The sequence below is a fragment of the Salvia splendens genome, chromosome 2, assembly GCF_004379255.2.
Source record: "Salvia splendens isolate huo1 chromosome 2, SspV2, whole genome shotgun sequence".
Taxonomy (NCBI): Eukaryota; Viridiplantae; Streptophyta; class Magnoliopsida; order Lamiales; family Lamiaceae; genus Salvia; species Salvia splendens.
The window spans coordinates 14,724,185-14,796,273 of NC_056033.1; the positions used below are offsets into that span (position 1 = coordinate 14,724,185).

At 39.2% G+C, this 72,089-nt stretch overlaps 6 protein-coding genes and 1 long non-coding RNA gene across 7 annotated transcripts; 4 read left to right on the forward strand and 3 right to left on the reverse strand.

Moving 5' to 3' along the window:
- Nucleotides 1-16,759: 16,759 nt before the first annotated feature.
- Nucleotides 16,760-18,921, forward strand: LOC121774400 (scarecrow-like protein 14). Its single transcript, XM_042171286.1, has one exon. The coding sequence runs from the start codon at nucleotides 16,760-16,762 to the stop codon at nucleotides 18,719-18,721; it is 1,962 nt and encodes a 653-aa protein (XP_042027220.1). The 3' UTR covers nucleotides 18,722-18,921.
- A 3,937-nt stretch (nucleotides 18,922-22,858) lies between these two features.
- Nucleotides 22,859-24,790, forward strand: LOC121771095 (glycerol-3-phosphate acyltransferase 7-like). The gene is made up of 2 exons (XM_042167888.1): nucleotides 22,859-23,419; nucleotides 23,685-24,790. Exons 1-2 carry the CDS (start codon nucleotides 22,859-22,861, stop codon nucleotides 24,606-24,608), a joined length of 1,485 nt encoding a protein of 494 aa, XP_042023822.1. The 3' UTR covers nucleotides 24,609-24,790.
- A 5,257-nt stretch (nucleotides 24,791-30,047) lies between these two features.
- LOC121789724 (pumilio homolog 1-like) lies at nucleotides 30,048-36,026 on the forward strand. The gene is made up of 9 exons (XM_042188106.1): nucleotides 30,048-30,913; nucleotides 31,375-32,654; nucleotides 32,744-32,885; nucleotides 33,013-33,120; nucleotides 33,859-34,071; nucleotides 34,150-34,260; nucleotides 34,763-34,957; nucleotides 35,193-35,367; nucleotides 35,672-36,026. Exons 1-9 carry the CDS (start codon nucleotides 30,611-30,613, stop codon nucleotides 35,716-35,718), a joined length of 2,574 nt encoding a protein of 857 aa, XP_042044040.1. The 5' UTR covers nucleotides 30,048-30,610; the 3' UTR covers nucleotides 35,719-36,026.
- Nucleotides 36,027-36,368: 342 nt separating this feature from the next.
- Nucleotides 36,369-40,920, forward strand: LOC121789750. The gene is made up of 3 exons (XR_006048146.1): nucleotides 36,369-36,665; nucleotides 36,766-36,860; nucleotides 40,872-40,920. It is a non-coding gene; the product is annotated as an uncharacterized LOC121789750 (long non-coding RNA).
- Nucleotides 38,223-39,933, reverse strand: LOC121789742 (ribulose bisphosphate carboxylase/oxygenase activase 2, chloroplastic-like). Its single transcript, XM_042188120.1, has 3 exons — nucleotides 39,783-39,933; nucleotides 39,281-39,691; nucleotides 38,223-39,190 (listed from the first exon to the last, which is right to left on the reverse strand). The coding sequence occupies exons 1-3, from the start codon at nucleotides 39,825-39,827 to the stop codon at nucleotides 38,351-38,353; spliced, it is 1,296 nt and encodes a 431-aa protein (XP_042044054.1). The 5' UTR covers nucleotides 39,828-39,933; the 3' UTR covers nucleotides 38,223-38,350.
- LOC121789731 lies at nucleotides 40,736-44,879 on the reverse strand. The gene is made up of 7 exons (XM_042188113.1): nucleotides 44,717-44,879; nucleotides 42,941-44,515; nucleotides 42,195-42,628; nucleotides 41,945-42,106; nucleotides 41,663-41,738; nucleotides 41,221-41,376; nucleotides 40,736-41,101 (listed from the first exon to the last, which is right to left on the reverse strand). Exons 2-7 carry the CDS (start codon nucleotides 44,501-44,503, stop codon nucleotides 40,964-40,966), a joined length of 2,529 nt encoding a protein of 842 aa, XP_042044047.1. The 5' UTR covers nucleotides 44,504-44,515; nucleotides 44,717-44,879; the 3' UTR covers nucleotides 40,736-40,963.
- Nucleotides 44,880-55,031: 10,152 nt separating this feature from the next.
- On the reverse strand, nucleotides 55,032-55,475 carry LOC121774406 (AT-hook motif nuclear-localized protein 20-like). The gene has a single exon (XM_042171291.1). The coding sequence runs from the start codon at nucleotides 55,473-55,475 to the stop codon at nucleotides 55,032-55,034; it is 444 nt and encodes a 147-aa protein (XP_042027225.1).
- Nucleotides 55,476-72,089: the final 16,614 nt, after the last annotated feature.

Consider the following 72,089-nt stretch of genomic DNA (forward strand, 5'->3'; position numbering starts at 1 on the left):
ACGGCGGTGACTTTTACTCAAATGGCCGGAGCTATGTAGCATCCTATCACAGTACTGAGGAATACGCTGGTAGCGGTTAAATTGTCGGGAAACGCGTCCAGCCTCGTGTGCCTCGACAAATGACCAACACACCAAATAAGTATCGCACAAGTAGGATGCAGTCGAATCAATGCAGTACTCAGAGAGGATACAGTCTGCATAGGGTGTCCACATAAACTACAAACAAATAAAATAAAAAACACAATTAATTTCATACTATAGTAAGTAAATTCATTAACTAAGACCCCTGTGGTGTCCGGTAAAATAAGCCCCCCTAACAAGATCAGAGCATGTATACGTGCTCTTTGAATGTATGCATACTCAGGCAGCCCATCACCCAACGACATCGTCGCTTGGTGGATTAGAGACGTCATCAACAAACCACCGTGCTTCGTTTCGGTTTCTGCGTCAGGTATCCATCCCAACAAATCTCTACACTTGCTGGACCAATCTTCAAATCCAACAGGGTAGTCACGGCCAGTGAAAACACGACCGTCTGCTCTCAAACCCCACAGGATTTGCTCATCCTGTAAGGTTACAGTAACTTCACCAACTGGAAGGTAGAAATAGTGTGTCTCATGCCTCCAGCGCTCGATCAAGGCCGTTATTAGCTCATTGTCCATCCTCATTGGCCTTCCACATTCAACCACTCCTCTGAACCCCCCATACATCTAGCCAATACCTCACATTTTCATGTATTGGCAATGCCCACACCTTACTCTCCGTCCTACGACTTCTCAACACATTTGTTGTGCCATTCGCCAACAAGGAGCCTGAAATATGTTCGTTCTGATGAAACAGTAGTGATGGATCCTCAGGTCCATAGCATAACTGTTGTTCGGAACTTGCAGATGCCATCTACTTCAAAACATTCACCCATGATTCAATTTTTTTCATAACAACTCAACAAGCTAACTAAATTGCAACTTAGGGGCGCAATATATGCATATGAAATACCCAAATTACATAAAATCGCCCACCAAAAGGGGCACAATTACAAAAACTTAATCAATTGCTTCTACCCATTCAATTATATGCGTATGAAATACCCAAATTACAGAAAATCGACCAACAAATCCAACAATTTCATCATAAACCCTAATTTTGCTAAATTAAATCCATATGAAATACACAAATTATGAAAAGTCGACCAAAAATTCCATCAATTTCATCATAACCCATAATTTCATCATAATCCCTAATTATATACAACAAAACAACAAAAATATACCAAAAATCCATCAATTTAATCAAAAACCCTACTTTTACTAAATTACGGAAAACCTGCCAAAATTAAACATTAAAGGATGTATTTAGCCAAATTGAAGAACAATTACCGGAATATGGTTGCAAAATGGTGGAAATTCGCCGGATTTTGCTCGGATTCGTCGGAAATCGCTTGATTTCGTCGTTTGGTTTCGTCCACTGCTTCTGCGCGTTCGTTTCTGGCTGGTGCGTCGCTAAATAAAGACGCATAAGAGTTATGCGTCGTTAATGAACGACGCACAATGGTTATGCGTCAATATCTAACGACGCATAACCCTTATGCGTCGTTTATTAGCGACGCATAACGATTATGTGTCAATAACTAACGACGCATAATGATTATGCGTCTTTCTGTTAGTGACGCATAACTCTTATGCGTCACTCCCTGAGGCGGAATACAAGTAATGCTCTTCATTAAAATGGAATTCAATAAAAGTCCTTTACCAAAAAAAGAATTGATCCCCCAAATATCATATAGCAAATCATAATTTATCCAATAACTACTCCCTCATGTTCATTCCAACTGACTCATTTTTTTAGGATGTCTCACTCTAAATGACACATTTCTAAATATAAAAACATCACTATCTCCTACTTTATTCTCTCTACCTTACTCACAAAATAACATTGTAAAAATATTCAAGATTTCCACCACCAACTAGCCTTCGCTTTTTATGGGAAATCCGTACCCAAGATCTCGGCACGGTATGGTATACCGCACCGAGAATGCCATATTGCATACCGTACCGCAAATTGCGGTATGAGAAAATGTCATACCTATACCTTACCTAATTTTTCGGTATACCGCCTTGCGGTATACCGAAAATTTGTTATATCAGTCTTTGAAAACCTTTACCTTACTGCCATTTTGGTATACCGTACCGCTCTGCGGTATACCGCGGTATACTGCAATTCATACCTGTTTGATTTACTCCAAAATATAAAATATTTTATATTTTATAAAATATTTAAAATAATATTTTATCTATCTAGAAAATGTCCAAAATATAAAATTCCATCACAATCAAACATAATTCATGTCATTCAAAAATCAAAACATAGTTCATGACATTCAAAATCATATACCTTCCAAAAAGGATAGTTCATGACATTCAAATATTGAAGCTAAGGGATAATAATGTTGTCATGTTTATATCAATATTCATACAACTTCTAAAAGGTAAACCATAACATGGTTTGGGTAGAGAAAGTGATGCTAGAGCTTCAAAGAAGATGCCATTCCATTATGCATCATTGATGCTAGAGCTTCAAATAAGATGCCATTCCATCAACAACACCTGTTCGAGATCAAACAACAAACATGGAAAGCTCATATCGGAAAGATAAATACCAAAGCATTGATAGAAAACATGAAGCATAACATACTATTCTTCTCAAGCTCATACCAGAAAGATAAATTGGCTCTTCTCAAGCTCATTCAAGACCTATCTCTTCATTTCCACAATTATTATCCCTTAGCTTCCAAACATCATCATACATCTAATTGCAAGCTCATTTCAGATTGTAACAACTCACAAAGATTGATTTCAAATTTCACAAAAACTGATTTCAGATCATCACATCATAACTGCAATCTGATTTCAGAAAAACTGAGATAAGTTTTCACAAAAACTGATCTAAGGTTTCACAAAAACTGATAAGGTTTCACCCCCATTAATTCATTCCTAAATCCGAACAAATAACCCCATGAATTAGACAAAATTGCCAAAAGGGATAAAAATTAAATTAACTACCAATTATGTATAATACTCACCAATATTATACGAGAAAGTGAGAGATATCGTGAATCTGCTGCGGCGAACGACGGTGGAGTGGTGGTGGAATGCTACGGCGGACGGCGGTGGTGGAGTGCTGCGGCGGAGTGGTGGTGGAGGAGTGCTGCTGCGGCGGGGTGGAGATTGAATTGAGATTTGAGATTTAGAATTAGGGTTAATGGCTATTTTACACCTTTACTCTTTAGTTTTGAAAATATAAATATTATAATTTTATAAATAATAAATATGTTAAATATATATAATTCTTCACAGTATATACCGTAATTTTGCAGTATATACCGTAATTGCAGTATGATGTGGTATATGCAAAATTCATACCTTTTTCGTACCTTAATCTATCGGTAGGGTATCATACCGTACCAAAAAGTGCGGTATACCGAAAATTTAGTATTTTTGGTACGGTAAGTGGAATATTTCGGTATATTTTGCCAGCCCCACCCATTTGCATAAGAGCATCCACAATAGTGGACGAGCCGGCAAACAAGCGACCGACGAGCCTCTCGTCCGTCGCGCTCATCCACTATTGCGACCTGCGAGTGCGTCGCGGACGAGCTGGACGGACGACCCCTCGTCCGTCGGATATGTTGCTCGTCCATGAGCTTGTCCGTCGTCTCATCCGCTATTGTGGGTCCTAAACGAACGAGCGGACGGACGAGAGCAATTTTTATTTTTTTTAAAATTTCAACTCTATATATCGTGCTCGTTGCACTCTAACGCATGTATCATCATGCACAACGATCATAAAAAATGAAGGCCTTACGTTCTTGTTCCATAAATAAACAACAATGAAGAATTTAGAAAATCATCTGCGACACGATCTAAGAAAGAAAAAGAGAGTTAGATTGCATTATTTATAGTAAGTCAAATCCTCACTTGTTGGGATCCTTCTTACTGGAATTACAAGAGATAAACAATACCGGGCGTAATACAACCCAAGAAGGCAGAACTAAAACTGAAAATTACAATGAAATTGAAAATGTAAACTGGAAATAAAACTTAGCCGAGTCGAGGAGGCCTCTTTCCGCAAGACGAGATACGCCCCGGTAGTGTTCTCGTTTTGACGTGTCGTCCCCAAAGATAAAACGGTCACGTCTCTGGTGAAGCAGCACCGCAATCAACAGAGCTCCGACGAACTGGATGAGGAGAGGGCAGAGCTTCAGGAAGGAAGACAATGCAGAGAGAGTATGATGCTTGTGAGTATGTTCGTATGTTGTTCTATTTACTAATGCAAGGAATGACTAGCCTATTTATAGGCTTGGTCCTCTGTGGGGGTCAACTCAGCCTTAATGGTTGTCATCATGGCTCATCATGGCGGGCCTGTAACCGCCGACCGTTACGATTTTGAAAGCTGGAGTGGTCGACGTTGAATCTAGTCGCTGTACACGCCCTAGTTCAACCGTCACATGTGGACTTCGTGAAGCGACTTGATCAAGACACTGATCAAGGCATCACTCAAGGCGCAGCAGGCCGAGTTGATCAGGCTGCTGATCAAGGCGCAACATGTCGAGTTGATCAGGCTGCTGCCCAAAACTGAGGTGGTCCAAAACATTAAGTCTGGATCCAGGGATAAGCCCAAGAACCAAGCCCAAAGACCAATTGCCAAGATCCATGTCCAAGTCCAAGACCAAGACCAAGGGTAAGGGCACGGGCGCGGGCACGGGCACGGCTCAACCCGGCGCGCGTGTGCGCGCGTGTGGGATCTTTCACCCATCTTAGTCCACGATAATTACTAAGTGTAATAAATCACTTAATAAATACACATTTAAAGATGTGTCTCATCTCCTATGTGGGATAATTAACACTAGTTAATTACTCCATACACTTTCAACTCATAGCTTTATCAAAAGTTACAATATGACCAACTTTTATCCACTATTTCTCACTCACCGGGAATCAAATTTGAGAAAGTGAATATACTACGGTCATCTACGCGAAACGTAGATCGATGCTATATTATTTAATTTCCAAAAATTAAATGTCTCGTCACATTTATTAATGGTCAAACTTCGTTGACCGGACATCTTAAATTCAAGATTCCAACAATCCCCTACATGAGTGGAAATAGCCAAATGCATATGCATGCAGACACAAGCTCAACCCTCACGAGGTATATAGGCATAAGGACGTAGATCACCGCTGTATCATTTAATTTCCAAAAATTAAATGTCTCGTCACATTTATTATTGGTTAAACTTCGTTGACCGGACATCTTAAATTCAAGACTCCAACAATCCCCCACATGAGTGGAAATAGCAACCCTCACGAGGTATATAAGCATAAGGATAGGTAGTTTTTGGCTTTGAACCCTCCTTAGTCGACACCATCGGATACACATGCGGCTTAGTAGCGCGATGCTTTGAACTGATCCCCACGGCGTGCACCGAGACAATGGTGTTAACGCTTAAACACCTCAGCCTCAGTCGTTCTCACATTTTGTGTCCTTTGCGGCCTTGGACACCACTTTGGATTCATAAGTGTGTTATTCGAAGTGGCCTCACTTCACACTTATATAGGTGATTCCTAATCGAGTATCTTGCCCTACTCGGTCTCCTTGAGAACTAAATCTCCTCGAGATCCTTAGGAGTCATTAAAAGTCATAGACTTAGCCTCACCACTAGGCAAGTTTACCAACACTCTATTGCTCTCTAGGGAATAGATATAGTTGAGTGTTTCTCATGAACTCTCATAGCTTAGTTGTCCCTTTGAACCAAGTTCTTGGGATCTTCAGTCATCATGGTTGGGTTACCACTGTGACAATTTTTTAGTTTGTGGATTTCAAACCCATTCCCTCTAGCAACTTATTCATTTGATCACAGTTTAACCCTTTGGTTAGCGGATCCGCTAGATTATCTATTAACTTCACATAGTCAATTGTAATCACCCATGTTGTGATCAAATGTCTCACGGTGTTATGTCGTCGACGTATATGTCGAGACTTACAGTTATAGAAGCCATTGTTTTCCCTTCCAATAGCCGCTTGGCTATCGCAGTGGATCAGCACTGGTGGCACTGGCTTAGACCAACATGTAATATCTTCAAGGAAGTTCTTAAGCCTCTCGGCTTCCTCACCAGCCTTATCTAAGGCAATGAATTCCGATTCCATTGTTGATCGGGCTATACATGTCTGTTTTGTGGATTTCCACGATACAGCACCACCCACAATAGTAAAGACGTATCCACTTGTTGAAAGTGAGTCTCTATTGTCGGATATCCAATTTGCATCACAGTACCCTTCAAGTACCGGGGGGTATCTTGAGAAGTGTAGCCCAAGATTTTGAGTATGTTTTAAATATCTCAAAACCCTCACAAGAGCTCTCCAATGCTCTTTGCTTGGATTGCTCGTGTACAGACTCAACTTGTTCACGGCACAAGCAATGTTAGGTCGAGTGCAATTGGTCAAGTACATAATGCATCCGATGACCCGTGCATACTCTTCTTGTGCAACGGGTTCTTCTTTCTCAAGTGAACGTCGAGTTCAATTGGAGTCTTAACCGGCGCGCCATCACAGGCTTTGAATTTGTTCAATATCTTCTCAACATAATGTGATTGTGTTAAGATGATTCCATCAGACGTTCTTAAAATCTTCATTCCAAGAATTACATCGGCTAGACCCATGTCTTTCATGTCAAAGTTTCTCTTTAACATGACCTTTGTATCGTTAATTACTTGAGCGTTGCTACCCAAGATTAACATATCATCAACGTATAAACACACTATAACATGGCCATTATTAGTGCTCTTGATGTAGACACATTTGTCGCACTCGTTGATTTTAAACCCATTTGATAACATCACATTATCAAACTTCAAGTGCCATTGCAATGTCGCTTGTTTCAATCCATATAGAGACTTTACGAGCATGCATACCTTTTTCTCTTGTCCGGGTACTACAAACCCTTCGGGTTGTTCCATATAGATTTCATCTTCTAGTTCACCATTTAGAAACACGGTCTTTACATCCATTTGATGAATGTCAAGATTGTGCAATGCAGCAATAGCGAGAAACACTCGGATAGACGTAATCCTTATTACAGGTGAATAGGTATCGAAGAAGTCATGTCCTTCCTTTTGTTTAAAGCTATTTACTACCAATCGGGCTTTATACTTATCCACTGTTCCATCGGCCTTAAATTTCCTTTTAAGTACCCATTTGCAACCTAGAGGTTTCGCACCTTCAGGTAGATCTATCAATACACAAGTGTGGTTTAGCAAAATTGAATCAATTTCGCTTTGAATATCTTCTCTCCAATGTAGCCCGTCTGGGCCATCGAAGGCTACTTTTATAGATGTCGGTTCTTCATCCAACATAAAAGCAATGTAGTCAGGACCAAATGTTTTTGGTGTTCTGACCCTACTACCACGTCTTAGTACTGTATCATTTGGATCGGGCCTTGCACGCTTGTGCGATTCAGGTTCCTCATCCGCTGATTTAGAACTTGTGGTTTCATCCTCAATTCTTGTCTCAGAATTGGATGCTACGTTTTCCTTCCTTTTACAAGGAAATGTATTTTCAAGAAATACCGCGTTTCTTGACTCAATTGTTGTTCCCACGGTCACAGTCGGTATTTCAGACTTGTGGACAACAAATCGATATGCACTACTGTTAAGTGCATATCCAATGAAGATACAATCAACTGTTTTAGGTCCAATTGTAACTTCCTTGAACCATCACCTTTGCCAAACACCCCCACACTTTGAGGTATTTGTAGGATGGCTTCCTTCCCTTCCACAACTCATAAGGAGTAACATCTTTTCCTTTGAGAGGGATTTTATTCAAGATATAGTTGGCTGTCAAAACAGCTCCCCCCCACAAGTTATGTGGTAATCCTGAAGTTAGAACCAGTGCATTCATCATCTCTTTTAGAGTTTGATTATTGCGTTCTGCAACACCATTAGATTATGGTGAATATGGTGCAGTCGTTTGATGGATTATACCACTTGCGTTGCATAATTCCTCAAACGGGGCTACATATTCGCCTCCTCTATCGCTTCGAATCATTTTGATTTTACAATCAAGTTGATTCTCAACTTCGTTCTTATAATTCTTGAACGCTTCTATTGCTTCATCTTTGCTTCTCAAAAGATAGATGTAGCAATATCTTGTGCAATCATCTATAAAGGTGATAAAGTACTATTTACCACCTCTTGTCTGCACAAATTTTAAGTCACACACATCGGTGTGAATTAATTCAAGGGGTTTAGTGTTTCTTTCAACTGAATGAAACGGTAACTTAGCCATTTTGGATTCAAGACAAATCTCACATTTATCTTTACTATAAACTTCATTTGCCTTTAGTAAATTAAGATTTAGTAATCTTTTAATGGAGTTTATATTCACATGTCCCAATCTACAATGCCACAAGTTTGAATACTCAATCAAGTAAGAGGAAGTAGACGCATTGTTATTGATAGTCAAAGGCCTAGGAGCATGGCGCGTAGCCACACTAAGCTTGAAAAGTACATCGGTTACATAACCTTTTCCTAGGGATTTTCCAAACTTATACAAAACAAACCTATCGGATTCAAATACAAGTTTAAAACCCTTATTAACTAGTATAGATCCAGGGAGTAGGTTCTTTCGGATGTCGGGCACATGCAGCACATCCTTCAGCGTGACAGAGATGCCAGACGTCATTTTGAGAATCACATCTCCAGTTCCTTTGACTTTGGATAATGCTTGATTCCCCATGTTGATCTTCCTCCCATCAACAGGATTGTAAGTTGAAAACTTACTCCTATCGGCACAAACATGAGCAGTTGCTCCAATGTCGATGTACCAGCCTCCCTTGTTTTCAATCAAGTTGGCTTCTTCGGTGACCACAGCAATGAGGTCGTTTTCATCCCAGTCTTTGAACTCCTTTTCCACGACGTGGGCTGCCGGCTTCTTCTTCTTCTTCTTGCTGCGGCAGTCTTTGACAAAGTGACTAGTTTTGCCACACTTGTTGCATTCGCCCTCAAATTTCTTTGCAGGCTGTTTTCCTTTCCCTTTATCCTTTTGACTTGGACGAGGACGTTTGTTGGAGGGACCGCCCCGCTCCAACAGATTGGCTTTGGCTTCAAGTGGGCTAAAGCCCTTAGCCTTTTGGTCGCTTTTGCGCACATCAGCCTCAATGCACAATTTCACGATCAAGTCTTCAAGGGTCATCTGCTTTCTCTTGTGTTTGAGATAGCTCTTGAAGTCCTTCCAACTAGGAGGAAGCTTGTCAATGATCGTGCACCTTAAAAATTTGTCGGACAAGGTTATCCCTTCAGCCACTAGTGCGTGGATGATCATTTGGAGCTCTTGAACTTACTCCATGATGGGTCGAGAATCGACCATCTTGTAGTCCAAAAATTTGGATGCTACAACTTGTTCAGTACATGCAGCATTATCTATGCTGTACTTCCTTTCTAGGCTTTCCCACATTTCTTTTGATGTGGTTACAACGGAGTATACATTGTACAAACTATCATCTAAAGCACTTAGAATAAAATTTTTACAAAGATAATCTCCTTTTCTCCAAGCTTCATAGTCAGCCATGACTTCGAGCCTAGTCTCTTGATCGCTTGGCGCGGGCGGTTTGTTTTCCGTGAGGAAGTTGGCAACGCACAATGTTGTCAAGTAGAACAACATCTTTTGGTACCACCTTTTGAAGTCAGATCCTCCAAACTTTGGTGGCTTCTCGGCAGGTGGCATCATTCTTGGTGCCAAAGGTGTCGTACTTGGTCCATGGAAGGAACCAATTCCGTTGCCCCTGAAGGAGCCAACAACGTGGTTGGGCATAGAGCCCGCCATGGTCGTACCAGCCCCGAAGGAACTAGCACCCGCGTGAGACCCGAAGACAGCATTCGTGTGAGACCCGAAGGCCCCAGCACTCGTGTGAGACCCGAAGGCCCCAGCACTTGATCCATTAAAAGATCCGAAGGAACCACTAAAAGTGGAACCAACCAATCCACTCGAGGTGGATCCACCAGTGGGCCTAAGAGTGTTAACAAACTCCCAAGGGGTTGTTGATGAAGATGGATAGCGCCCGGGAGTGGGCATCATCGTCGGAATTGACGATGTGTTGACCGGTGCAGTGGTCGACAAGGTGAATGGAGATGCGGCGGCGGTGGCGGCGGCGATGGTGTTGGATTCAATCGACATCTCCAGCAAAGGTATTAAGTTTTGATAGTTTTAAGTTCAGTTAAGGTTCAAAACCTTCAACGGTAAGAATATCTCGTCATGCGATTGTTGGGATCCTTCTTACTGGAATTACAAGAGATAAACAATACCGAGCGTAATACAACCCAAGAAGGAAGAACTAAAACTAAAAATTACAATGAAATTGAAACTGTAAACTGAAAATAAAACTTAGCCGAGTCGAGGAGGCCTCTTTCCGCAAGACGAGATACCCCCCGGTAGTGCTCTCGGTTTGGCGTGTCGTTTCCAAAGATAAAACGACTACGTCTCTGGTGAAGCAGCACCGCAATCAACAGAGCTCCGACGAACTGGATGAGGAGAGGGCAGAGCTTCGAGAAGGAAGACAATGCAGAGAGAGTATGATGCCTGTGAGTATGTTCGTATGTTGTTCTATTTACTAATGCAAGGAATGACTAGCCTATTTATAGGCTTGGTCCACTGCGGGGGTCAACTCAGCCTTGATGGCTGTCATCATGGCTCATCATGGCAGAACGTAGATCGACGCTATGTCATTTAATTTCCAAAAATTAAATGTCTCGTCACATTTATTATTGGTAAAACTTCATTGACCGGACATCTTTCAAGATTCCAACAATCCCCCATATGAGTGGAAATAGCCAAATGCATATGCATGCAGACACAAGCTCAATCCTCACGAGGTATATAAGCATAAGGACGTAGATCACCGCTATATCATTTAATTTCCAAAATTTAAATGTCTCGTCACATTTATTATTGGTCAAACTTCATTGACCGGACATCTTAAATTCAAGACTCCAACAATCCCCCACATGAGTGGAAATAGCAACCCTCACGAGGTATATAAGCATAAGGATAGGTAGTTTTTGGCTTTGAACCCTCCATAGGCGACACCATCGGATACACATGCGGCTTAGTAGCGCGATGCTTTGAACTAATCCCCCACGGCGTGCACCGAGACAATGGTGTTAACGCTTAAACACCTCAGCCTCAGCCGTTCTCACATTTTGTGTCCTTTGCGGCCTTGGACACCACTTTGGATTCATAAGTGTGTTATTCGAAGCGGCCTCACTTTGCACTTATATAGGTGATTCCTAATCGAGTATCTTGCCCTACTCGGTCTCCTTGAGAACTCAATCTCCTCGAGATCCTTAGGAGTCATTAAAAGTCATAGACTTAGCCTCACCACTAGGCAAGTTTACCAACACTCTATTGCTCTCTAGGGAATAGATATAGTTGAGTGTTTCTCATGAACTCTCATAGCTTAGTTGTCCCTTTGAACCAAGTTCTTCGGATCTCCAGTCATCATGGTTGGGTTACCACTGTGACAATTCTTTAGTTTGTGGATTTCAAACCCATTCCCTCTAGCAACTTATTCATTTGATCACGGTTTAACCCTTTGGTTAGTGGATCCGCTAGATTATCTATTGACTTCACATAGTCAATTGTAATCACCCCTGTTGTGATCAAATGTCTCACGGTGTTATGTCGTCGACGTATATGTCGAGACTTACCGTTATAGAAGCCATTGTTTTCCCTTCCAATAGCCGCTTGGATATCGCAGTGGATCAGCACTGGTGGCACTGGCTTAGACCAACATGGAATATCTTCAAGGAAGTTCTTAAGTCAATCGGCTTCCTCACCAGCCTTATCTAAGGCAATGAATTCCGATTCCATTGTTGATCGGGCTATACATGTCTGTTTTGTGGATTTCCACGATACAACACCACCCCCAATAGTAAAGACGTATCCACTTGTTGAAAGTCAGTACCCTTCAAGTACCGGGGGTTAACTCAGCCTTGATGGCTGTCATCATGGCGGGCCTGTAACCGCCGGCCGTTACGAGTTTGAAAGTTGAAGTGGTCGACGTTGAATCTAGACGTTGTACACGCCCTAGTTCAACCGTCACATGTGGACTTTGTGAAGCGACTTGATCAAGACACTGATCAAGGCGCAGCAGGCCGAGTTGATCAGGCTGCTGATCAAGGTGCAGCATGTCGAGTTGATCAGGCTGCTGCCCAAAATTGAGGTGGTCCAAAACATTAAGTCTGGATCCAGGGACAAGCCCAAGAACCAAGCCCAAAGACCAATTGCCAAAATCCAAGGGCAAGGGCACGGCTCGGCTCGCGTGTGCGCGCGTGTGGGCTCTTTCACCCATCTTAGTCCACGATAATAACTAAGTATAATAAGTTACTTAATAAATACACATTTAAAGATGTGTCTCATCTCCTATGTGGGATAATTAACACTAGTTAATTACTCCCTACACTTTCAACTCATAGCTTTATCAAAAACTACAATGTGACCAACTTTTATCCACTATTTCTCACTCACCGGGAATCGGATTTGAGAAAGTGAATATACTACGGTCATCTACGCGGAACGTAGATCGATTCTATATCATTTAATTTCCAAAAATTAAATGTCTCGTCATATTTATTATTGGTCAAACTTCGCTGACCGGACATCTTAAATTCAAGATTCCAACATCACTTTCAAGTTCAACCATAGTTCTTTTCATTACGAATTTAAGGTTTTGTGATGTTTTTCCCAATTAAAGTATATATACAACTGCCACTTTTAATTGATTTAGGAACATTGAATTATTTTGAATGTATATGATTGTGGATAGAAGTGGTTCGCGTGAATTCATTGTGGATATGTACGTTGATGAATTGTGAATTTATTCATTGTTGTTATTCTTTTAAAAGTTTTTGATTTGCTTTAATCACGATTGAGACTGAAATAAATGTCTCAGTTTTGTTGTTGTTAACCTATTTAATTAAGCATCCTGAACTAAGAATCACGCTGAGATTAGTTTGGATACCAATTGAGAAATCAATTCGTTGTTTAACGTTATTTCTTCTTAATTATTTGGTCAACTAATTGAGAATTCAATTCATGTCTATGTATTTCGTTAATTTAATTTCTGTAATGAACTTTGCAAACTATATATTCTTGTTCGGCAATTAGGGTGGTTTAATGTTCTTGATGTTCTTGTGAATATATGTGTCATAAATTAGGGTTTTGTTGATAGAACTCTTGATTTATTATTCTTCTTGAATGAAACTGGTGTGATTTTGGCTTTACATTATTCGGAATTGGTTGTTTTATGTATGAGAAAATTAATTTTGTGGGTTTTTAGTTAAATTTTTTAAATTGTTTCGTTATGCAAAATCACTGATTTACTAGTAACTTGTTGAGTTCGCAGGGGACACGAACCCAACGGCTTACTTGGAAGGTACTTGAGTGGTCATCAAGATTTAGCGACTCGTTGAGTTCGCAACGAACATGAAACCCATCGACTTGTTGGCGGGCATCTGTACTCGGTATTAGATTTTTAAATTCAAATTGTTTGGTACATCTTATGTTCCTATAGTTTTACTTATATTCAAAATACACTTGTTGAAGCAAGATGTCGCCAAAGTGACATTTCTTGTCTAGACTTTTTTATTGGGAATGTTAGGACAGTGGTGTGTTTGTGTTTGTGTTTGTGTTTAATGCTGATATTAGTCCGTCGAAAGGAAGATTAATGTTTGACACGAGATACACACATGCTTCTGGTGATAAAAACATAAAAACATGACAATTCTCGAATTTTCGTGCAAGTGGTGTGATACACAAAGATGGACACTACTTGACATGATCTTATTGTCAGTATTTGATGACTACAAAGAGGCTGCACGTTACAAGTTCATGTTATTGCCCAAAGGCTTAATGGGAGCGTTTTGCTCGGTACCTTGAGATGTTACATTTTTACTTTAAAGTAGATCAAACACAACAAAATTAGGTGTCAATAGAGCTACACGTGTCTTAAAATTGATACGTACAAGCATTTTTGGTCCATTCACTTTGGTTTTTGGAATAGTCAACAATATTTTACATCATTCATAAACGATTATTCTTGATATGGTAATTATATTTAATTTATGATAAGTCCAAGGCTATAGACAAGTTCAAAATAACCAAGGCGAAGTTGAAATTCAACTCAACAAAAGCATTATTGATGCCATGCATTCTTCTTCCAAAAAATAACCAAGGCTAAAGATAACAATAAAAATAGATATTGATGCCATACGCTCTTGTTCCATAAATAAACAACAATGAAGAATTTAGAAAATCATCTGCGACACGATTTAAGAAAGAAAAAGAGAGTTAGATTGCATTTTTTTTATAGTAAGTCAAATCCTCACTTTCAAGTTTCAACCATAGTCCTTTTCATTACGGATTTAGGGTTTTGTGATATTTTTTCCAATTAATGTATATATACGGCGGCCACTTTTAATTGATTTAGGAACATTGACTTATTTTGAATTTATATGATTGTGGATAGAAGTGGTTCGCGTGTATTCATTGTGGATATGTACGTTGATGAATTGTGAATTTTTTCGTTGTTGTTCTTCTTTTAAAAGTTTTTGATCTGCAGAAATCAAGTATTATGTGTTGTCCATTACTTATACTATTTTGTTTTGGTTTGATCTCACTAAGAATTTGGTAGGACCAATTAAAAATAGGTATGTATGATCACCTTGCATGAAATTTCGCAAAAAATGTGATGACTGTCTTCTTTAGTCCTATGCTGATATAGTTAATAATAAGATCGTTCGGGAATACACTTTGTGATAACATATTTTGAGCGCTCATTCGATTTGTATACATTTATTTGGTGTCATGCATTGGCCAAACGAGAGATTGTTAGAATTTTGGGCTTACACGTGACTAATTTAATGTGTACGACTATCTATAAATTTCTCAATACAAGTGATCCTCCAAGATAAAATGTATTTAGTTTATTATGAAAACAAGTGTTGCTCACACATGAAATTTTTTATTTGTTGATGGACCAAATAGAAAATAAGGTCTTATATTCTTTATATTTATAAATATATGCTAGAGTTATGATTTTGGAACATAAAAAGAATGGTTCCATATTTATGCATTCTCTCTATAGCTTATTGATAAAAACGCTTCTGATCATTTGAAAGATCAAAGGTAAACTTCCACCATAGTAGAATCCACATTGAGGACATATGCTATATTCATAAACATTCGGTTATGCGCAGGTTGTTAGTGCTAACAACTTGCTTCTAATTGCCTCATGATCAAATCCTAACTCCACATTTTGCTTTAATTTTATGTTTTATTTTCTTTTTATTTTATATTTTTCTTCTATCTGAAATTTTATGAATATAAATGTTTTTAGTCTTGTTTAGTTATTTTATAGATTTACTTCTACTTTTATTTTTTCATTTATTTACATATATGTTTTTATTTTTCTTATTTTGTGTTTTACTTCTATGTTTACTTTTCTACTTTTCTTCCACTTTCATTTTATTTACATAAACGTCTCTTACTCTTGTTTTCCTTTAATTAGACACATGAGTTTTAATTCATATTTCTATTTTACTTCCACTTTTCCTTACTTATATACACAATTTTTACTCTTATTTTCTTATTTACTCTCAATTTTATTTTCTATTTTACTTACTCAGTAATTTTTATTTTTCACCTACACCCATTTTTCATTTTTGGTTTTAAAAACACCTATTACACATTTTGTTTTTTTTTAAATACACGATTTATATGACAACCACTATATATGTTTATAGTTTCCATCTTGTTGTCATCTATTGTTAATTAAATAACTATTTTCAGTGACGTCGGTTAGAGATGCCAGAGGTTTAAGGTTCAGGAGGTTAACCGCAAAACCATAATCGACGGTTATGGTTTCAAGCCCGGACCGTGAAATTTAAATGGAACTGAAACCGTCACTTTTAGAATCGTGGGTCTGTTCCGGTTCGGAAATTTCCAAAACCGAAACCGTGGGCATCTCTTGTACATGGTGCCGAAAAATACTTCACAACTTTAAGAATGATTTGATGCTTGTCACCAGCTTAAACTCTATACATATACATATCCATTTTCTGCATTTTAGCTTATTCTCTCTCACAGACCATAATCTCTCTCTTACTCTTCTCTGGTTCTTGGAAGGTATTTCTTCACTTATTTGTAGTTATTACTTCTTCAGTTTTGTTATTTCTAACATCTCGGAGATATCACGTGTGTTTATATTTGTGCTTATATGTAAATATCAAGTAGGTCCTTTTCAAGTTTAGGATTTTGAATTTCTGGTTTTGATTAATGTAAAGGTTTTTGAAAGTTTTATCTCTTCTTTATAAGCTTGTTACTCCCTGGGTTTTCTTTAGTCAGCATACTTGAAATCAAGATTTCATTTTTACCTTGAATGATAAGCCTTGAATTTTAATTTGATTAAGTTGAATTCAAAACTTCATTGTTTGAGGGTCTTATTTTCAGGGTTGAACTTTGATGTTGTGAAGTTTGTAGTCTTGAAACTTTCTTGACTTTTGTTACAGGCAGTGGTAAGAGGAAAAGGGGTGATGTTGTAATATATATTAGAGGATTCTAGTTTTGTTGTATACTTTGTGTCTTGAATTTGTTGTTGGGAGTGTAAGTCGTGGATAAGAATTTCAGCAGTGTTAGTGAACCAATTTCAAGAATGAGATCAAACCAAGAAGGCCTTCATGTGTTTCCTATGCCAAATATGATCAATGATCTGAGGATTAGTGATATGTTCTCAAATGGGAACATAGCTGATAATTCTAGGCATGTATCGAACAAGTTCAGTTTGGACACCAGGAGGCAGCAGTCACCAGAGGATACCGATTTCAGTGATGATGTGCCCAAGTTCATAAACCACATCCTCATGGAAGAGGAAGTGGAATATGAGGTTCTCGGAGAGCATTATCCAGCTCCCAATTCGGATCAGGGTGTTGATTATGATCCTAGTGATGTAGAGTCGTTTTCTGGTGATTGGTTTTATGATCCCAGCTTCAGTGGATATAATGGACATGATATTACTGTCAATGATCCACACTCGACTTGTCGGTCATTGTACAGTACATCGTCTAGCAATGCTAACTTAGCCGAAGGTCCCTTTAGTTCACCTGTTAGCCCTCTCAAGATCTCTGATGCGTTCAGCGAGCAAGAGTCGGCTATGCAATTCAAGAAGGCAGCTGAAGAAGCGAATAAATTTCTCGACTGTGGCAGCAACTTGATTTTGAGTATGAAAAACGATGATATACCAAGGGGGAAGAAGAATCCCCATCGCGAGACCTTAGGCTCACAAGAGGAAAGGAGCAGCAAGCAGTCAGCCGTTTCTTCCGACGCTGCTGTGAGTGATGACATGTTTGATAAGGTTCTCCTGTGCAGTGGAGGAAAGAACGAATCCGCCCTGCGTAAAGAATTGAGTGAAGCAACTAAAGCCACTCCACAAGAGGATCATTCCAATGTTGGGAGCAAGAAAAAAGGAGATGGGACAAGTGTGGTTGATCTGAGAACCTTATTGAACCTCTGTGCACAAGCCGTTGCAGTCGATGATCGTAGGACAGCGAACGATTACCTGAGTCAGATTCGACAACATGCTACTCCGACAGGGGATGGGATGCAGAGGCTTGCCTACTACTTTGCTGATGGCCTCGAGGCGCGGATGGCTGGATGTGGAGATCTCACATATGGTCGTGCACCCACGTTGCCTACCTCGGCTGCTGACGTCCTGAGAGCCTATCATATACTAATTGCTACCTGTCCATATAGGAAGATATCCGACTTCTTTGCTAATAAAACCATCATGGATGTTTCTGAGAGAGTCACGAAGCTCCACATTGTTGATTTTGGCATCCTCTACGGTTTCCAATGGCCTAGCTTTATGCAACGTCTCTCTACTAGACCCGGTGGGCCCCCAAGGCTTCGTATCACTGGAATTGATCTTCCGTGTCCAGGTTTCCGGCCATCAGCAAGGGTTGAAGAGACGGGGAGGCGTTTGTCTAGCTATGCTGAAACTTTTGGAGTTCCGTTTGAGTTCAACGCGATTACCAAGAGTTGGGAAACGATAAAACTTGGAGATCTTACGATAGAGAAAGACGAGTTGCTTGCGGTAAGCTGTATTAACAAATTCAGTAGTCTTCTCGATGAGAGCGTGTTAGTGAATAGCCCGAGAAATATTGTTCTGAACCTTATCAGGAAGATGAATCCGGGCGTTTTCGTCCAGGGGGCTGTGAATGGCTCGTATGGCGTGCCTTTCTTCATTACAAGATTCCGGGAGGCGATGTTTCACTTCTCGTCCCTTTTTGACATGCTCGACACCACCATTCCCCGAGAGATTCATGAGAGGATGCTTCTTGAGAAGATAGTGTTTGGACAGGGCGTTGTGAACGTATTATCTTGTGAAGGAGCTGATAGGGTCGACAGACCAGAGACGTACAAGCAATGGCAGATCCGGAACACTAGAGCTGGATTCGTGCAGCTTCCGCTGGACAGGGAGATTGTGAAAATGGCTAAAAAAAGAGTGAAGTCATCCTACCACAAGGATTTTGTTATCGACGTAGATGGCCAGTGGATGTTGCAAGGGTGGAAAGGGCGCATCATATACGCGCTCTCTTCTTGGAGGCCCGCTGATTGAATTCAGCTCGTTACAAGGCCGGATGACTGGTCGCTGTTCGTGCAGGCTTCTACATCAGATGTCAAACATCCACTTGTTAGAAGATAATGCCTTATTGTCTATCTTCTTCCATCAGGATCTCATAATCTGTCGGGGCTGGAAAGCAACAAAATGGCGTGGCAATGGCTTCAAGTATTGATAGGTAATGTAATGTTTCTTGATGTTGGCAAAAAGACGTTGAAGAAGGCCCTTCCTTGGTATAGGCTTGCTTAAAAGGCAACCACATTACAGAGCAATATATGTAGGCTCACTGAGTAGCCATAAAGTTTCATTTCCTTGTATCAGATTTATGAGTTTTCTGCATAATCTATTATCCTTGAGCTTATAATAATCGTACTAGTTGGCTTTTTTCTGGATTTACAGAGTTTTTCTGCATCTTCATATATGAGTGTTGCCATTTTCTTCTTTGATAGATTACAACTTTTCCGTGATGTTGTTGATGCTTGAATCTTGATTTGTTTATAGTAATGAATCTTTTTAGCTTTCCGGATTTTACTTCAGATAGGTCCTGATTCATTAACACATTAGCTTCATTTCTAGCGGTTACATTCTAGTGCAATGAATGAACATGGAAACTGATAATTATTGGGAAGCTCAGAAATTTATAATGAAAAGAGTCCAAGTTTCTACCCACTTCAAAATTACTCTCAATCGCAATCAAATGGAGCGGTATACTTTACCATCCACAATAACCGTCCAGTCTAAACTCCTTCTGCCACGTCATTATCCATTTCCACAACCTAGTCAATGCTCTAGGCTTCCCACCGCCTAGCCTAGCCATATCATTTATTTCGTTTTATCAAATATATTAAAAAAAATAAAGTGCACTGAGATTTATATATAGAGTAGAAATACAAAATTAAAAAAAATTGAAAAATTTTAGGCTCGGCGGTCGGTGCTCAATAGGCGCCCTAGCAACCTCCTAGCCGGCTCGGCCACGCCCTAAATCTCGGGCGTTTCTCTCTACTCCTCTCAGCTAGCCTATCACAATACCGCCCTAGCCACACGCCGGTGGCTAGGGCGCCGGCTGGGGCTTGTATTGTGGAGTACTCCTACTATTTTATTGTTCAAATACTCCCTCCGTTTTACAAAAATATGGACATTTGGGACGACACGGGAATAAATTCGTCAAGTAACAGAGAGATAAAAGAGAACATAATTATAGTATTATAAGTGGAAAAATGAGGCACAATTTATTAGAGAGAAAAATAGAAAAAAAATATGAGACATTCTAAAACCATGAACTTTACCTAAAATTTGGTATTTCCCATGAACTTTGAAATTGGTTTATAATATCATCAACTTTGCGTTTTGTTTGGTATTTCCCAAACTCACTCAAATAAGATATATTCATCAAAATCTAATTTTACGTAGGCAACCGTGATACGTTTTATGATATTTTAAATCACTTCTTAAGTTCATAACATGTAGGATAAAAAGTCACGTTGAAAACCACGTTGATTTAATTGTGTCAAGTATGATAAAAAAAAGTCTCGTAAGTTAGTCAAATATAGTAATAGACATGACGTGAGAAATATCAAATAAAGTGCAAAGTTTGTGATATTATATACCAATTTCAAAGTTCATAAAAAATATCAAATTTTAGGCAAAGTTTATGGTTTTAGGAACCAATTTCCCAATATTAAATATCTTTATTTTTAGGAGACGAGGTAGAGGCAGTATATAAAATGGTCATCATTTCAAATGGAGTAGTATACTATAAAAAACAATAGTAAAATAAAGCAAAGATTGTGAAGCAAGTTTGTGGATGCACTCAACTTCCTGAGCAAGATTGTTGATGAGGTCAGTGTGGATGGAGTTCCAAAATTCAAATGACTTTCCAGTTTCCATTCTCCACACTATGACTATCACTTATCTATAAATATAGATATTGCCTCCTAATGTTTAATATATCAATCGCACAATTGTATGGAGACCCCACGGCAAGAGCGGCGCAGGATTCCGGTGACAATGTGCCGCCCGCCTCCTCCTCCGAGGAAGAAGAGAGTGAAGCATCGCATTTTGCCTCCAAAAGAGGGGTACTTCCAGCCACCTGATCTCGAGCTTTTCTTCTCTGTTGCTTATGGAAGATTACAAGAAGCCGCCGATGATTGATTGCAGTCGCTATTTTTTATTTAGCCTCATTTTTGCATATTTGGATCTTTAATTGTATTTGTATATGGAGGCGGCGGAATGACCACTACACATTCATCCTCCATTGTCACAAAGCAAGCTCAAAAAACACCAAAAATAATGTGTCATTTACAGTTTCTTAATTAAACATGATAGACGATACTCTAATTATTCACAAATATAATTGCTACGTATATGATGATTAAAGATCATTTGTTAGTGTTAGTGGTGTTGATATAGACATGTTATGCTTAGATAGTCATACTATTAAGATTGTTAAGGTATGACTGAGAATGAGAAAAAATTATTAAAATAGTGTTTATTAAAGTGAGACCTACAATTATGTCAAATTTCAACTAAAGTTTAACATGACCATGTTAAATCAAAAAACTTGAGCATTAGTAATTAATACTACTAGAATATAAATATAAAATAACCATGATCCCAAACCAAATGCAATTTGAATGACGAAAATCACAAAAATCTTATAAACTTTTTATTCATTAATGGCATTATGTAGTTCATACTAATAACATTTCCTATTGATTTTCCATCTTTCGTCACGCAGATGCTAAGGCGCAAGTGCACCTCACATCAACTTTAATTTGATAAGGATTATATATGTGTTGGAAAAAAACCTCAAAGTTCATATAATTATATAGGCAAATAAATGCGGCTTGCGGCAAACTAAGGTCATGAACGTTCGTGTCCATTCCATATGTTGGCTAAAGCCCAACGAACACTAGCCCGATCTTTGTTTAACAAAGAAAATTATACTCCTTGTTTAGTCTGTTCTTTTTTATGAAAATAATCGCTTATAAATTAGTTTAGTGATTGTTTTAGATCAAATTTTAATCGAAATTTGAAATATAGGATTTTTCGCGTGGGAACGATACGTTTCTCCTCTATTACTAGAGAACTTTCGTGTGGGAACTTTTCAACTCGAACCCACGGTTATGAATTTCTGGATCCGCCATTGCACAAGTGTGACATTTTATGGAGATTATAATAGATATATATTATTTGTATTTTTACCTTAAAGGCATGAACATACGTTCCAATTAATTATCAGAATCGATTATATGGCCTGCAAATTAATCCAAATCTTAACTGGTGAAACAATAATTTTACATCGTAACTAAATTATTGTAGCAAGTTAACATCTGATTAAATGATAGGGTGACAAAATTTATGGCCTCATTTGTATTGTCTTCTTTTAAAAAATGCTGAATACCCTAGTAAGTCTAAACTCTAAAGCAGAATTGAATATAAAATTAATCCCAAAGAGATAGAGCTCATTTTAATTATATTGTATTCTTATAAAAAAATACTCGTACTGAATACCCTACAAAAGTCTAAACTCTAAAGCAGAATTGTATAATCCCAAAGAGATAGAGCTATAGTATAGGGAAGGAGGACCTATCCATACAAAAAACAACAATAAAATTGAGATACCGCAGCCGCGCACGGCACATGCAAATCTAGCTAACAAATAATTTCTACCAATAAAATTAGGCTCCAAAATTTTAAAACTAATTCAAAAGCAGTTGTGAGAGCAAAGACGAAACATTGTGTATATATGTATATCAATACATTTGAAACATCAAATTGTTCCAAATTTGCAACAATGAATCAATATAATTTGGGTAAATCCCTTCTGTTGATTCAAAAATTTAGGTGGAAACACGGAGACTTGAATAAAATTGATCGAACTACTAAAACTGCGGCCATTTAAGTTGTTGAGGTTAAGTGATCAAATCATGTTTAATTACAAGTTAATTAATAACGTGTCACATAGTCGCATTCAATGTAAATATGGATAATCCACCTAATTCAAGAATTCATAAATCGGACCACGGTTATAGTCGCACCTACCTTCACCTCCCATATATTCTAATTGCATCTCCACATTCATATTCATAAACTAAAATTTATTTGTAACATCGATAATTAATCCTAAGAATAATGAGGAGTGTTGTTTCGGAGCTTGAGGGCACCCTTTTGAAGGACCCTAATGTGTTCTCCTATTTCATGCTAGTCGCATTCGAGGCCTCGGGCCTCGTTCGTTTCGCGCTGCTGCTGATGCTGTGGCCCCTCGTTCGCCTTCTCGAGGCGTGTGGGAGGGGCGACGACGGGCTCAAGCTCACCTTGTTTGTGGCGACGGCCGGGGTCCGTTTCCAGGAGATTCAAGCCGTGACTAGAGCTGTTTTGCCTAAGTTTTTCTTTGATGATTTGAATATGGAGGCGTGGAGTGTTTTCTGCGGCGGCGATAGGCGGGTCGTGGTGAGTAAAATGCCGAGCGTCATGGTCGAGATGTTCGTCAAGGATCATTTGAGGGCCGATGAGGTTATCGGAACCCAACTCTCCGTTAACCGGTTTGGCCTCGCTACCGGTTTTTTGAAGCGTGATTTCGGCTCGATTGCGGACGATGTGGCCGAGTTGTTTAGGGACAACCATGGTGGACCGAGTGTGGGACTAGGGAGACTTGGTTGTGGTTCGGGTCCATATTTTCTACCTTTGTGTCAGGTAATATATATATATCGTCCTGTTAGGTTGATAATTTTCTTAAATTGATAACTAACAACTATGTTAATAACCTATGTTATAAACGTCAACACGAAGACATCACATGTCAATAGAAGACGTATGTATGTCAACTCCACGTGTTGTTGATTGTTGACATAATTGTCCGTTATCAATTTAAGAAAGCTTTCAACTGATCATACTTGTGCTTACGCATTCAATAAATTAATCTCCATGTTATTAATCAGGGTTTTATTTGCCATTATAGAAACAATGCCATCCACCTTTTCCAAATGTGAGCGGTGCAAAACAAATCCTCCGCCCTATGCCGGTGATCTTCCACGACGGCCGCCTGGCAAAGCGACCGACGCCCGGGGCGGCCCTCCTTATCCTCCTATGGATCCCTCTAGGGATCCTCCTGGCGGCAGTCCGGATCTCGGTGGGCCTAACCCTACCAATGTGGGCCATCCCAAGGGTGGCCCCCATCTTTGGGGGAAGGGTGGTGGTGAAAGGCACCCCTCCCCCGCCAGCCTCGGGTTCCAACTCCGGGGTCCTATTCGTCTGCACCCACCGCACCCTAATGGACCCGGTGGTCCTCTCCGCCGTCCTCCGGCGCCGGATTCCGGCGGTGACGTATTCAATCTCCCGTCTTTCGGAGATCCTCTCCCCGATCCCCACCGTCCGCCTCACCCGGGTCCGAGACGTCGACGCGGAGAACATAAAGCGGGAGCTCGAGAGAGGCGATCTGGTAGTGTGCCCGGAGGGGACGACGTGCAGGGAGCCGTTCCTGCTGCGGTTCAGCGGGCTGTTCGCGGAGCTGACGGACAGGATAGTGCCGGTGGGGATGAATTACAGGGTGGGGATGTTCCACGCAACGACGGCGAGGGGGTGGAAGGGGATGGACCCGATATTCTTCTTCATGAACCCGAGGCCGGTCTACGAGGTGACGTTCCTTAGCCAGCTGCCGGCGGAGGAGACTTGCTCGGCGGGGAGGAGTCCGCACGACGTGGCGAATTACGTGCAGAGGATTCTGGCGGCAACGCTGGGGTTTGAGTGCACCAATTTCACCAGGAGGGATAAGTACCGTGTGCTCGCCGGGAATGATGGAACGGTGACGGTGACGCAGGCGAGGGGTCCGGTCAAGGAGGTGGCGAAATTGGTCAGGAAAGTGGTCGGGAGTTTAGTTTATTAGATGAGGGATTTTGGTTTCTTTAAGCTGTGTGCTTTGTTGCTTCTGCTGATATTTTATTTTATGTATAGTCAGATTATTGTGTGTATATTGATATTGAATAGATGTGCGATGATTTATTAACGAGAATAAATTGGGTGTATAACGATGGTACGTATATAATTTTATGGAGTATTCGATTTAAATTGTTGGGGTACTTATTGTTGTATACTGGCGTTGAATATATAATTAATGTACTACTACTTAATTAAACTGACAAACTATAAGTAATTTACTGGTACTATTTAATAGATATATATATCTTAGATTTCAGATTATGAATCTTTGTCAAATTCCGATTAAGTGGTTGCAACACCACAACTTTGTGCGAGTGTAGCTTCCTTCTCCAAACTCTTTTTCGGTCAATTTCCATACTACTACTAAATTTTGATACTCCACTCATTTGGGTCTCTCCCCGGTTTTAAAAATCAGTTTTCTCGTAGGTTCAAACAAATATAGTCTATTGAAGATAAATGAAAAATTAATTTACCGAGTGTTAGAATTTGCATTTTGTCTTAACTAAATTTTGCATTTTACCGATGCTTGTAAAATGTCCTTATTTTTAGTATCCCAATTAAAAGTAGGGTAAATAAATAGAAGCGTAATAAAAAAAATAAAAAAAATAAAGATAATTTGATCTCAACTTAGGAACGTTTTTTTTTGCGTTCTAAATACTTGTTATTTTTTAAAGAATTCAAACACTAGTAGTTGTGTGTCAATTTTTGTATCCTTAAAAGCTATGTTTTTTTGTAGTGTAATTAAAAAGGTTGTTCAGAGAAATATTTTAAGATTTTAGATTCATCTTAAGATCCAATTTATGAGACGATACACCTATCTACGTAGTCATATCTCAAAAATTTATTACTATCCGTTATACTCCCTCCGTTTTTTAAAAATAGCAACTATTTTCATTTTTTGTCGTTCTTTAAAAACAGAAACTTTAGAATCTTTCAATATTAAGACATGGACCCCACAATCCATTAACTCTACTTTCTCTACTTTTTCTCTTCCTCTCTTACTTTACTCATTTTTCTTTTCATCTCTCTTACTTTACCAATTTTTCTCACTTACTTTACCAATTGTACATTAAACCCGCGACGTTTCAAATGTTTCTATATTTTTAATACGGAGGGAGTACTAGCTAGTACTGGTATTTGTTAAAGTAAACCGAGTTAGTAAGCCAAATGTTTGAATTGCAAGTTTTCTTGTTAATGCATGCAAAAAAATCTAGTGTTGGTTGTTATACATCTAAATAAGTTGGCGATGCATCACCTTTTCACCCAACCAGAGACGATTCGGCTATTCTCGACGATGGAATAGTGACATTAGTCTAGTGAGCTTCATTTCAACAGTTTCTATTTTAGATTTGTAGTGTAATTTTTATTACTTACTAAAGTATTGTTATAAATTCCTATGTATGCATGTATTTCACTAGAGTTCATCAAAAACAAACATTTTGATATTTCAAGAAAATTAAGTGCATAAACCTCATTGTCTGTAATTATTTTAAGAAAATCGCATGATCCCAAATAAATTTTATCAATTGGATCTGTTCTTGATTAATGACAGTCAAAGCGCCTTTTTCTTACTTAGCAATTTTTTTCTTCTTCTTGAAGAACAGTATAATCTCTGAATGAGATGCTTGCTCGTAATTACATAACTGATGTTAACGTACAGTCGAGAATCCAACTAATTAATGGCTATTTGATTTTAATGAAATAGGAGTAACATACAGAAGAAAAACGAATCGAATGATCTTCCAAAATTGAGAAATTAATTTAGAAGATTTCAGAAATACATACCATTCTACGAGTGTTACCAAATTAATGGGTAGATACGATTTTCCCTAATTATATCTTAGAGCAAATTATAAAACTGACACGTGACATTAATACTCCTTAAAAGCAGTAGAGGATTAAAAGTGGACGTGTAATCAATTAGGCAAGTTGTCCCAGCTTATTAATTTGATAGTTATTTTAGTACAATTAATTACCTAAATCTACATGAATTAGTATTACCAAAAAAATTGATTAATGTCATAAATATTATACCCAGTATATACCGAGCAACATTCATGAATACTAGTATTAATAGTTTAATTCACATTACCAAAAATTTATCTGAGATAGTCATTTGATTTGGTTAAAACCCATAAAAATGTCAAATAATGTCATTAATTTTACAAATTAAATAAAAATCAAAACTCAAGTTATTACTCCATTTTATAAATTACATAAACATGTTAAGTAATGCTAGGAAAAGTAGTGAGGTTCAATGTTAAAATGAATGATGACACCATCGAAACGTGGATATATAACAGTTAGCGAGTGTCGAACACACAAATACTTCTCAAGTAATCGATATTTGAACATTTATAATTCTTTCACTTATTTACTTAGATACGCATTGATAAATTTGTAATGGTTCCAAATCTGCATTTATCATTCTTTCACTTGTTCACTTATTTACTCATTGCTAAATTTGTAACGTATCCAAATCTACATTCTTTAGAATTTTAGAAATTTTGTATTCCTTTCATCGACAATATAAAATCTCATTTTAACTATGCATGATTTTTAAGAAATACCATTATGAAGGAAAATTAGGTATATTTTTATAAGTCTCACTTTAGTATTAACTAGTATCTCTCCCGTGCTATGCACGGCCCATTATATTTTTTCCAGAATATATATAATACCAAATAATTATGTGGCATAAATATTAAATGAAAAATAATTTATCATAATTAATCCATAATAGAGATAGAAATTATAAATTATTGAGTTTCATTTCATTGCAATATAGTGATCCTATACACTAAAAACTCAAACCTCGAAACCTAAATCATAAACCCTTAACTTTAGTAGAAATTATAAATTATCGAGCTTCATTTCATTGCAATATTGTGATCATATACACTAAAACCCCAAACCTTGAAACCTAAATCCTAAACCCTTAACTTTAAAATATACTCATCATGACCAACAATGAGCCAAATATCAATAAAATTCTCCCTCCGTCACAGTTCAATTTTAATTTGTTGATCACTTATTCTATTTTGAGGGTTTTAGATATGTGTTCGATATCTTACACTGGGTTGGCCTACTTGATAATTCTTACTATAGTGGAGGTTTTTTATCTGAATCTTGTCTGTAAATCTGTTTATATGATCATATCAAGAAAGTGCTTTACAATAGGCCTATGTGAACGGTAAACAAAAAAAATCTTGCTTGCATTCATCCAAGGATTAAAATGAAAAGGTTTTTAAATCAAATAACATAAATGGCAATTGAAATATCAAACGTTAAATATTAGAAGTGGTATAACATTGAAGTTGATTTAACTCATATTTAATCACGATGGAAATCATCATCTAATTATATCACATAATTTATGTCAAAAAATGCTTACAATGGAGGCTCTAAATCCTAATAGGAGATGAATGATCATTACAACCGTAGATAGTGGATAATTATGTCAATTAATTCATAATCAATTTTTATATTTGAAGATAGAAACTACCGGGTGAATTTCAAATTGTGCTTCCAAAATTTAATGAGTTCAAAGTGGAAGATATAATTTTTTAAAATTGCATTTACATCCCTGGCATAAAATTACATTTACAACCCTTTGCGCGACTTAAAATATTTTTATTTTATTAATACATTGTGAATAAACTAAATAAAATAAGAAACAACATCGTTACATAAGATTTAAAAAATAAAATAAAATGTACTATACACAACATGTTAAATAATTTTAAAACTAAATCAACATGGAACATTTGTTAATTAGAACATTTACATAGATCTCTACAACAAAGAAAAATATCACCCTTAACAACATACACACTTCAATACTAAAACACTATTTAATATGAAATCAATATAAATATTTAATATACAACTTCAAATATTATAAGGACAATAATATTGTGATAAAAGACAAAATGATGGACCACAAAGCATATAAACAACACACATATATAAATATTAATAGTAAAACTTAACATTAGAACAACGAATCAATAATTCAAAAATTATGAAAAAACTTATTTGTAAACAACTTTAACAGTTTCCTCTTTTAACACCTAAATTGATGATTTATACATGTGGGCTAAAAAAATGTGATACTTCATGTACTTTGTTATCTTTTGTGCTCTTCTTCTTCTTTGCTTCCTTTTGCCATTTCATTGACTTTTGGTGTTTTCTTTGCACGAAAACTACGTAAGAAACAACATCAATAAAGAAAGGAGGATGGATAAGAGACTAATGGAGCAACACGCTAGCATTCTCCATCATTGTGTACGTCGATGCACATAAGTTAAGCCTGAATTTGTTCACTATTTTTTACTAATGGAATTTGTACATTGTTTTTGACTGAGCTAATGTGTTCGAATTATTACTATTTATAGACAAAATTGGGTGTAACCATCCAACATATAAATGGATTTAATTATATAATGTAACCGTTGTTAATTGTTATATCTAATAATTAGGTTTGTAACTCATGTATTTGGAAGAAATTCCATTATTGGGAATGAAACTCCTCCTATCAATAAAGAAAATGTAACGTGCTTATTATGGGACGCATATCATTGGTTCCACCATTCATTCAAATAATTTGAAATTATATAGTAATAAATGGATGAAATTATAATGTAACCGCTACGAATTTAAAAATTAGTTCCAAAGTTATTTAAGACAATGCTTAAATTAGTTGCTCAAATTGATAAGAAACGTCCACTAAACACTAAATGTTTAAAATCTCACCCAAAAATTTCACTATAGTAAATTCATGTTGTGAATTAATTACATAATAGAGGCTCTGAGCCCTAATAGGAGATGAACTATCATTACAACCCAAGAGAGTGGATAATTATGACAATTAATTCATAATTTATATTTGAAGATAGAAACTGCCGGATGAATTTAAAATTGGGGCTTACCGAAATTTAATGAGTTCAAGTGAAAGATTTAATAGTTTTTCTTAATTGCATTTACCTCCATTCCATAAAATTTTTATTCAAAAGGTCCCAAAACTCAACTTTTATATATGTATAGATTTATGATTTAGATAAAATGTGTTAGTTGAATATGTGAAATAGTAGTAGCATTTTTTATTATGTTGATATTTAAATTAAAAATGAAACTTTATTTCTCAAAGGAGGGAATATTATTTAAAAGAGGTGATGCCCTATGGTAGCCATTACATATCATCTGTAAAATTCTATAATATACATATAAAAGTATTGAAATAATTGACATTTATACTATTGTGCACTTCACTTGCATACAAAAATTACACACCTAATTTCATACTACTACTATAAATAAGTGAAATTTCTATAAGTGGAACTAGAAAGTTCGAAGCTGAGATATTTTCTTGAAAAGGAGTCTATCTTCTTTTTATAGTAAATCAGTAAACCTACCTATATCAGTGAGTCAGAAACCCTCGGAAGATTTACCGCAACTAATTACCACGCAAATTTAGTTCAACCGCAGAAACATTACTTTTTTACTTTTGATCTTGGCTCAATCCAACGGCTGATATTCTTTTTGATTCATGCTATCACTCCATCGCTTCATCTTTTTCTCACCATCCTCCTCTCTCTCTGGTAAAACCCCTATAAATCTCACTTCATCTCACTCCGATTCTTCCTTACCACTCCGCATAATTTAACATTAATTCCAAATATGGACTGTTCATGGGAACGACAAGATTAATCTATGCTTTGTTATTCTGAAAATGTGCAATCAAAAGCGTATTTATGCTTGGCTTATTATGCTTTTCATATGAGATTTAATGGTTTAATTAAAGTTGGTTTTGTTTATCTGATATAGAAGGACTAGTTTTCCTGGAGAATGATTGGCGGAATTTGCGTTAATTAATTGAAGAATCTCCTTTTTTGTCGTTAGTTTCTGTAAATTTTATACCTACGTAGAACATTTGTATATGTGCCTGAGATGATACCGGAATCGGCCTTCGGAGGCGGATGCAGCAATGATTATAATGAGGAGGCCGTACATGATCGAGCGAGGTCTGCCCCGCCGACCATGGAGCTGAGGTCTGATCCAGCTTACAGGTCTTATTATTACCAGAATGGTGGCGGCGGCGCTCGTGCCGGAGGTGAGTCCCTCTTTGCTATGCAGCCGGGGTTTGGCGGTTTGGGAGAGGAGAAGGTAATGCAGGGGGAATGGGATGCTGATGGAATCATTGGGTATTCAGGCTTGGGTGTGGGGAATAAGCAGAAGAGGATTGCAAATATGGTTAGTCTCTTTGAAGCAGCATTGTCATAGGTGTTGATATTTTGGGCATTAAAATTTTTTTTATCTAATACTTACATGTTTTTTCTGCATCATTGATTGTTCTTGTTTACCTGAAGTCGGGAGCTGCATTGTGGGATTTTGGTTTGGTATGGCTTGATTGTTCTTGTTTACTTGAAGTCGGATTGCTGTATTGAGGAATTTTGGTTTTGTGGTTTGATATGGTTCAATGGTAAACTGTGTCTAGGGGTATCTTGGTCTCACATTTTATTTCTCTTTTTCGTGATTGCTTTACTCACAATTTGATGTATGTAATTTTTTAAACTTGGAACCGCGTCCTTTTTGTTATTCTAATTTCGTTGCTGTTGGCACAATTCCTTGCAACAACTTCATTGGCTGTAAATCTTGCAACTGTCTGTTACCTCTGTGTTTGGACATAACTTGTGACACTTAACTCTATGCAGGAGGGCGTAGGATATCCAACAACTGTTTCTAGACGCCCCTCTCTCATGGCCGGCCAATCTAATAGAGAATCTGAATCCTCTGAGACACATGTGGTTTTCCATCACGAGTCGGCACCATTGAGTGCATTGCGTTCTGGCACAAATATGCAAAGCATCAGTTCGTCAACATCTCAAAGTTATGCCTCTGCCATGGTTGCTTCACCAAGAAATCTTACTCCTGACCTTGTCAGATCTCCTAGTCCTCGCATATCTGCTCTAAGCGGTGATAGAATGAGCTCACTGGACCAGAGATATGTAAACATTCATGACTTGTATAATGAAATTTCACCTGAGGTGGTGCCATCTGCAGACATCATCACTTCTTTGTCAGGCTTGAGCCTATCATCGGGCACCATGGGGGATGTGAGGAAATTTCAAAAACCTCAGATGCAGGATAGAGTTGATGTCCACTCACAAAGGGATAATGTTCCCTTCAAACAATATCCTTATTCAAATGGCACCTTGAAGGAAACATCTATGCCTACTTTGAATCGTCTAGGAAGTTCAGCATCCCACTATCTCAACACTGCTAGTCCGAATTTCTCCTCGCCAAACTTTGGTTTAGGCGGATACACTGCGTCCCCATTACTCATGGGCAATCAAGTTGGTGACTCAAAAGCTTTAAGCGGCGGCGTACCATTTGAATCAGATTTATTTGTCGCAGCAGCTGAAGAGAACTATGCTAGACTTGGAAATAATGCTAAACTTGGAAATCTAAGCACAGTGGATGCTTTTCCAATGGCACATACAGATCCATCATATCTCGACTATCTAATAGCAAATGGGTATTCTTCTGTAGCTCTTGATAATCAACGAATGCATGTGGAATCTCTAGCAAATCCACCAGTAGATTTTCTTGGGAATCGAAATGCTTACTTTGAAGCTTCGCTCAGGAGGTCACAGTATGGATCGGGTTTTGGAAAATTAAGTACTATGAACAATGGTTTTCATGGAAATTATGCATTTGGTCTTGGCATTCCTCATCTTGGAAATCATATTAGGTCTCCAATGTTTCCTAACTGCCCCATTGCATCTGGTGGCTCTGACAGGAACGTGGAACAGATTATGTGTTTCCCATCCACTTTAAGAAACATGGCTCACAGTTTTGGGGGACCTTGGCCTTCTGAACATGGCTGTGATTTGGAGGAAAGCTTTGCAACTTCATTGTTGGATGAGTTTAAGGGAAACAAAACCAGGTGTCTTGAGCTTGCAGAGATTGCAGGACATGTTGTTGAGTTCAGGTACACTTATCTATCTAGTTTTAAAATTTTGTTACTTTACCAGTTGAAGTTGGGAATTTACAAGTTAATCACAATGATTTCCTGGACAGTGCGGACCAGTTTGGAAGTCGTTTTATTCAACAGAAACTTGAAACTGCCAGCGCACAAGAGAAGAACATGATTTTCCTTGAAATTATGCCTCAAGCTCTTCCCCTGATGACAGATGTGTTTGGTAACTATGTAATTCAGAAGGTAGTGTTCCATGTATTATGTGTTTTTTTTCTTTCAAATTCTCTCATTCTTAGATCTCATTATTTTTTAGTTGTAAGAACTATTTTAATAACACATATTTTGCCTTTTACCCCTCTTATGGTTTCAGTTTTTGGAACATGGAAGTGCTTCCCAGATTAGACAACTGGCTGAGCAACTAATTGGGCATGTTCTGACCCTTAGTCTCCAAATGTATGGTTGTCGCGTCATACAGAAGGTAATTTAACCCATTGACTAAATGTTTGATGACTAAATCATCTGAAACTGTTGTTGTCTGGATTTATTTCATACTCTCTTTTGGAGCTAAATAGATTTTCCCAGCACCTATGACCTTAAATCTATATGTCTTGGTGCTTCTAAACCAAGATAATACATCTTCCAATCAAATAGCAGTTGGCTAGTCTTTCAGTTATGCCAGTAGACTACTAACTAAACACAATTCACATTGTTGTTCTGAGTCTTCTTGGTTTAGATTTACTTTAAAATTGCTGATTAGAAATAGGAGTCTTTATGTAATTGTTATAAATAGGTCTTCACTCTTCATTAGAAGAGCTATGTGTGTACAATAATTTATCGCAGGACAGTAGTTTAGCTAGCCGTAGGCCTCTTCGGAGGAGTTTACCTTTTGTAATTACATTGTTGTTCATTCAAGTTATTTCCATTATATTTTTCTGTCTTCCTGTTCTTCCCCGTTTTCTGTTTAATTAATTAATTAAGTTACCTGAGTAGATATATAACAAAATGGTTATATAAACAATTGTAAAAGAATCCCTACTTCTGAACAGCCAGATGCTGTGAATTTCTATACCTGTTTAATGTGATGGTATTACAGGAGGAAATTTATATATATTTATGACCATCAAGTACAGAACATTCTTGACCATATAAAAGTGAGGCTGTAAAGCATGCTTAGCTGTCAATGTTTACAAATTTTGTTTTCTTCCGAATTCTTCAGGCACTGGAGGTCATTGAACTTGACCAGAAGAAAGAGATGGTTGCAGAGCTTGACGGGCATGTATTGCGCTGTGTGCGCGATCAGAATGGGAATCATGTCATACAAAAATGTATTGAGTGTGTACCTGAAAATGCCATTGAGTTCATTGTTACTACATTTTATGATCAAGTTGTTACATTGTCTACTCATCCGTATGGTTGTCGAGTGATACAGGTTTGTCATTTTTCTTCCATCTCCTGCAAAGTTAAAGTAAGGCCACCTATGATTCTAAAGCTTTGTTTTCTGTGACAGAGAGTCTTGGAGCATTGTGATAGTCCCAAAACTCAGGCTGTAGTGATGGAAGAGATTATGAATTCTGTTTGTATGTTAGCTCAGGATCAATATGGAAATTATGTCATTCAGGTTTGTTACAAATTCTTGAGCATCGTGTATGACTGTATGTATATCAATATGCTTTTTTTTATCTAGAGGCCGAGGGAATAGTATTTTCTCCTGGGTTTGTCATTTTGGGTCCATTACTTACTCTGACTATAGTTTTGGTAATATAATTTGTACTCCCCCTGTCCCTGAAAATTTGTCACTTATTTCCATTTTCGTCCGTCCTTAAAAATTTGTCACTTTTCACTTTTACTATTTTTGGTAGTGGACCCCACTTTCCACTAACCCATTCTCATCCACATTTTACTATAGGATCCACATGCCACTAACTTTTTCAACCCACTTTCTATTACATTTCTTAAAACTCGTGTCAGGTCCAATGGTGACAAATTATTAGGGACGGAGGGAGTATCTTGTAATGGGTTGATATGTTAATTTTTTTCCTTTTCTTTTTTATCTAGGTTGGTGTAGTTCTTTTCCATGTATGTGTTACCCTTAGTCGCTAACTCTGCCTCTGTCATGATAGCATGTACTTGGACATGGAAAGCCGTCTGAGCGATCTGCTATTATTCACCAATTAATTGGGAAGATCGTAGAGATGAGCCAGCAGAAGTTTGCTTCCAATGTAATAGAGAAATGCTTATCTTGTGGAGCACATGAAGAACGTCAGGCCCTGGTACATGAGATGCTTGGCAGCACTGATGAAAATGAGCCTCTCCAAGTTAGTAGATTCATATGTTAAATTCAGAATTAATAACAATTTTCTGATTTTATTTTTCTCCTTCAATATCACTATCAAGTTCACATTTGACCCCTTTGTTGTATCTAGTCTACATGTTTAGTTTTATTATTCAATGCACCTCAGTTATGTGAGTTTAAATGGTTTTGGATTTGGACCAATCTTACAATCACACTACTTTCAATTCTCTCGACTTGATTTTCTATTTCTGTGCCAGGTAATGATGAAAGATCAGTTTGCAAACTACGTTGTTCAGAAAGTGCTGGAGACGTGTGACGACCAGCAACTTGAACTCCTACTTAACCGAATTAAAGTTCATTTAAATGCTCTTAAGAAATATACTTACGGGAAGCATATTGTTGCACGTGTAGAGAAACTTGTGGCTACCGGAGGTATTTTTTCTTGCTTTGGCTACCATCGTTTCTCATTTATTTTATTCGATCTCATAATATCCTCATTTTCCTTTTAGGTTAAATAGTTTTATACAGTCTATGTGAGTTGCACTATTTGTTATTTTTCTTCAAGTATATACTTATTTATGATGGCATATGAGTTTTGCTCCTGCATTGTAGTACTTGACGATTACAAGCCCACTTTTTTTGTACAGTTTTTGCTCCCTGTGTGCATAGAAAGTATCTAATGATTTGCTGATGTATATATCATCATCGATTAACAAAGATCCTGAATCCCTTGCAGAGAGGAGGATCAACGCCCTGTCTTCATATGCTGCTCAAGTGGAATAAAGAAACTTTGTACAGACTGACGGAGATGTTTGGAATAAATAATGTTGTTTGTACTTCTGCAATTGTACATTCTTAGTTATCAGAATGTACCTAGAGTCAGGAGGCTTAGATGGTAATCTTGCTAGGTTACCTTCCGATGAGATAGGTTTCTGGTGCTAGTTGAGGGTCTAAAGAAGAGGGGGAAACTGAATGTGTTGTGATCGTGACTGTACAAATGTTGCCTTATGCAGAGTTGTAGTAGTAATAACTTAGGAGAGCCTCGTTTTTCTATATGTATGGATTCACAATGCTTTTGTTTTGATTGGAAACTTTGTTCAAAATGTGTTTTTTTACTCATGCTTTCAATTCCATACTTTTAAAGTATTGTTTTTATGCTCATTCTTTCAATTCCATGACTTGTAGCTCAATTCCGATATTCTTTTTCCTTCTGATACACGGTTACTTGATGATTGTATTAGTGGGTAATTATTTGAAGTTAGTGGGGAGTTATTTGAAGTTAGTGGGGAGTTAATGGGTGGTTACATAGTTATTATTGTAGTTAATAGTAATTATTATCTTTATTTCCTTAGTAGTATCCCTTAAGGTTTTAGAGATTATGAAATATTAAGTTTAGATTAAGGACGGTATTTTACCGTAGGGCCTCGTTAGAGGATTATTGTTGTTCATTTCAGTTTGTATTTCTATTTCCTATCATATTTCAGTTCGTGTGTATAACTTATCATGGCCGTATTTCACTCCGTATCAGTCTCGTTGTGATATATTGCTTTATTGCTATTCAGTTTTATCATTGTAAGCATTCTTGGCACCTACGGGGCTACATGGATCGAGCATATTATGTGAGAAATGTTGTAAGGATCTCAACACTTGTAGGTTTCCCAAGTTACTGGTCAGTTCATTGCAGGAGCCTCTAAGCAGAATACATTAACTGGTCAGCTCTTCAGCTTCAGGTACTTATTTAGGCTGATTTTCCTTCCCTTTTTTTATCGCCATTCTTTGTCTAATCTATTCAGCATATTTAACTCTAATCCTGAATATTCTGGGTTGAAGCTCATTGTCGGCTCTGTCTGGAGTAGATTCCAGCTCAACCTCCATCGCCTGGAATCACAGATGTCGTGGAAGATGTTCTAGTTTTCTCCTTATTGGTAACAACGCTGTGCTCTTATATCTGTTATTGCTCCGTGCCTATTGAACTAAGAAAATCAAGTAATTAACAAGAATCTAACCTTAAAAAATACGGTTTCACTTGATTATGCCGATCTATGTACCTCCTCCATAGCATCTATCACCAACCTTAACTACTACTTCCTCCGTCCCATTCAAGATGACCACTTTGTTGAATGAAGGGGGGATTTTAGGTGGAGTTGTAATCAAGTAGAGAGAAGGGAGAAATAGTATTCCAAATATGGAAAGAGGACATCTTAGTTTGAATGAGACGGAGGGAGTATATTGTTTTTAATTAGCTTCACAGGGATCCGTACGCCCCCATGTTTAATTTGGAGTCCCGTAATATCATGATCATGCACAACTGAAGGTATTTTGTTTAGAGTCTGAATTTTCCCTAAATCGAAGTGTTATTCAGGCCTCAGAACGAGTTCATTCTTACAGTTTGCTTGATATCTCTATATATCTGTTTTGGAACTCATTTCCATGCCCACCAACAACGATATATGGAGATATGAAAGAGTGAAGATCTCACCAGTCACCTTCTGAATTTGTTCATGTTCCTGCCGCTGTCTTGAAATGTCATGTGGCTGGATGTCGCTCAAGTCGAGCTTTTCTGGCATGGCATATTTCTTCCTCTTTTCCTCTGACGGTAGGTCAAAAAACTCTGCTAAAGCATTTTTCGTCATCTTATTTCGCCATCTGCTCCTGTGGTTTACAATCGGCAGGTTTTCCTTGATCAAACTTTCTTCGCCCATACGAAGATCAATTTGCAGGAATACACCAGGAATGGAGATATTTATCTTCTTCTTGCTAACAAGATATATTCTCTGTTCTACTCCATTTTTTCTCAAGTTTTGTCCTAAAATCCGCTCAATTTGCGCAAGTTATTATTGTCTCGAGCATACCACAGATCCGGACATCCGGCTGTTGATTGCTCTTTCTCTATTGAACTTGCCGTGAGGATCCGGACAAGTTGCTCATTTCTTCTGCCAATAGGAGTCACATTTATCTATTTTATTCTGCCCACGAATAGGTGTACCGGTTCATAACTATTATATAGTCTAGTTTTAAGCTATTGAAAAATTCTATTTTCATATGGTAGTTGTAAATTTATACTACTAAAACCTTTTAATTTGTAAATACTTTACTTATTACTTATACTTATTGTTTCAGGGTTTTAATCTACGTCTTTTATAGTGTCATTAATGATCAATTTAATCACAAGAATTTGAGCCAAAAAAGTGTCAAACAGGAATCGGAACTGTTGATCATCTTTTCAAAATTGAAATTGCGTATTTGTCTGGCTGAGCCAGTTACAATTTCATTTCCGAAACCAGAGGTAAGAGGCAAGAAGCAAAGTAGGAGTATATATTATTAGATACACAAAAAGGAGAATTAACAGAACATGCAAAGTTGAAGGTAGGGAATTTGTAGAAAGAGTGATGGATGCCATGGTATATTCTCTTCTCTAGAAAGCACCCCTCTCGATAGCATCCTTGTTGGCATCTCCAAGAGCAGCATCCTTCAAATATTTGTCAGCCAACTGCACTCTCTTCACATTGTCCTGCTCCGCCACCAGCATGTTTCCGTACTGCAGCAGCTTCTCCAGCGTCATTTTCGGCTGCTCGAACACCGGCGGCCCGTCCCTTGAGTTCACCAGCTTCTGCCCTATGTTCCCGACCCCCACCCCGGTCACCCACTCCCGCACTAGGTCATCGTACACCCGCGCCCTCAGAGCCCCGAAGAAATCGATGGACTGCCCGGGGAAGGTGTCCACCAGCTTGGTGATGGCCTCATCGGAGACTCCATCAGTACGGAAGATACCCTTGCACACCCCAATACGGTCCTCGCGGGTGGGCGCCCAGTAGAACTTCTCCATACGCCCGTCACGGATGAGGGGCGCGTACAGGGTGGAGAAGTCGTTTCCTGTGACGATGATGGGGACACGGGGGTTCTCCTGCTTGTTGTACATCCCCGGGAGCTGCACGTTGGTCGGGTTATCGGCGATGTTCATGAGCGTGGCGTTCACCATCTGGTTGTTGACGGTGTACTGGGTGGTGCCGCCCATCCGCCCTGCTCCCGCGTCCAGATCATTGATGAAGAGACAACACATCTTCCCCTTCTTTATTATGTCCGCCGCCTCCCTGTACCTCTGCCTGATCAGCTTCGCGGGCTCTCCTGCGTTCCCGCTCTCCAGCTCTCCCGCGCTCATCATGATCGGGTTAATCCCCATCTTCCGGAACACCAGCTCGCACTGGAAGGATTTCCCCTGCCCCTTCCCTCCCCATATACCCAAAATCAATGGAATCTGCATGCACATGCAATTTTTTTTAAATTATTATAAGGTCTTTTAAGGGGTGAGCAAATGATAAGTCCAACTCTAAGTCAACCAACATACCTTAATGTTAGGGAGTGTCATGAAGTTCTTAGACAAATGGACAACGAGCTTGTCCATGAATGCAGGGGCGATATAGAAACCATCCAGCTTGTTGTCTAGGTTGTACTCGCGGAGGCCCTGGCTCAGGTACTCGTAGGAGCTGAGGACAGGATCGTGGGTCCCCATCCCGCTCGGGGCCTGGAAAAGGGGGTCCACCATGCCCTTACCCCTCGTGATGTCCTGCTGGTCGTCGGACACGTCCTCGATCAGCCCCTTCCACCTGTCTCCATCAGTCTGCTTCACCTCTGCCGCCACTCTGAAGCTCCCCTTACCGCTGCCGCTAGATCTCACGCCACTCGCCTTCTTCAGGCTCGTCCCCATGAACGAGGACGTTGGCACCACGCCTCCTCCGTTGGATCCATTCAAGTTCAACTGCAACATAATTTGTCACATTACATTATATACACTAAATTAATATTGTTAAGGCTAATTATATTTATATGATCAAGAGATGAAGGTATACCGGGACGCGGTTGACGGCTCCGATGGTCGACACGGCGGCGGCCATTTTAGATGCAGAGGGTGATTTAGTGGCTGTACAAATACAACAGTTGAGATAGGAGAGGGTTAATATAGCAAGGGGAGTCTGGAAGAGAATACACAAATTTCATACACTTGAGAATTGAGATTTGCCTATCATTACCATTAAGCCACACAATCAGGATTGCTTACATGACACGTGGTGGCTGGGTATTGAGTGGGGTTGGAATTGGAAATTGAGTTTGAGGTCAATATTTATGCTTTACTCTTCTCCACTTACATTAGGTCATCGTTTCCTTACATTACAACCCTTTGTGGAATTATAGCCTAAGATCAAAAAAAATATTTTCAAGAATTTTATCATGTTATTATGTATGGTTTACAATTCTGAAAAGTGTATTTGTTTGTCTTTATTTTGTTGCCTGTGATGGTTCTGCTGCATTATTAATTGGGGGATTTATCTCCTTATAGTTTGGTTTGTATGTGAAATACCTAAGAAAATTATGTCTAGGATGCCTCAATTCAATATATGTACTTCATATTGTGCTGGATAGAGACGCTGGAGAATTACAACCTCAAATGTCTCTCTTTGGCGTTGGATTCTTGAATAGGGATTAGGCTTATCAGATGTGGACTGTTTCATTCAAAATAATTGAGTATACATCATTTTTCTTTTCTTGAGAAGATAAAGATGAGCTGAGCTCAGGTCAACATCTGAGAGAACTACAAAGTAATAGTAGTATGTATTTCAGCTAAATATTAATGCGGATAACTTTATATTTGAATTGTATGACAACTTAGATTTTTACTTATAATTATTACTCCATATGCCAAAAAATGATTAGACAGCAAAATTAATGTTGGTAGAACAAACTTTCATGGTTCTGACCTTACATGTTATAGTGTTTCAGTTATAGGAGTAGTTATCAACACTTAACCAAATGAGTACGCCTATGTGTTGTATTCAATGTGATAGCTTTAACAAGATTCATGAGTTCAAAACCAACATCTGATTCTAACCTGTTGTAAACGTTAAACAACACTCCTGATACAAAATATTGGTATGATCCAGGATAATATAATCAAATCAGCTTCAAAATGGAAGTTGTGCCACCATTTATGCACAACATACAAAAGGCAAGAGAGCACCGGTACCGTATTAATTCAAAGAGAGGCAGATGGGTATCGCAGCGGACCTAGAAGGAAATCCGGAAATTCAATATGTTTAAAAACTGGAGTCATCTTCAATCCAATAAGTTTCACTTGTGGATTTGAGTGCCCATCAACAAAAACATCCATAACCTGAAAAACAATCACCATTTTCTAATTATATAGCAGTTGCAACTCAACACCCTGAGTAAACGGCATAGCATAACTAAAGTACCCTATCAATCTTAATGCTTTTTATTTCCAAACCAAACCTGTGTGCAGCCAAACAATTTCAACACTTCTAGCAATAAGCACGAATCAACAATCAATCCCAGTGCTTCATTGGTTAAATTGCGACACCAGGATAGGTCCAAACTACGCAAGTTTTTGCAATTTCTTGCAAGAGATAGAGCAGTAAGCCTTGAAACCTGAAATAAACCACACAGCTGTTAACCAAAAAACATGTATGAATGTCAATCAAAATCATACAGACAGCGGAGCCAACTAAATGAAGCACTACTTTCTTCTGGTCAGTGTATTCTTTAACCTTTCTCATTCTCCTTCTCAAGTAGGATTTGTATGCAAGGCAATAAAACTAAATAAACTTGTCTATGCTTCTGGTACAACAGATATAATAACAGCTCAGCCACATATTTGAGATTGCATTTTGTTACCAGAATGACTTTTATGGTGTAGTTAACAAACAAATCTTACCTGGATAACATTATTAAGCGACAAGCACTTGAGAAATGCCCCATTAACATCAAGATATGCAGCAATAGCCTCATCACTGTCCAAACATAGAATAGGAGATCTCAGCAATCAATTTCCAATTCCAACATTTGGTAAGGTAATATCAAAAAATAAACAAGAAAAGTGACTTAAAGGTACACTTAAAACCAAGGCACATACTTTAGAATATGCCGAGATCAAGCTCTGGTACAATAATGTACTCTATAGCCAAACATAATGCAGCTAAAGTGAGTAATTTGATACCTGAATGAGTTGCGACATAATTTTAGCATTTGAATTGCCTGGCAACCATTTGCAAGATGACCTATGGAAATATCCGTCAATTTGTCCAAGTTCGTGAGGTCTATTGCTTGTAAGTTAGCACATTTATCACCAATGACTTGTAAAGAAGAATCGGTCAACTCTCTGTAAAAAGGTCAAACCATTAATAAAATTTTGAATACTTAAAAGAAGCCTGAAAATATATACATCAATATTATTGGAAGACACCAACTTGCAATCTGCTAAAACAAGCTCCTTCATTCTGGAACCATGTGTGGAGACAAATTCACTAACAAAATCATCAGAAACTGTTAGAATTCCAGCTACAGATAGAACCTCCAGATTCCCTAGCATTAGCAGAGCCGGGAGAATGAGCATAGCATCTATCCCATGAGAATTATCAATGTATAATTCCCTTAAAACTAATCTCAGTGAGCTAGCCAGAGAACAGATTCCTTCAGAGGTAAGCAGGGGGCACTGACTGATATCAACAGACTTGAGAGAAGGAGCAGCTGAGGCAAGCATATTAAGTCCAGCATCTGAGAGACGATATGCACCTTTCAAGGATATCGCTGTCAAAGCAGGAAGACTATTTGGTAAACGAGCCAGAGTAGAATGTAGGACGTAGTCAGGCATACAGGCTCCACCTTGATCAAATTGTAACACCTATTAGAGACAGACAGATAACGTCAGATCCTTCAGATGCAAAGTGCATGTAGCTGAAGCTGACCAAGTACATACAGCCCTGTCATGAGGTATCCTAATTAGGTGAACTGGAGGTTACATCTTAAAAGCATTACGTCAATGTGGAAAAAACAGTAAATAACATCATTCAGAAACCGATAGCTACCTCTTCATATTAATTCACCAGCATGACAAGAAGAAGCATAATACAACTCAAGAGAAAAAACTGTGTCCAGGGGAATATCAGTTTTATGGGCATGGAAATGCAAAATGTTCATTGGATTAAAATCGCACCGTTAACTTGCTGGTGTTGCAACCCCCAAATATCTTGACAAATTGCTCCTCAGATAACCATGAACAATCTCTTATGCGGATCTCTGTTGGAGTATCATGCACAAGCAATTCAAGAAAATGACCATCCATGCTTCGATTATCACAAAGAAACCAACAGATCTTGTGCCTAAGTGCATCTGGGACAAAGTCAAGAGAAGTGATAGCATCAGCATTCCTGGAAAGAATTGACAAGCATATGTCTTGCAACGAGGGAACATGCTTCTGGTGTCTACAAGACTCATGGTTCTTGGGGATCCACTTCAGTTCAACCGTTTCAATCACATCAGTAGAACCCCCATGCTTCCCCCCATTCCTATTAGTTTCACGATCCTTAATAATTTTCATGGCAGTAGAAAAAGGACCAGGCCAATCTTCTATTCTATTACTGGTTTCTGGAGGTGCGACATCAGTTCCAGAAGCATCATGAGCACGGTCACCAAATTCATCACGGGCAGAAAAATGAGCGAATCTAGACGCATTTCTCTTGGCAAAATTTCTGAAGCGTGCCCTATGTGCACTTCTTGTATCAATTTCACTCAAATTATTCCCTCTAACCTGAACTTCATCTGGCAATACCTCATCGGGTGCTAATTGGTCAACACCTGAGCTACTACTTCCATTCACATTCTCTACGTTAAGTTTCACTGTCTCAATGCCACTAGAGGGAGATGCCTCAGAGTCCAATTTCATTTTCCCTTTTCCTTCTTTGCTCAGTCTCCCTCTAGTAGCTATACCAGATTTAGCGTCTGATATACTCTTCACAGGTACATCATCACTACAATATGTACCACCATTTTTACTATGCTGAATTCCTTGCGATGAATCACCACCAATACGAATGTCACTTAAATCTCTCTGTGGAACTCTCTTCCCTGACCTCAAGCTCAAGAAACCCTTCTCCAGCTTATCCTTTTCAGATGATTCAGACCCTAAAGCTTTCGCCTCCATGATTGATTTCTTCTTGCATTGGCCAATATCCCGGGTTTCCCTCACAGAACAATTAATATCGCAACCAAATTCTAACCTGGCAGCACTCACACCATCCTCAATCTTCACACTATCTTCTAACAACTCCATGAAATCTCCACCATCCGAATCCTTTAAAACTTCCACAACTATATTTGCCTCAGTATTCCCAACGGAACTCCCAGCCCCCAATTTCATATAACAACCACGTCTCTTCAGATTCCTTGTATCAACACAAGCTACAGAAGCCCCTTCGACTTTCTTCCTCTTCCCACTCCCAACCCCAACACTCTCCCTTCCCTTTTTTGCCAACCGAGCACTGACTCTTCGCACATTTCCACTTTCAGAAACCATAACCAAGCCGGCACCATCGACAAACCCTATCTCCGGACCCAAAACATCTTCCTTCGGAGTGCACACATCCTTCATCGACGTATTCACGAATTCAGAGGTTTTCGGCGGCGTCACAGGTTCAGCAGCAACATTTCTCGGAGCCGATGCCTGCGGAAGCTCCGATTTCACAGCAGACGGAATACCCCTAGACCTCAACACCGTCATTTCGACACAGCACTATCGAATCAAGTAAGACGAAGCAAATAAGTTGCGAATACCACGCCGTGGAAGAAAATCAACACAACAAAAAAAAACGCAACGAATGAACTCCACAATCCTCAACTACCGCATTACAGAGACATTCAAAAACACAATAACACATTAAATATATACACAGCAAATGCAATAAAAAAAGGAGACGGGGAGAGAGCAACTGACGAGCAATGGATGAGTGTGGAAGCAGCAGAGGGCGGCGTGTTTTGAGAATTGAAATTGAGATTGAAGTCTCAAGCTTGCAGGAGACGCTTAAGTTGAATTTGACTCTTGAGCCGCTTCGTATTTCCCGCCAAACAAGTACAGTTAACCCTAAAAATAGGAAAGTGGCGGTTTATAGGCCTTTTTCTCTTTTTTTCCAACCGCCATAGATGATTCATACATGGAAATTGATCTTTAATAAACCTTATTTTTTCTAAGTTGTTTTTAAAATTAATAAAATTTTTAAATCGTGCAATATAGTCAACTCGACTAAAACATAAATTTTCGGTGAAAAGTAAACCAATGTTTATTGAGTATTTCGGCAAATGGCATAATAATACAGTCAAACCAATCTAATTTACACGGTAATTTAATGAATATATGATATTGTAGTACATAAATTGTCCTTTTAATGTTAAGTTCGCGAGTGCTTATACTTATCGCATATAGCTGCCATTTGGTCGGTTGTTGTTGCTATTATATAATTATTCATTTATGAATAAATTATTTAATTATTTTAATTGAAAAAGTTAGTGAATTATGTTATGTTTATTCATCTAAAATTAAGTTGTGAGATCTAGTCTGATGAATCAAATATACTCCTCTCATCCCATAGCACTTTTCATTTTAGTTGGTTAATTTTGGATTACTTTTTAGTATAATTAAATTAGTATTTTAAGTATAATGAGATATCACTTAATAATGAAATATTTAATTAACTCTAATATATTAATTAAACACTCTAATTCGTACTTAGTGCAATTAGTTTGGGACGAGCCAAAATAGAAAAATACGAGTATAATGAAGTGAGTATTATAATCTTTCAAATTAAATGGTACTATAACGCTATATGCGTGCATAATCTATTAGACAATATGAAAATCATTTATAACCAAGCTCGTATCGAAAGATACTAACAAAGATCCGTACTAGACAAAGATATGTATGGACAAATAAAATAAAATAGGAGTAATTTTTTTACATAAAACACGAATTCATCAGGCATCTATAAAGAGCTATCCAACATTACATAGTCCGTCTGATATTAAATTACAACAATTGAAACATGACCTTTAATTAAAATGAAATGGTAAAATTAATCTATTTTTGTGGACTGAGGTATAATATATGAATTAATATATACTCATGATTAAATGCAGTATTTAATTATTCTGTTATAATAATTTATGGACGGTTTAAAATTTAAAATTTTATTTATATTATTAAAAAAATTAACGAAAAATGTAAAAAGAATCTGAATAATCATAACATAATTGTTTAGCATCACTTATAAATCTTACGTGCGTTATAATACACCGACTTTATAAATTTGAGGATAAAGTTGATTGGAAAGCAAAACTTTTAAAACAAGATGAAAAATACAGTAAATAAAATGCAAGTAGACGATGAAGTGCAGTGTTGTTGATTTGTCTTTTAACTAATATAGGTCGGGTGTTTGAATTATTATTAATATGTTATTTTTTTAGTAGTTTTGTTTTGCAAATTGGATATAGCAACACAAAACAATGGAATATAATGTAGTCTTATTATATTGACATCTAATTTTAAAAATTTGCACAAAACAATGGAATCGTATGTATACAACAAAAAGAAATAGTACTACTAAATTTATGAAGCAAAACAATGGAAACTAAGTTGGACATCTAACCAAAAAATACTGCTGTTATGAAGCTAATTGGAGTTAACATCTAAGCAATTTACTTTACTAGGAAGAATTGCTCGCCCTAATAAGACGAGGGAAGGCCAGGCTGAGCCCAAAACATGCCGCCGTTGGTAACCAAATTCAACGGTTCGGCCATGGCCGCGGGCGGCGCCTGCGATTGCATTCCGTCGCCGGCGTCTTGGAGCGGCAGCCACTCGAAATCGACATTCGTGAATGAGCTGGCGATGATTATGACCGGACCGAGACCATCAATGTAATGCCCCACTTTTCGAACCCTAAGACGATTGCTTTTATTTCTTTTAGACTAAAGTCCCAAATTGGTCCTTAACATATTGCGTTTTTTTTTTATTTTGGTCCAAAACATTATCTTTTGAATTATTCGGTCCCTCACATTTGAAATCGGATCACATTTGGTCCATTTCGGACGGTTCCGTCAAATTTTTGACGGTTTTAATTACCAGGTCACTAATCCGTCACTAATTGGGAGAAACTAATCCGTCACAAATCTGTCACAACATCTGTCACTAATCCGTCATTGCCTATAATCTTTATCTCCTTGTCTTTCGATTGTGATGGTGCGATACCCTTTCCTGTGCTAGGAGGCGGCGCACTGCTGCAGTTTATGTCGAGTCCCTTCAAAAGAATTCGAAGAAAATGTTTGGAATTGACGGCCATTTGGAATACCTCCAACCAGAACATTGTTAGACACATTCAAGAATGAAAGGAATGTGAGCCGTGCGAGCTCCTCCGGTATTCTTCCTCCGATCCAGTTAACAGAGAGGTCAAGCGCTCCAAGATCCGCCAGGGCACCTAGGGACCTTGGGATTGCGCCAATGAGAGCGTTGTGCGATAAGTTGAGAAGATAGAGTGTCCTTAGATCACCGTTTGCATCCGGTATGCTTCCGTTGAAATTGTTGGAAGAGAAATCAATGCAGATTAGAAATCAAATTGCTGGAAGGAGATAAAGACGGAACCACACCCGGAATAACCGACGTCAAGGGCAAGGGAAAGGAAGGCGACGAGGGCGGCGGAGTAGGCAGCACCGGCGGAATGATCGAGGAAGGAGGCGACATAAGGGGGTTGGGAGGCAGTGACGGATTAGTGACGGATTTTGTGACAGATTTGTGACGGATCAGTTTCTCCCAATTAGTGACGGATTAGTGACGGATTTGTGACCCGGTAATTAAAACCGTCAAAAATTTGACGGAACCGTCCAAAATGGACCAAATGTGATCCGATTTCAAATGTGAGGGACCGAATAATTCAAAAGATAATGTTTTGGACCAAAATAAAAAAAACGCAATATGTTAAGGACCATTTTGGGACTTTAGTCTTTCTTTTAATGTCGTGAATTAAATGACGAGTGGAATTGTTATGTGACCTAATTTTGGTTCGGAGTTATGATTGTGGGTTGACCGAGTTAACTTCGTTGAATATGTGACGTGGTTGTTTTGAATAATTGATGTGGGTGAATTTAATTGTTTTCAAATAATTGATGATTTTATTTTACGAGCTCGAATTTGGTGATGGTAAAATCACAATGTGAACTTAATTAAATCCTTTCCTTGAGGATATTTTTATTAGACTAAATTCCAACACAACTGATGAATTAAATAATTGATACAAGTCCAATCTAATAAAGAATCAATTGTCGGCTACACAATTTAAATAAAATTTTAACAGGGTCTTGAGCCCAAACTAATACTTATTCGATAATATCCCTAGCCCAATCCCAATTCCTTTTGAGCCCAAGATTCTAAATTCTTCCTTTCGCCGTCAAAACCCCTTCTCCTCACCCTTTCACGCTGAAATCTCCTTACTGCAAGGAAATATCTTTCAAATTTTAAAATCAGTCAAAGCAGCAATTAATCCCAAATTGATTGAGCAATCAAACACAAAAAATTACTCTCCTCCCACGTCTCAGCACTTATTCACTCATTCTTGCAGGAAAAATCTTTCCAGATTTTAGATTGCAATCAAGATGAAATCAATCACCAAAACTGACTCTCAGTACATAGCTATATAAATCCTCCTACCCTAATCTATTTCCCTATAAATCCTCCTACCCTAATCTATTTCTCTCACACAAATTTGCAGCCACTCACTTCTCACTTTTAAATCACAAAGCACGGAGGGAGCAGTAGAAAGAAATTTCATTTTTCCTCACCAAATCCTAATTTTCGTCACGGTAATCACTCTCTCATGCTCCTTTCATGTTCTTCCTCATAAAATGAAATATTGTTTACCCGAAGCCCTTCTGACAGAAACTAGGATCAATTCGGGAGCGGGAAAAGCCAGAAACTTCAATCTTTTGTTTCAAGCCAATTTGTTCTTTTGAAGGTATAATCTTCTTCCCCAATTCAATTCATCAATCCATGAACTGCATAGCATGTTTCTCACTCAATCAAATTGGATTATCAAAACAATAACCACAATCTGAAATCAATCTTCTAATCAACTAAATCGAAATCAAACTAAGAACTTATCTGCGGGGTTAATCGGGACTGCTTCGGGGGATAAAAAAAATGGATCTGCCGATCTAGACGGTGCGAACACCACAGCGGCGGTGACCGGCCGATTTGGTGCAGGCGATGGAGCTTTAATTCCTGTAACTTTTGGGTGTCCCCTTTTTGAGAAATACAGTAGAGAGGAAGAGAAAGTCACGATGGAATTGGGGAAGGAAGTATGATTCTTTTATTAATTAATTCCTTAATATTTTGGAAATGAAGAATGGGAGTGTACGTGTACTTCAATTCCTTTATAAAACAAATCCTTAAGCATCTCCAATGGTTCTGGACATGCAATAGCCCTCCCATAGCCTTGCCACTACCACATCATCAGCACTAAAATCCTCCTGCCACATCATCTGGACATGCAACTGGACAAGCAACTGGACATGCAATAGCCACATCACTCAATTATGAAAAAACAAACAATTAACAATCACACAAAATACGGAATTAAATATACGACACATATACGCGAAAATATACTATTTTCATTTAAATTAAAAAGTACATTTAAAAAATTACATAATTTTAAATAAAAACTAACGCCTTGCAATCCTCTGCGCCCACAACTCTTTGATTAAATCCTTTTGGAGTCGAATATGAGCATCCGTTTGACGCATGTCGGCATGTGCTTGGAGGAGGGCTTCTTCATCGTGAGGTACCCCACCTCGTACGTTGGCGGCGGCGACGCCGTGGCTTGGACCTGTTTCATTATCGTCGTTGGCCCAATTGTCAGTTGTACACCTTCATCTTCGACAATCATGTTGTGCATGATAATACAGGCGTACATTATATCAGCAATGCAGTCGACATTCCACAAACGCGTTGGTCCCTTAACTGCAGCCCATCGAGCCTGAAGCACACCAAATGCGCGCTCCACTTCCATTCGCGCCGACTCCTGCCGCGTCGCAAAGTAGGCCTTCTTCGCATCTGATGCGCACCGGATCGTCTTCACAAAGACGGGCAACCTAGGGTATATCCCATCCGCCAAGTAGTAGCCCATATCATGCTGGTTGCCGCTGGCGATAAAACTGATGGCCGGACCGACGCCCTGGCACTGCTCGTTGAAAAGGGGTGACGAGTTGAGGACGTTTAGGTCGTTGTTCGAACCGGCTATCCCAAAATACGCATGCCAAATCCACAGCCGGTAATCAGCTACGGTCTCGAGGATCATCGTGGGATTCTTTCCCTTGTAGCCGGTCGAGTAGAACCCCTTCTAGGCAGCGGGACAGTTCTTCCACTCCCAATGCATACAATCTATGCTGCCTAACATTCTCGGGAACCCATGCTGATCCCCGTGCATCCGCAGCAGATCCCGGCAATCTTCGGGGGTAGGCTTTCGGAGATACTGATCACCGAATACTTCAATCACGCCCTGACAGAAATACTTCATACATTCAATGGCAGTCGTCTCACCGATGTGGAGGTATTCGTCCCACATGTCTGCTGAAGTCCCGTAGGCCAATTGCCTGATTGCCACAGTGCACTTTTGAATAGGGGTGTGGCCGGGTCTAGGGGTGGGAAATTATACCGAAATATCGTAATACCGGACTTACCGTACCGGAAAAATACCGAAAATACCGATTTTTTGGTATACCGCAGTTTTCGGTACGGTATGATACCGTACCGCAGTGTTTCGGTACGGTAACGGTATCAATTTTTCTATACCGCGGTATACCGAATCCACGGTATACCGGTATACCACGGTATACCAAAACTTCGGTATATACCGAATCCACGGTATACCGAATATTCGGTATATACCGAAGATTCGGTATACCGTGGTATATCGGTATACCGATAGATTATTATATATATATATATATATATATATATATATTAAATATGTTGTAATATATATATATTACATTTATATATATATATTATATTAAAAAAAATTTAATACATCAATTAATACAATAAAATTAAACATTCAAATGATAATTTATTCAAACAAATTCAAAATTAACCTGAATTATTTTTTTATCAACTCATCCTATTAAATATAATAAACACAATAGCACATAACACCGAAAGAAGATTGGAAATACGATATCGGGAATATGTTTCAACAGAGCACATTTGAAAGAATTTGTATTAACTCACACCATTTAGTATATGATTCTTTGTGTAATGTCATATTCCAAATATACAAAGTAATTAAAAATTTTGTTTTATTCTTCGTCCCACTTCATAAAATGTCAATTAAAAATATGTGCAGCTGAAAATGAATCAAATCGTTTAATTAGTGTTTAATTCATTGTATGTTATCTTATTTTATATACTACTTAAATTGAAGGATGAATAAATAGGATATTGATCAGTCATTCTTAATTCTTAAAGAGAAATAAATGTCCAATTTAAATTACTAACTAGTGTCACGCCCGTGCGATGCACGAGTCATTTTAATTTCTTCATATTTATTTCATTTTGCGAAATAAAAGTTGTGAAATGATAAACAAAAGAATATTCGACATCCTCTTACTTTGGATTATACTTTTTCAATCACATTAACCCCACATAGACACAAGAGTGTGTTTAAATGCTACCTTTTCTTAAAAATGTCAATACGATCACATTAAAATTTCAACACATATTTGTATTGACATTTTAATAAACTGTCTTGACATTTAAATATCAGACTTAAAATTAAAAAGCATTTTAAATCTGTGAAAATATGAATTAACCGTTGAGTTATAACTGTAGGAGCAAGTTTACGTTGCAATAATTTAATATTGCACTGGTGAGACACTTTCTGTTCGAGATTCATTTCATTGCAATATAGCGACCCTATACACTAAAAACCCAAACCTTCAAACCTATATCCTAAACCCTTAACTTTAAAATATACTCATCATAATCAACAAATGAGCCAAATTTTGATATATGTTGAATTTTAGTATTTTCACATTAAAAAAAATATTATTTGCTAGTATTTTAAAAATTTATTCAAATCAAAGGAAGACCGTGCCTTGTTAATATTTTTGAGAATTTGTATGCATGTTTATAATGATAGATTGAAATTAAAGTCTAGGGGGAAAAAATTGAATCTTTATTTCATTAAACTTGTAAATCTATTTGGAGATTTTATTTATAAGACCAATTATTACTATTATTGGTCTAAATAGCCAAAAATAATCAATAAGTACCTTCATTTTATCATTAACCACGATTATGGGATAAAATTCTGAAAATATGTAATCAAAATGATCCATAAATATATATTAAAAGATACTTAAAGATCAACATCATCGGCAACAACAAATATAATATGATACTTGATAACATGCTAACCAAAATATAAAATTGAATAGAGTGATGGACGAATTACCGATGGCAAAAAATAATGAACAATCGAGAAACCAATTAGTAAATGAACAAATCAAGAAACCAATTATTTTTCGGTATACTGTTACCGTTACCATACCGTTATTACGGTATACCGTACCGTGTTTCGGTATACCGTTTTTTAACGGTATACCGAAACACGGTACGATATACCGTAATAACGGTATGGTAACGGTATCAAAAAATATCATACCGAATTTCCGGTATACCGGAATTTCAGTATACTGAAAATTCGGTACGGTATCGGTATTGAATTTTGTCATACCGTACTTTCCGGTACGGTATGCAGTATGGCACGGTCGGTACGGTATACCGTACCGACCCACCCCTAGCCGGGTCTGCCAGCCGCATCGTGCCTGAAGCGGAAATACAGATATCGATGCTCCAAAGCGTTAACAATACGCATAAACAAGTCCCGCCTCATCCTAAAACGACGCCTGAAATGGTTGGCGTTAAAACGCAGCTCCTCTGCGAAGTAATCTGTGAACAGGCGCTGATGTGCAGCTACATGATCACGATCAACCACTTCTCGATGGTGGACAACTGGTCGTGGGCGAGGTACCACCGGCTACATATAACTCTGCAGCCATCGATCAACCTCACGGCTCGTATAGGTATCTAGCTCTTCGCTCATCATACACTCATACTCATCAGCATCCCCACCACGGCCACCACCACTACCACCGGCATTACTCATTTCTCGTTGTTGATCTTGCACAGAAATTAATTAAGATAGAGAGAGTACTCGTTAAAACAAGTGGTGCAGATGAAAATGATGTCCAAAGCGCGTATATATAATCGAAAAATTAAAAAAAAAATAAAAATAAAAAATCTGACGCCGGTCTGACGCCGATCCGGGGCCTACAATGGCGCCGTGAGGATCGGCGTGGGCACGCTGATTTTGATGCTGATTTCACCGATGCCGGCTGCAATGGTTCGGCGTCAGCACCGGCGTCCGCGAAAAATCTGCGTGCCGGTGTCGACGCCGCCATTGGAGATGCTCTTAATATTTTAAATGGAAGTGATATTGTACGTGTACTCCTTTTTATTATTTTCAAATATTGTTGTGTATCCTTATTAAGGAAATACGTTTACGCCTTTTGTTTCTTTCAAATTTATTAAAATATGCGTGTAGGTGTGCGGTGTATAGGAAGAGAGTGTACTGTTAAGGAAACTAGTCTTAACACCCGAGCTATGCACGGGACATAACATAAGAGTTTCAAATAATGAATATAAAATATAATAAATATAGAGAAAATAAGAATCGAAAGCAATATGGAGATTTAAAAAAACAAAAATGTACTTATCTTGTCTCACTCAAAATGAAGAATTTACTACTCCCCAGTGAATGAAACATTTATGTAATTTTAATTTATAATCTAAGTGAAGTAAAAATAATAAAATTAATGACAAAATAAGATGTGTGACTAATGATCAAAGAGTATGAATTAATTAGAATAAGATATACAAATAAAGAAAATATGTGTGAGTAAAGATGTTTATTGAAAGTGCTATGCAAGTCATTAATCCAAATAAAAGCTAAATTAATATATAAATTTAATAGCTTAATTTATAAAAAATTAATTTGAAAAAAATATATGGAATATTAAGCATATCCACATTAAATATATGAATAATTTAAATCATATAAATTTAAAACTTCTTTGAGAAGTCAATTTAGAAAATTTGTATTATCCAATAATCACATTTTAGTTCACTGTTTATTTCTTTCTTTTAATTTCAGACCATAGCATAACTTGATATATATTTCCAAAGACTAAATGAATTTTTTATATTGGAAAGAATAAATTTCTTACTTCCCGCCACATATACGTATAAAAAGTAAATTACTACTATCACTTAAAATAATGATGATATTTTATGCATCTTGTTTGTTTTGAATAATGTGAGAATTTACACTACTCTTTATATTAAGAAGTTATACTAAGTTAGATTTAATTTTAAATATATATAATGTCATCTTATTCCTTAGTTTAATCTATAAACTTAGTAGTATTGTTTAATTAGAGGCGAATTAAAATATAAGAACTAAAATCTTTAATTGAGTAAATATAGGATGAAAATTGTAAGCATTATATATATGTGTTGTCGTTTAGCTTGTGAATTAATTAGGAGAAAAAGTATTGCAATAAATGATTAAATCTCAATTTTAACCTAAATAAATAGAAGGCAAACTAAACCCTCTAGCACAATTCCAATTTAACTCAAATATAAGGCTAATTAATATATAAATTTAATAACTTAATTATAAAATTTTTTTAATGGTAGTGGACTATTTAAATGTGTTTTAACACTTTTTCAAGAAGTTAGCATTTTATTGGGCTATTATTTGTCCAATTGTTTTTACCTTAAAAAATTATTTTTGAGTAGAAGACAACATCTTTCCATTTTTTCCCTCCAAAAAGGGCATTAAGGACTTTTCATCAAACTTGCACTTTAGATTAGTATAGATGGGAGTTATAATATTTACTACTATTGATTCCTCTTTGTTTTGGTAAAAAAAAAAAGAATGTGAGGGAGTACACGTGTGTTTTTGCCGTGGGAGTTATAATATTTACTACTATTGATTCCTCTTTGTCAAACTCTTGGTCGTTTTCCTTGAATATTAATTGTTGGTCCAACTCATTATTGAAACCCTAGTTCTCTTCGGCTGTTTATTAAATCCGTTTAATCACGATTGCCCTTATTTATTAACCCTAAAGGGCGGTCGTGACAATCAAAGTGCCGACGACCGGGCCGCCGACAGAAAGGCTCCGGAGAGGGAGATGATCTCGCATGTCCCGGTGACGGTGAACACGCCGTTGGGCTGGCGGTGCGTGACGTTGCTGACTCGGCCGGTGGCGTTGACGACGGAGACGCAGAGTTGGTGGTGGCGGGCGAAGTCGGCGAGGGTTTGGCAGATGTCGGTGCCGGCGGTGATTTGGTTGAAGTGGGTGTGGTGAGGAGCGGTGGGGACGGGGACGGGGAAGGGAGCGCGGGGCTTGGTTTTGGAGCCCGGGAAACGGCCGCGGGGGCGGCAGCGGATCCCCGAGGGCTGGGAGATCTCGATGTCGCTGGCCTCGTTGTTGGGGCTCGGGTTAGGGTTAGGGTTAGGGTTAGGGTTCGGGTTGGTGGTGGTGCTGCTGTTGGATGTGTTGACAACGTCTTGATTCATTGCCATATTCCTTGGTGCACACCACATGTTAGCCATGTGTGTTGATTGATTTTTATTTGATGCACAAATCTAGTTGATGAATTGATGAGCCACACCTAAATAATATCTATGCATCAAAATTTATCCCTCGCCCTATATATAGAGGAGACTACCATCCTAGCTCTATTAGGAAATAGGAAACGAACAAGGAAAATTTCCATGTATAAGACTCCTACCCATAGAAGGAAACCCTATGAGAAACCAAATCTATAACTCGTGTTTACATAATTTGATATTTTCCTTTTGGAATTAAGGATATGTCTTATGAATTATGATGATACTTGTCATGTCTATCTCTATAGAACATGGAATAGAATTGGGGGATTGAATGATTTTTCGGTAGAAAGTAATTGAACAAAAAGTTAGTGTGAGAAAATGATAGGCGCGATTATAGCCATATCATGTTAGAAGGATCGATCAATCTGATGATGGCGTAAATGAGTTTGGCGCGTAAATGAGTTGCAATGCCAAACGTGCAACATGGCATGTATTAAATCTGATCTGGACCAAAGGAGCGATTCACCTCAGCTGAAAGAAGATAATATTTGTTGTTGAGATTTATCTGCTTAAGTGTCTACTGTTGAGATTTGTGTGCTTAAATATCTGAGTTTGTTAGTGTTCCAGATTGTTCTCATTCTTTGTATATAAATGTGATGCTCATGTACTCAGAACGCATTGTGAAATAAAATGCAAAAGGCACTGCAGTTCAATATCAGTCTCTCGATCCTATTTTCTTTTTCTACCATGGCTTTTCATATACTTCTTCATGGTATCAGAGCAGGCTTTTAATGGCCTGTCTCTCCTACCTCTTTTATTCTTCTATTCCTTATTTTGCCTTAAATAAACATGGTAGATTCAGATAGCTTAGATACTGAAACTGACCACATAAACACCACTATTTCCCATTCTTCGTCCTTAGTGACGGTGCTTCCGCAAAATCACCCGTGTCCGTGAAGCTAGGTGAAGGAAATTTTCTCATATGGAGACAACAAATCTTGGCGGCAGTGAGAGGACACGGTCTTGAATCCTTTCTCACTGGAGATGAACAAGCTCCATCACGGTTGATAACCACTCCAGGATCAATACAAAGGGTCATAAACCCGGATTTTGTAACATGGAATCGTCAAGATCAACTTCTATCCTCGTGGATTCAATCGTCACTCTCTGAAAGTGCAATGATTCTAGTTGTTGGACTAGGAACCACGAAGGATATTTGGAAAGCCTTGGAGACCAATTTTGCTAGCCAGTCCAAAGCAAAAATCATGCAGCACAAACTCCAATTGCAGACAATCAAGAAAGACTCCTTGCCAATGACCGATTTTCTCAGCAAAGTAAAGTCATGTTGTGATTTGCTTGGGGCGACAGGATGCAAAGTTATAGAGGATGACCAAATTCTATACATCCTGGGCGGATTAGGAACCGAATATGATTCTATAATGGTTTCTGTCACATCAAGAACGGAGCCTTGGTCTGTTCAAGAGTTGAGTTCACTCTTGTTGAGTTTTGAATCACGTATTGAATCTCAAAAGAATTCTGCTATAACCCTTGAAGGATCCCAACCTTCTCTCAATCTGTCTCATACTCCATATCCAAGGAAGGATGGAAATTCTCAGTATGGGAAAGGCAGCAAATTTGAGGGCCGAGGTGGAAGATCGTTTAGAGGAAGAGGTGGCAGAGGCTATGGGAACAAATTAGTGTGTCAACTTTGTCAAAAGTCAGGGCATGCTGCTGACAAATGCTGGTATCGCTATGAGCAAAATACTCCTCAGAATTCCAACAATGGCAGGCAGCAGCAATATTCTCAATCCTACAACTCAGGATCTAGCTCTAATCCTTCTACAAATGTTGCTCCGGCAAGAATACCTCAAGCTCCTCCATTCTCCAGACCTCAACCAGAATATATCTTTGAGACACCTCACTCCACTTCTTGGTACCCGGATTCAGGAGCTACTAATCGTATCTCCAATTACCTCAACAATCTCAACATTAACACTGAGTATACTGGAGGTAAATTGCTTCACCTTGGTAATGGCTTAGGTGTTAAAATTTCTCATATTGGTGATTCTGAAGTTAAATCATCTCCATCATCTCAGTCTAGACCTCTCTTTCTTAGGAATCTTCTTCATGTTCCATCTGTCACTAAAAATCTTCTTAGTGTCTCTCAGTTTGCTAAAGATAATGTTGTTTTCTTTGAATTTCATCCTAACTTTTTTTTTTGTCAAGGATCAAGTCACCAAGGAAATAATCCTCAAGGGTTCCCTTGATCAAGGCCTCTACCGTTCCCTACTACACAACTCCTCGACTAAGAGCTCAAGTTCTTCCACCATTTCTGCTTCCAATAAAAAGATCACTTCTTCAACTGTGTGTTCTGCCTCGCTACTATCTGATGTTGTTTCTCTTTCTAGCACTGTTGTTCCTAGCATTGCCTTGTGCCACAAAAGATTAGGTCATGCTTCTTTTGACATAGTTAAAAAGGTTCTTGTTGATTGTAAAATACCATTTGAATCAATGAAATCTTCTTCTCTTTGTCATCCATGTTCTGTTTCAAAAGCTCACGGATTGCCTTATACTCTCTCTTCTACTCAATATACTGCTCATCTACAGCTAGTTCATAGTGATCTTTGGGGGCCATCTCCTGTAGTATCAAGGAATGGATACTCCTATTATGTATCATTTGTTGACTAGTACAACAGATACACTTGGATTTATCTATTGAAGCACAAAAGTGATGTTCTTAATGTGTTTAAAGCATTCAAATCTATGGTGGAAAATCAGCTTCCTGCTTTCATTCCATCTCAGTCATCATCTATATTCCTACTACTACTCCCACTTCCAACTCTGCTGATCCTCCTGTTTCTCCCTCCCCATCCACTCCTACTTCCACCACCCGTACATCATATGATTACTAGAGGGAAAACAGTGTTTTTAAACCTACATCTTTCAATCTCACCATCTCTCCCTCACTCATTCCTAAATCTGCCTTGATCGTTCTTCTTATTCCGGTTTGAAAACAAGCAATGTTGGAGGAATTCCTTGCACTTCTAAGGAATAAGACATGGGTGCTCACTAAATTACCGCCCGGTAAAAACCTTGTGGGATGTACCTGGATTTTCATAATCAAGCGGCATATAGATAGTTGTATTGCCCGACACAAAGCACGACTTGCTGCTCAAGGGTTCTCCCAATAACCCGACTTTGATTTTACTGACACATTTAGTCCAGTTGTAAAGCCTCAAACAATTCGGATTATTTTAAGTCTTGCCATTTCTGCCGGCTGGTCCATCACCCACCTCGACGTCAGTAATGCCTTCCTTCACGGTGACTTGACAGACGAAATTTACATGCGTCAGCCACCTGGTTTTGAGCAAGGTTCTCCTCAACTGGTATGCAAGTTGAATAAGGCCATTTATGGCCTAAAACAGGCCTCGAGATCGTGGTTCTTAACTGTGTTATCCGTGCTCCTATCTCTTGAATTCAAGCAGTCTAAAGTTGATCCACCTCTCTTCTTTAGGATCAAAGGAAATGAGGTGATATATCTACTTATATATGTGGACGACATGCTCGTCACAGGAAACTCTCGTTCTGGTATTCATCGTGTGATCAATCAGTTGGGTTCTCACTTTTCTTTAAAAGACCTCGGGGAGGTGAGACAATTTCTTGGCATCGAAGTCACTCGTACCAAGCAAGGTCTTCACTTATGCCAAGCCAATTACATCAAGGATCTTTTAAAGAAAGCTAAGATGGAAGATGCTAGAGGTTGTCCTACACCCATGGTCTCTAGTTGTGAGTTGAGCAATGTGGTAGGCAGCCCAACAATAGATGGTACTCTATACAGGAGCATGGCGGGAGGTTTACAATATGCAACCATCACGAGGCCGGATATATCGTTTGCAGTAAATAAGGTTAGCCAATATATGGCCAATCCTCTCGACTCTCACTGGAAAGCAGTGAAGAGAATATTGCGATACCTTGCAGGTACTGCAGATTATGGCCTTCATCTTCGTCCCTCAGATGGCTCTATAACTGCCTTTAGCGACTCTGATTGGGCCTCAGACTTGGACGATCGACGTTCAACGACGGGATACTGTACGTACTTTGGATCGAACTTGATTTCTTGGTGTGCAAAGAAACAATCAGTTGTGTCTAGATCGAGCACCGAAGCGGAGCATAGGAGCTTGGCGCATGTAACTGCAGAAATTACTTGGGTACAATCTCTTTTGAGTGAGCTAGGAGCCAAGGAACCAAGGGTTCCTGTCGCATGGGTGGATAATTTAAGTGCGATTGCAATTGCTCCCAATCTCGTTCTTCACCCGAGAACGAAACACATCGAACTTGATGTACATTTCATTAGAGATAAAGTGTTGGCAAAGAAATTAGATCTTCGACATGTTCCTTCAGCTGATCAGGTAGCTGATATTTTTACAAAGCCAGTGAGTCTTCAATTCTTCTCAAGACTGAGGAATAAGCTTGGTGTGTGCTCTCAGTCGTCGCTTGAATTAAGAGGGCGTGTTAGAAGGATCAATCAATCTGATGATGGCGTAAATAAGTTGCAATGCCAAACGTGCAACATGGCATGTATTAAATCTGATCTGGACCAAAGGAGTGATTCAACTCAGCTGAAAGAAGATAATATTTGTTGTTGAGATTTATTTGCTTAAGTCTACTGTTGAGATTTGTGTGCTTAAATATCTGAGTTTGTTAGTGTTCCGGATTGTTCTCATTCTTTGTATACAAATGTGATGCTCATGTACTCAGAACGCATTGTGAAATAAAATGCAAAAGGCACTGCAGTTCAATATCAGTCTCTCGATCTTATTTTCTTTTCTACCATGGCTTTTCATATACTTCTTCATATCAAAGCATAAAGATTAAAGGTCAGAGCACTATGAGGTTATCATCTTTTTGGGCTGATGTCCCCATGCTCCATTCCCACAAATCTTAAATGCTTATTTGTTTTCCTATTAAGGAAAATATATTATCATCCATATGCTTTCTATTTCAGTCTGCTATATATTTGTCGGAGGGGGACATGTGTATCTGTAATGTATTGAATATGTTGATAGTATATTTTTATTAATAAATTGATAAAAGAAATTTAAAGATTATGTTTATGATGGATTTGAATCTGAATCCAAGATCTTTGAACTCAGAGCATCGTTAACGTGGGAGGCCGGGCCGCAAAACGCGAGTCCCGGCCCGTCTCACGCTTTGGAGGGGTGGAGGTTCCGGCCCAGGTCTGTCCTGGGGCCGCAGTTGCGGCCCGGGTTGTGGTTTGGGCCGCAACTATAGAGAAATGATGACGTGGAGGGGACTTGGGGCCTGAAATCGGGCCGGAGTTAATGATGCCCTCAAACAAATATCGATAATATCTCAATTAAAGTGAGTGCGGGCAAAGAGACAAACTCGGTCGTCTCTGTCTGATGGGTATCACATCAAATGCTAAGGGCATCAATAACTCCGTCCCGATTTCCGGCCCCAAGTCCCCTCCACGTCATCATTCCTCTACAGTTGCGGCCCAGGCCCCAACTGTTGTAAACCTGCAGGCCGCAACTCGGGCCGCAACTAATAAATGACACTATTCACAACTCCAACCTATTTTGAACGTAAAATAAAAAACGCCGAAAATTTATAACACGGAAAATTTAATTTCACCGAATACTGCAAAATTACAACATATAAATTTTAAAACTGAAAATAAAATGCATAAATACATAACGTCAATGCTGGAAAACGTTGATGCGAGTCCAAATTTCTTCAATTAGATCGGCTTGGAGGCGAGTGTGTTGTTCCTCTTGGCGCATCGCAGCTGAACGGGTCATGACATTGTGGATGTCGGGAGGAAGGCCCTGCACGGGCGGATCGGTGACAACGTAGTTACTCCCGGTGCTGGCGAGCGGATCGTCGCTCCACAAAGTGACGTTATCTTGCTCGTCCTCAACGATCATGTTATGCATTATGATACATGCATACATTGTGTCGGCGATGTTTGACCGCTGCCAACCACTGGCCGCTCCCTTCACGACAGCCCACCGCGCTTGGAGGACTCCGAATGCACGTGACTCAACTTATTTTAACACAAGTAATACCCGCAAGTGTACGGGGCTAGTGTAGCAATTAGTAAGCAAGAGTATCGTATCCCACAGAGACAATTTTCGTATCAACTTAACTACCACGAACAAAAATCAACTACTATCTAGACAATCAAGAGAAGATTGGTTTGTTCTAACAACTAATAAAAGCATATAATAAGCAAATAACAATTAAGAATAAGAAAACACGGTGCGATAATGATATGAAAGATAATATGGAGAAAATGTAGAACTCAAGGATCCGATGCACAATTCCAAGTTCTTATCCAATTGATTCGCCTTACCTTTTGGTGTCTCTAGAGTTACTAAGTCGACCACGATTGTAGATTAAACCCCCTCCCGAGGTGAGAAACCTGTAGATTAGATGCTAGGATTGAAGTCCCCTTCTAATCCTAAAACCTCTAACTCCCAATAGCTCGATTAGATCAATGACCTCACTCAAAACCTCAACTCTCCCGAGTTATATTGTATTAAGGTGTGAATTATTCTTATTTTCGGATTAATTATTTCATCTCCCGATTAATCTAATTAATCCTACACAATCAAGTGGTGATCAAGCAATTGAAAGGAATAAACTCAAGAACAATCAAATAACTACAAGAGCAAGGCAAGAACAAAATCAATCGGATAAAAACTATGAAATTAGTGCATCATCACCAAGAATTCTACAAGAAAAGTTTAGCTACTCATGTTCATAAAGGAAGCCATGTTCAACATAAAGTAATCCAACAAAAACATGAAATAAAGATACTAAGTACTCCTGTGAGATCGATCTATGGAGTGAAGCTTCAATCTTCCGATGTGGACTCTTCAATCTTCAATTCTCTCTCTCAAAGGTGTTCTTCAGGGTATGTGTGTGTGTAGGGGCGGTAGGTAGAATGTGTCTCGAACCCTAGGCATTTTTTCTATTTCATCCACTTCAAAAATCGCGTTTTCAGCTTTCAGACGCGTCAAGCTACAGTACCCGGCCGGGTTGAATTATTGTACTGGAAATTAACCCGGCCGGGTCTCCTTTTCAGACTCCTTGCTGGACTCAGGCTCTACCCGGCCGGGTTTGATTATTGTACTGGAAATTAACCCGGCCGGGTCTCTTTTTCAAACTCCTCGCTGGCCTCAGGCTCTACCCGGCCGGGTTTAATTATTGTACTGGAAATTAACCCGGCCGGGTCTCTCTGTTCGTGCCTCTCCTGCCTTGAACGCTTTTTGCCCCATTTTCTCCTCTTTTCAGCTATCCTTCCTAGAACACTCAACAAAACACATAAAACTCGAGAAGATAGAATAATCGGTTAGATGAAGACAATTTCAAGTGATAGAATTGACATTCAGCACTTCAACATACCAATTACACCTATGAAAATATGAGTTTGTCAACTCCCCCAAACTTAAAACCTTATTTGTCCTCAAATAATCAAGAAGAATATCGCAAAAAGAATAAACTCATACAAGAGGTGAAATTTGACTTTGCTTCAGATTCATCTTTAAAAACAACGGCATGGAATCCTGCAAGATCAATCAAACATTACCTTGAGCTACTGTCTCGTGTATCACTTGGTTTCAATGCCCTCGCAGGTTTATGAAGTGTAATATATATATATATATATATATATATATATATATATATATATATATATTTCTTTTATGTCTCACTCACTCTCAAGTGTATAGGAATTCAGTAATAATCTCTCAAATCAAAATACAAGCAGTGTTTACCATAGGCTTGCTCAAAATCAAGCATCTTCTCTACTAGATTGTGAATGTGAGTTTGAGATCAGAAAGGACTTTATTAAGGTTGTAACGTGGCTCTTTGGACGGTGGGGAATATTTTGGCTTAAGTGACTAAAAGAATAAGAAGCACGAGTACCCCACAACTTACTGTTACCCACAAACAACCAATTTCCAAAACGCATCTCGGAAAAGTACGACTAGTGTCAAACTTCTTCCTTCCATCCTGTCCCCATTTGTTTAGGAACCCAACCAATGACCCTCTAGACTTCGTCTAGCTTATACCTCCAGTTTTTTTTTTTTTTTTTTTTTTTTTTTTTTTTTTTAGACAACCTATTATCTCATTCAACACAAATAATTATGCCCTTTTCACAAGAAATCGCACTAATTTTCCTTCTACCTTATCTCTCCAACTCTTTTCACAAATTATAAATTAAAATTCGCCAAGAATGTATGGATATTCCCCCCCCCCTTTTTTTTTTTTTTTTTTTTTTTAGCTTCCAAAGAAAAAAAGGTTTAAAAGGCTCAAGGTGGCTAGCTAGGGAGAAATATTTTGAATAAGGTCATAGATTTGGATATATAACGTGGCTTAAGAAGGATGGCCTAACGTCATCTCCTAAACTCACATTCACTATGTAGACTTAATATGATCGGGAGCAAGTTCTAGAAACAACAACAAGTATTTGACAATATCACACTGAAATAAAGGTTCGGCTCAAATCTCACTTGGTATCGGCATTGAACAAGCAAACAAGCAATTCACTCAAAAGCAAATCATAACCAATAACGCATATCCCCACCATTTTCACAAAGCATTTTCACAAGAAATCGTCATAAGCGCCCAAAATAAACACCTCATAGTATGAATAATTATGCGATCAGTACATGCCCATATTCAAGTCCCACAGGAGGGACGTACACAAACAAATAGGGAAACAACAAAAAAAACAGACAGTTCACGAAACATCCACGGAGATAGCGGGGAAGGAAGGGAAGCACCACCAATCCACGTCAGACTCCCCCAAACTTATTCAATACGAAGGAATGAATAAGTTTGAAAAGAAGTGGATGGGGTGTGATACCTCTAATCGGAGGGTGGAGGAAATCTTGCGTAGTAAGCGCGATAGAAGGCTTGCTCCTCTGCCCACCTGGCGTCACCTTGAGCTTGTAGGTGGCCTATTTGCTCCCCAAAATGATCCAGTCTTGACTCCTGCTGAGTCCTCCAAATTTGGTTCTCCTCCCGCAACTGCTGCTGGTCGAGGCGTATGCCTTGAATTCCTTCAAGTATCTCGGCCAGTTGGTTGCCCGTAGATGGTCGGCCAACCGGACGTCTCCTCTTTGGCTGGCTGGACTCGGCTGCCTCCTCATCTTCTTCCGTGTTTGGATCATCATCCCGAATGGGTAGGGGCTCGTCGGGTATCTCTGGGTGTGGGAATTGGCGTGGGCCCACACGCATTGGCCGTTGACCTGTAAATCCTTCGCCTTGTGGGGGATCACTTGCTATTCTCGCCATATGATCCTCGGAGTTCATCCTCCAGTTGGCCTGATAATTCCACCCCCCAACCGCGGTTAGCTGAGGGGAGGGGAATCTGAATAGCGTATTCGGGTCTATAACAAAATACCCGGCGCCCCTGCCGTCCACAGTGATCATGCCTGATTTCTTCAGAATGTCCCAATCGATTGACATGCTCCCCGAATCTGGGTGGCGCTCCTCTATGTCAACCCCAAAATGGAGGGCCAAGCGGGTGATCACACCTCCACAGCATAATTTGCCACTTTTCTTCTTCGCCTGTCTCTCCAAATGTTTGATCATATAGTATCCGGTATTGATCCGTCGATGGGCCAACATGCCCCATAGCATGAAGAGTATAACTTCGGAAATGCTTCCCAGTTCCTTATGTGCTAACGGGAAACAAACCAACGCCTTGGCCATGTACCTCAACACCGGGTTCCGAATGGAGTTGATTTTGGCACGGGATGGGGTAAAAGTAGGGCCTTGGCTAGACGTAGCCTCATCTAATGTAATGCGACCCCAGAAGTCGTGACTGTTATAATCCTGAGGCTCTTCAATATACCCTTCTTCATTGTCATCGAGTAGCTCAAAGATAGAGTTGAACTCCGCCAAAGTGAGAGTGTGGGCGACATTGTCCAAACGAAAAGTGATGGAGACCAATACTCTGTCGATGTAATTCACTTGGAGAGTGGATAGGAATTCCAAGGTTAGGGCCTTGTACGATCCATAGCGGTCTGCAAAGAGAAAGTTAAGGTGGCCCGCGTCCCTGAGCGTTTCCCAAGAGTCCTGAATGCCCATATCGGTGAGTAAGTCAACCACCGGGTACCGGGACGGCATACTATCCAAAGGTGCCAATGCTGCCCATCTGTTCTTCTCATCTCTGTTTCTTAAAGTCACATTCAAAGCCCGAGGGTTAGCAAAGTTGGCCATCTGAGATTGTACCTGGAATCAACCACAACAAGGAGCCAACTCCCCCAAACTTTAGTCCACAATTAACGATTTATAAACAAAGCTAGGTGAAATTAGGAAGATAGACTCAATCCCTACGATCAAAAGCTATGACATCAAGTTAGGGAGATAGACTCGATCCCTATACCTTTCATCAAACTCCCAACAAACCAATTTTCAATCTCAATTGCATTGAAATCTCAATCATATAGGGTTAACAATAAGATGAACTTTAGAAAGATAGACTCAATTTCTAAAACTCAAATAAAACAATTAACACGGGAGATAGACTCAATCCCTACGCCCAAGCTCACATAATCAAGTTATATCTCAAACCAAGCATATTGGCATATTTCAACAAATTATAGCTCAAGCAATTCAACAATTCACTATTGAACTATACCCATTCCTAATTGAAGGCTATACCCACAAGCAATTCAACAATTATAGGCATATTTCACACCTCAAGCACCCTACTTCTCAAATTCAACTCACATATTCCATAATCTTCAAACCCATCTCAATGTCTAGCCATTACTCCATGAACTAGGAGGGTGGACAAGAGAAAACATACCTTGAGTGTTGAGAAGGAGAAAATTGTAGAAATTCTTGTGTTCTTCGTGTTATTGACCAAAATCCACAAATTAAACGGTGAAACACTTTCAAATCACAAGTTTAAGGGTTGGGTGGAGGAAATTGTGGGTGGTATTGAGAGAGTAGTGAACAATTTTTAAGCAATTTGTGTGGTGAGAAAGGGGGGAGCCGTTGGGTTATGAAGAAGGAAGGGAAAAAGGAAAAAAATTCGTACCTGATGTAGATCTAGGGTTCACGCAGACGGACCCGGCCGGGTCGGATTATTAAACTGAAATTTAACCCGGCCGGGTTGCACTTTGAGAAAACTTCCTGACGCGTCCCTCCTACCCGGCCGGGTTGAATTTTTGAACTGAATATTGACCCGGCCGGGTTGCAATTTTTGACCACTTCCTGACTTCGAATGGCTTGCAAACGGACCCGGCCGGGTCGAATTTTTGAACTAAATAATAACCCGGCCGGGTTTCACTTTCTGGGTGGTTTCTGCCGCCTAATGCATCTTTTCCTTTCCAAGCCTTGCACCAAACTCAAAAACCACAAATCCCAATTCCAAAATTCCAAGAGGGAGCCACTAGAGTGAGAATTAGAAAGATATAACACTAGATGGAGGAAACAAACTCACCAAAGAGAAAGGAATAAAAAGAAACAAACCAAAGACAAAAAAAACCACAACCACACACAAAAGCAATAAAAAAATACCTATTAGGGGTTGCCTCCCCTATAGCGCAACTTTTTAACGTCGCATGCTCGACGTTTTGCAAGCTCATTGGGCGTGTTCCAAGGTAAGCACGAACACCTCCTCCTTTTGCTCATAACTATGGAACTTCTTCAGGTTTTGGCCATTGGCCGTGAAAACTCTTCCATCATCTCCTTGAAGCTCTATGGCTCCATTCTTCATCATCGTTTTCACCTTGAACGGTCCGGACCACTTGGACTTGAGTTTTCCGGGAAAGAGCTTCATTCGTGCATTGAAGAGTAGCACGGAATCCCCCGGGAAGAACTCCCTCTTCTCGATCATCTTGTCATGATAGTTTTTGAGACGCTCCTTATAGATGGAAGAGTTCTCAAATGCCTCATTTCTAAACTCGTCGAGAAGGTTAAGGTGGAGTTGTCTCTCCTTCCCCGCCTTGTAGTAGTCGGCATTGAATTGCTTCACCGCCCAATAAGACTTATGTTCTAGCTCCACGGGAAGATGGCAAGATTTGCCAAACACCAATTGATATGGTGACATGCCAATCGGCGTCTTGTACGCCGTTCTATATGCCCAAAGAGCATCATCGAGCTTCATAGACCAATCTTTCCTATTAGCATTCACCGTCTTCTCAAGTATCCCCTTTATCTCTCTATTAGCTAGCTCCGTTTGACCATTTGCTTGAGGATGATAGGGGGTAGTAACTCGATGCTTGACACCAAATTTTTGCAACACGAGCTCGAGCCACCTATTCTTGAAGTGGGTCCCCCCATCACTAATCAAAGCTCTTGGAGCCCCGAATCTTGTGAATATGTTCTTTTGCACAAAGCTAATCACGACCTTGGAGGAATTGGCGTGGGTGGGGATAGCCTCTACCCACCTTGAGACATAGTCAATCGCCAAGAGTATGTATTGATGCCCGGATGAAGGTGGAAAGGGACCCATAAAGTCGATCCCCCATACATCAAAAAGCTCCACCTCCACAATAGTAGTCATAGGCATCTCTTTCTTCTTTGACACTCCCCCGGTCCTTTGACATTCATTGCAATGAAGCACAAATGTTTGACAATCTCCATAGATACTTGGCCAATAAAGACCGCATTGAAGCACTTTCATCGCCGTTCGGTTGGCTCCAAAATGTCCTCCACTAGGACTAGAGTGGCATTTCCTCATCACAAGTTCCCATTCATCTTCGGGAATGCATCTTCTTATCACCATGTCGGCACACCGCCTAAACAAGAACGGCTCGTCCCAAAAGTAGAACTTGACGTCGTGGAAGAACTTCTTTTTTTGATATGCCTTGTACTCTTCGGGGATGACTCGCGCCACCAAAAAGTTCACAATATCGGCGTACCACGGAGATGAGCCTTGAGCAAAGAAAAGATGCTCATCGGGGAATTCTTCATTGATGGGCACCTTCATATTTTCACCTTCAAAACAGTGCTCCAATCTTGATAAGTGGTCAGCCACCACATTCTCGCATCCCTTCCGGTCCCGGATCTCTAAATCAAATTCTTGCAGTAGAAGGACCCATCTTATCAACCTTGGCTTGGCATCCACCTTGGCAAAGAGGTGGCGGATGGCGGCATGGTCTGTGAACACAATAGTCTTCGCCCCGATGAGGTAGGGACGGAACTTGTCGAACGAGTATACAACCGCCAACATCTCCTTTTCTGTAGTAGTATAATTTGCCTGTGCCGGATCTAGTGTTCGGCTTGCATAGTAGATCACCCTGAATACCTTGTCTCTTTTCTGCCCCAGAGCCGATCCCACGGCTATGTCACTTGCATCACACATTATCTCGAACGGCTGCGACCAATCCGGTGAGATGAGCACGGGCGCACTCACAAGCGCCTTCTTCAATGTCTCGAATGCCTGCACACATTCAAGAGAAAATTCAAACTTTGCATCCTTGGCAAGTAAATGACATAAAGGCCTTGCTATCTTAGAGAAATCCTTAATAAAACGCCTGTAAAACCCGGCGTGTCCAAGGAAACTCCTCACAGCCTTCTCATTGGATGGTGGTGGCAACTGCTCAATCGCCACGATCTTGGCCCTGTCCACCTCGAGTCCTCCTGCAGAGATCTTGTGCCCAAGCACAATACCGTCTCTCACCATAAAATGGCACTTCTCCCAGTTGAGCACCAAGTTTGTTTCTTCACACCTCTGCAAAACACGGGTTAGATTTTCTAAACAATGATCAAAGGAGCTACCATAGACGGAGAAGTCGTCCATAAATACTTCCATAATGTCTTCCACCATGTCGTGAAAGATGGACATCATACACCTCTGAAAGGTGGCTGGGGCATTGCAAAGGCCAAATGACATTCTCCTGAAAGCATAAACACCATAAGGACAAATAAAAGCAGATTTATACTGATCCTCTGGGGCAATCAAGATCTGATTATATCCGGAGTAGCCATCTAGAAAGCAATAATACTCATACCCTGCCAACCTATCTAACATCTGGTCAATGAATGGGAGGGGAAAATGGTCTTTCCTAGTCGCAGCATTGAGGGCTCTATAATCTATGCATACTCTCCACCCGGTCACCAACCTAGTGGCTATCATTTCATCATCTCCCCCTTTTACTACTGTCATTCCCCCCTTCTTAGCTACCACTTGGGTAGGACTTACCCAATCACTGTCCGATATTGCATAGACAATCCCGGCATCTAACCACTTCAACACCTCCTTTCTAACAACATCTTGCATTATGGGGTTAAGTCTCCTTTGGTTTTGAGCTTTGGGTTTAGACCCCTCTTCTAAGAGAATTCTATGCATACAAACAGTAGGACTTATCCCCTTAAGGTCCGAGATAGACCACCCAATTGCACCCCTATGCTTCCTAAGCACTCTCAGCAATTTATCAAGTTCATTAGTATTGAGTGAGGATGATACAATTACCGGATAAGTAGCATTCTCCCCGAGAAATGCATACTTAAGGTGTGAAGGCAACGGCTTCAGCTCTTCTTTCTTCTCTTCTTTCTTCTCCTCCTCATTCGGATCCCTTAATGGCTGGAATTTCTGTCGAAACTTTGGGACTTCCTCAGCCGAGTTAAGAGCCCCTACAAAATTCAATAAATCATCATTAGGCTCAATAACATCAGTATAATAAGGAGAAAAGATAGATTGCGATAGGCATCGCTCCAATTGATCTTGTGGGGAGATGGCTCGGGCCATCCCTCTCACACAGTCATCGACCACTTCAACCATGTTGCAGTGCTCCACTCTCCTTGTATCCTCGTCATCATGTCTTTGCATCGCATTGTAGATAGAGAATGTGACGCTTTCATCATTAAGTCGGAGTGTGAGCTCTCCCTTCTGCACATCAATCATTGCCTTCCCTGTAGCGAGGAAAGGTCTTCCCAGGATGAGAGGGACATGCCGGTCTTCCTCCATATCAAGCACCACGAAATCCACGGGAAATATGAAGTCATTGACTTTGACGAGTATATCTTCAACAATCCCCCTAGGATACGACACAGATCGGTCGGCCATCTGGAGTGTGATGGTAGTGGGCCTCAGTGTCCCAATCTTCAACTTCTGAAAGAATGAGAACGGCATAAGATTAATGCTCGCTCCCAAATCACATAGAGCCTTGCCCACTTGGCTATCCCCCACGATGCATGATATAGTGAAGCTTCCAGGGTCTTTCATCTTAGCGGGCAGCTTCTTCTGGATAATAGCACTGCAGCTCTCTGTCAGGTTGACGGTCTCGTGCTCCACCCACCGCCGCTTCTTGGAGATCACTTCCTTCAAAAATTTTGCGTAGCTAGGCATTTGCTGCAACGCCTCTACCAACGGAATGTTGATGTGCACCTTCCTGAATATGTCAAGAAACCTAGAGAAGTGATCATCTAGTTTCTTCTTCTGCACGCGCTGTGGGAAGGGAATCTTAACCTCAGCAGGGGGTGCAGGTATCACGGTACTCGCCTTAGGAGGCGGCACCTCTTCCACTGCTTCATCTTCTTCAACCACCTCTTCTACAACTGTCTCTTCTCTAGAGATCTCCTCCTTCTCTGTAGGCATGGCTGGGCCTTCATAGCTCTTTCCACTCCTAAGATTGATGGCCTTGCAATCCTTAAAGTCTTTAGGATTTACAACTGTTTGTGACGGAAATTGGCCCGGTTGATGCTGAATACCCACGGCCTGTGAAATCTGGCTCATCTGGTTATCGATGCTCTTCATGTGAATATTCAGGTCATTCACATTAGCTTCAACCTGCACTAGCCGTTTGTTGGAGTCCTTCATGCACTCTCTCGTTTGCTTCATAAAGGCCATTAGCACATCTTTCAGCTCATCCTTCTTCGGTTCTACGATTTGGCCGTTTGATACCTGGAATCCGGGGGGTGGTTGCAGGGCATTATTCGGGTTCCCGTAAGACAAGTTAGGATGCACCTTGTTCCCATAGTGGTTGTAATTGCCTCCTCCTTGGTTGGGGCGGTAATTGTTGAAATTTCTGTTGTTGCCACCTTGATGAACGTAGTTCACATCTTCGACTTGCATCTCAGTCCCAACTTGACTCGTTCCCATATACCCAAGCTTGTCAGTTATGAATTCCAGCTGCTTGGATATTGCATCCATCCTATCATTATCGGAGGTGGATGCCACCCTATAAGATTTGCCTCTGTCATTTCTCCATCCATCATCATTTGAAGCCACCCTCTCAATCACTTCAAGTGCTTCAGCTTCTCCCAATTTCAAGAGAGATCCTCCGGCGCTCATGTTTAGTTCACGCATTGCTTCCAGCGTGCCTCCCCTATAGAAGGTTAAGATCTGTTGTCCCGGAGTTAGCCCGTGATTGGGGCATCTTCTCATCAGCTGCTTGAACCTTTTCCAAGCCTCCATAATATTCTCCTGAGGGTGCATCTTGTATTGAATGACCTCAGCTTGGCGTTTGAGTGCTTCACTAGGTGGATAGTATTTCTCCAAGAACAGCTCCACCATTGCATCCCATGTGGGCACGGAGTTAGGACTCATGCTGTCATACCAGTCCCTTGCATCATCTTTCAGAGAGAATGGGA

Coding starts and splice junctions, on each gene's coding strand:
- LOC121774400 (XM_042171286.1), top strand. CDS start 16,760: ATGAGATCAAACCAAGAAGGCCTTCATGTGTTTCCTATGCCAAATATG.
- LOC121771095 (XM_042167888.1), top strand. CDS start 22,859: ATGAGGAGTGTTGTTTCGGAGCTTGAGGGCACCCTTTTGAAGGACCCT. Junction 23,420..23,684: donor ATTTTCTACCTTTGTGTCAG/GTAATATATATA, acceptor TTGCCATTATAG/AAACAATGCCATCCACCTTT.
- LOC121789724 (XM_042188106.1), top strand. CDS start 30,611: ATGATACCGGAATCGGCCTTCGGAGGCGGATGCAGCAATGATTATAAT. Junction 32,655..32,743: donor GGACATGTTGTTGAGTTCAG/GTACACTTATCT, acceptor TTTCCTGGACAG/TGCGGACCAGTTTGGAAGTC. Junction 34,072..34,149: donor ATGGTTGTCGAGTGATACAG/GTTTGTCATTTT, acceptor TTTCTGTGACAG/AGAGTCTTGGAGCATTGTGA.
- LOC121789742 (XM_042188120.1), bottom strand. CDS start 39,827: ATGGCCGCCGCCGTGTCGACCATCGGAGCCGTCAACCGCGTCCCG. Junction 39,692..39,782: donor GAGCCGTCAACCGCGTCCCG/GTATACCTTCAT, acceptor ATTATGTTGCAG/TTGAACTTGAATGGATCCAA. Junction 39,191..39,280: donor TGACACTCCCTAACATTAAG/GTATGTTGGTTG, acceptor ATGTGCATGCAG/ATTCCATTGATTTTGGGTAT.
- LOC121789731 (XM_042188113.1), bottom strand. CDS start 44,503: ATGACGGTGTTGAGGTCTAGGGGTATTCCGTCTGCTGTGAAATCGGAG. Junction 42,629..42,940: donor GCAACACCAGCAAGTTAACG/GTGCGATTTTAA, acceptor TGTCTCTAATAG/GTGTTACAATTTGATCAAGG. Junction 41,377..41,662: donor CGCTTAATAATGTTATCCAG/GTAAGATTTGTT, acceptor GGTTTATTTCAG/GTTTCAAGGCTTACTGCTCT.
- LOC121774406 (XM_042171291.1), bottom strand. CDS start 55,475: ATGGCAATGAATCAAGACGTTGTCAACACATCCAACAGCAGCACCACC.